Below are 72,089 nucleotides of genomic sequence, written 5' to 3' on the forward strand. Positions count from 1 at the left end.
AGCACATCTTTGTAATGATATGATATACGTCCCATATGATGGACATAGTGTGGAAAGTGGTAGCTTCTGTTTTATCTTCCATTGTAAACTAAGGCACAAACTTGCTTAATTTCAACTACGTGTATAACTTGGGGGAAGGAAGAAAGGAGGGAAGCCCAAAACATGTAAAATCATATATTTCAACTTAGACTTCCTAATAAATAAGCATAAATTATCATAACACAACTCTTACTATTGTAATACCATTATTTCTACTGTGAGAGCCAAAGTAATTAATCTACGTATTTATGATCCTTGTCTATGATTAGTTTTCTGTCACAGGATGTGATAAACGTGTGCTGTTATGACTATGTTTTATTTACTAATATTGTCCTAAGAAGTGCTGAACACTTCCTGCTGAAGAAGCTGAACAGAGAAATCCATGAAGATATCTTTCATTTTCCATGACAGTGAATGATGTTTCCATATATAAACATAATAATAGAGTCATTACACATGCACTCACATTATCATCACTGCTGTGCGTTCAGTGTTATTCAAAACAAGGCAGGAAGCCAAATTTTCCTAGTTTCCATTTTGATTTAAATTGTAATAAAGAGATTTTCACTCAATCTAAATGCAGTATCATCCTGGTTCAACAAATCTCCTCATTTCTTTTTTTTTTATTATTATTATTTTTCTTTTATTCTAGGTCACTCGGTCCTGATACAAGTGAAATTTTCCTCTGGTGGTGATAACAGCAGTACTACTCAATGAACTATAACAAGGGCTCTAAATGCATCTCCTGTAGCATGCCACAGTGATTTGCAAAAGTGAGAATAAATCAAAGCAGTGAAGAGATGCCATGTTGAGCCAGAAGCTAAATGTTGCATCTTGTTGCATGAGGCTAGGGGTAGAACAGATCCTGTTTTTCTGGCAGCACAATATCTTTGTGCTTGTTACCTCCAATCCAACCCCATTAAAACAATCATTCAGAATCTGCAGGAAATTGTCACCTCTTTCTTTCATGCAATGGCAGCTGGTATTGGTGCCTACACACATTTCTCATTTCCTTCAAGATTTTCAACACACACAAAAAAAGAAACTTAATTTATATTAAAAAATGTGTCAGCTTACCCTGAGGCTCAGCACGGGCACCAGGGAAAAAAATGAAAGATAAATGCCTGTAGGTGAACTGGCAGAGGCTCTAATTCTCCACTCACTTTACTGCTACACAGTATGCATCGCATTAATCATTTCACATAGGCAGGCATTTAAGAAAACTTCAGCAATTTAAAATAAAGATGCCTTACCCTAAACTTAATAATAATAAGACTGTATCAAGCTCAGTTCACACATACTGTATATCCTAATAGAAGAGATGTAGAATAATATTGTAATTCTCTGTGACACAATTTTTATTGTTGTTTCTTTTGCCTATACAGCCATGTCCCCTCTTGTGGGCATTTCCTGTGTGTGTATGTGTACATATATAATGTTGTCATTTGTCTTATTCAACTGCTGACATACATAGGATGTTTTCTAGCTTCCACTTTTCTTGTGTGGCTGGAGAAATGCATTACATGATCCTAGTGAACTCCATTATGCCTTATTCCAACTTGAGTATAGATTTCTCTAACTTCTGTGCTGGGGGAGTGAGGTAAGGAAATACATTTCTTGTTTTTCTAGCTTACGTAAGTCATGAATTTTTTAATATTGTCTCCTCCCTAGTTCTAAAATAATTTGGTGTTCTACATGCTTAACTGTGCTGAATTGTAGAGCCATAGAATTACCAAGGTTGAAAAAGACTTCCAAGATCATCCAGAACAACTGTTTACCTGTCACAAATACTTCCCCACTAAACCACGTCCCTTAGTACCACATCTACACATTTCTTGGACACCTCCAGGGATCGTGTCTCCACCATCTCCCTAGGCAGCCTGTGAGGAGAGTTTTGAAATGGGAACAGCAGGTGAGAGCAGCTGACCAATAGCCAAGTGAGGAATTGCAGACAACAAGCAAAGTGTGTGAGACAGTGTTAACAGGTACAAAACACGGCAGAAGCAAACCTATCCCAAATGTATGCACGTGAACAAGTAACTTCTGACAGGATAGCATGACAAAAAAAGTTCTCATCCCTTTCTGTAAAACCCATGTGGCAAGATACCCCTCTGAAGTGCTGCCTACTAGCTCTCATGGTATAGGAAGGACACATGAAGAATTAGAGGCTTCCGTGTTGTTGAATGGCTATGATCTCCCTGGGAGCATAGTATGATAGTACATATGACTATATAGCTGCAATGGATGGCTGCAGGCTTTTTGGGAAAGACAGGCTGCTGTGGTGAGTTGGGCAGTTGCCCTTTATGAGTGAGAATGGCAGGAATACATGTAGCCTGCATAGGGGTAGATGGGTGAATGAGAAGCCAGCTGTGAGCTGATCAAGATTAGTAGGTAAAAGTGTTTGAAGGTCAATTAAGACAGGCACTCTGCAGGACTTCACACTTATGAACCAGGAATGACACACACACAAAAAAGAAAACACCACAAAAACAAAGTGCACAAGAAGTGAAAGAAAGGATACATGACCCAGGACCGCATGACCTCCAGAGATCGCTTTCCATGCCAGCCAATCTGTGATACCCGTGATTCTATAGCTTTCTGCAGTCCATTCTTCAGTGCTCATGAAGCAGTGTAGCATTTAAAGGACACACGAAACTTTTTCCCACAGTTCCAGTTACCTCTCTCAGGACATGCGTTTGCTGAGTGCCAAAATTTCTACAGTCTCCTTAACCTTCAGAAAATATTAGCTTATGGTATGCTCTGCCAGTACCTCTGCAGAAACAGCATGCTTAAATGTTGCCTGCTTTGGTAGGTCAAAAGGAATTCATTGAAAAGTGTATATTTAAACAGTATCGCTATGACACAAAAGGTGATGTGGATGTGCGCGCAGTTGGAGGCTAGAAGTGCAAGATCAGAACACCAGGAAGGAAAATGCTTTGAATGGCTGGGCATGATTTAAACAGCAGGAATGATAGTATTGCCTGCAGTAGTAGTTTGATCACACATAACAGTGAGGTGCAGTTCTTCATTTCCTTTTCTCTCTTGCCTTTTTCTTCAAAGTTTAGTGATTTGTATGTGTTTTCAAACAGATGTGGCTGGATTCACTGCATCACTGACTGAGCAATTAGAAATTGGTCCTTCAGTTCTTTGAAGGAAATGCTAAGGATTGCATTCAATTCTTTAGTTGGCATAGGATGGTATTTTTCCACTAAAGTCAGTGTTGCTGCTTCAGTTTACAGCTTGAATGCCACAGAATGGATAGAGTACAGGAGAATGTGAAGAAAAAAGTATAACTTGGTAATATCTATTAGAGAGTTGAGAAGTACAGTCTAGAAACTTTCTTCGTTGTAGTGAAATTGAACTCCTCTTGGATCAACTGTTGAATATGAGTTGCACATCTTTTGAAGGGTCTTAGAGAGATTCTTGGGTCCGCAGAAGAATACTCCAATGCTATTGCTGTAATCACAGTAACAACAACAAAAAAAAACATAAAAGCAGTAAAATGGATAAACTGCAACTTTTGACAGCCTCGAGCTTTGTATCAGTTGAAATGATGCTTTTGAATTGATTTTTTTTAGAAATACACTTGAAAAAAATTGTATTAATATCACAAAGTACTACAGTATAATTACTGTAACACTGCAGCGTTTATTATGTCATATTGATTTATTTATTTGGATAGTTGCATTGGAGGTCACAAATTATTTTAAATCATGGTTCTTTGGTTTTGATTGTCATACTCTTTTGATTGAGAAAAGCAAACATCTGTTTGGGCTGGAAATTTGGAATGCTTTTTCTCCATACGAATTAATACTTCTGTTTCCCTAAAAATGCATAAATCTCTCAGCTATTTCTGAGTCATTGTTTTGCTGTTGTTGCATGTTTCTTTGGTTGGGTGTTTTTCTTTTGTTTCTTTGTAGTTTTTATTTATTCACTTATTTATTTTAATGCTTTACTGTCTGTGGACAATTTTTTAAGTGGCAGATTTAAACAAAAATTGTAAACAGTTCTCATAAAACAACAAGAACGTGACAACAAACATTTTGTTGATAAGTGCACAAGCGTGTTACAAAGAACTGGAAACATGATTCCTTGCTGGAGAGTGCTTTAAAGAACTGGCTTATAAGTATACAGCACATATTATTTTGAAACATATATATGTGGACACAGATATGCACACATGCTGTGCTACTGGGGGAAGCTGAATCCACTTAGACACAATGTAAGTGATAAGGGAATGTGATTTTCAAAAGGTTTTTGCTCCATTAAAGGAGTGGCTGTAGATCTGATTTTGGAGCCGTAGCCATAGTCCTCAAAAGTAGTGTCCATATAGCTCTGGTTCTCGACTACATTAGGTTCAACTTGCAGTGGTGTACTCCCATTAATATGCAAAAGACTCTGTTGTACAATGGGAAACTTGGTGGACTTAGATGTAGGAACTCAAAATATAGTTTGTTCATACAGGCTAATTGTTCTATTACACAGTATAAACTCTTGAGCCTCCTGTAACTCAGAGCAAGGAAAGGTAGGATATTTTTTGTGATTCAGTGTACACAAGGAGTGCAGTGTTTTCTTTAAGAGGTCAAAATTGACAAGTAATGCATACATCTATGTTCAGAAGCAAATACAGATTTTTCTGCCACTTAGCACTGGCTTTCTAAGGAAATATCACAAGATCTAGTGTGGAAAGTTAATACCTTTCCCCTTCCCCGAGCATCAGAAAAACAGACTTTTCTCAGCTGTACTTAAAAAGTAACAAAATGATTATGTTTCAACTATAACTTTAAAAGCTCTGTTTTTACAGCAGAACCTGTATAAAAGGTCTTTCAAAAATCATGTTTTCTACCCTTGGCCTCTTTCTATTTTTAATCTTTCCTTATTTCCTGATTGTATTTATTTTGACCTCTATCAAATAGTTTTTCTATTACTGTTATTTTTGCAATTTTATGGTATTCTTGTAGCTTACTGTATTCTCTTTGATCTCCTCCCTTTCAGCTTTTTCTTGAGTCTTTTTCATCTTTAAAAGAAAGTTTTCTTTCTTCTTTTTCTTTTTGTATCTCTGTCTCTCAAGTGCAAGCCTTTATTTTGCTTTAGCAGGTAAATGTTTGGAAATCATAAAGAGTCCCAAGTATTCTGGAATCTTCAACCACCGAACACAAAATATTTCAAATTCTTGCTTCAAAGGCTTTCAGGAACAAAGAAGCTTTTCTCAGGCCACTAGTGAATCCACCAAGTTCAAATGAACTGTCTTTGCCAGCAGAGATGAACTAATAACAGAACAGCATAGTCTTGCAAGAGTAGCCAAATATGTTCAGTGAACAAACATATCCTTGACATCATAAGAAAAAAATCACAGTTTATCTCTTTAATAACCATCTTCAAGGGAAATTAATGCTACTTTGTCCTTTGTGCAGAACAGTAATTGGATTGTGTGTTTCAATTATATCTGGACAAAGGCCAGGATATTGAAATACTTCTAAATATTAGATTTTCTTGTCCAAAAATTAGATTTTATTGGCATTCTCTTTCCGAGATTTCTTCATTAAAAGCTTCATTAAGCATAAATCTTCTTTCCACACAGCAAAAAAACTAAATTATTTTAAAAGGGTCATTTAGAAAGGTTTGCCCTCCCCTCCTCCCACTGTTTATGCTGAGAGACGAGTTACCTAACAAGGTTAGAAGCCAACCTGCCTTACCTAGGATGGTTTTCAGCTAGCTGCTTGAACTCATTGTCCCAGTTTGGCCTTCCATAGAAGGTCTTCTGCCTCAAACCGGTAATTACATCCACCTTCTCATCATAATGCAGGCCTATGTGAGTAGCCTAAAGACAAATTTGCAATGTAATAATTTTAAAATCAATAACGTGTACTCAAAGTAATAGGAGAAAGCAATAACACTGCTTCTCAGTGAAAGACAGGAGTATTAATAAAGAAAAGTACAATTATCAAAAGACAGTGAGGAAAGGAGATAGTAGTGCAGAAATACAAAAAAGTCAAAAACTGTCTGTGACCTCAAAGGAATTCATCTTCTTGTGACTAAATGTTTGATATGAGTAGGGATCAAATACCTGGTTTTAATACCTGGGCCTAATTTGATCTGAGAAGAAGCCACTGAAAAACAGTGCTCTCCCTCCACAGTCCTGGGGTGCTCCAGGAGCAGGAACAGCACCAGTATAGGTGGGCAAGCAGCACAGCTCTAAGATTTCTCCTGAATCACATAAGGAACAGCGCAGGGTAATAAGGCAGTGCTGACAGGACAAAAGGGTGTGAAGGGAAGGAGGTAGCTTGACAGAGCATGTGAGTGAAGAGACTCAGCCGTCTCAGCAAGAATAGTTGTCTGCCTAATTGACTTTTGGTCTGATATTTGCTCAAGGGGGAGGCAAAATGTTGACAGCTGGAAGGTGAGGGCAGGTTTGTGCTTTGTTAAGATCATGAATAGCTTCTTTCAAAACTTGTTTTAGGTAATACCCTGTGATATTGCTAATCTAATAAACAGACTATTATGACTGCTATATACTTTACAATAAGAGATTTTTCTGAATTTTGTGTACATACCTCATTCCTTGACGGGAACCCTAATTTTTAATATCTACTGCGCAATCCTTACATTCAGTGGAGACAGCAAGAAATAAAATAGTAGAGTAAAGAGATACCTGTGAGAGTTTTTGACAGATGCCTAACTTTGATCACAGTGTGATCTGAGTTTGGTTTGAAAAAAAAGAATCAGAGAGAAATAATCAATTCATTTAGGTCTAGGTAAGGACTAAATAAGCTGAATTAGAGCTACCTACTCTAAAGATTAAGTGCCACTAGGTAAGATGATCCAGTGAAATTATAGGATGGTAAATTTAAGGGCAATCAGAGAAAATATCTTCTCAAACAGTATTAATTGGTCAATAGCTTTTTTTTGCAAAAAATTGCACTTTGAATGCACTTTGAATGCACTTTGAATTGCACTTTGAATGCAACAGGGTTCAAAATTATGCTGGATGCATACACAAAAAACATAAAATATAGTAAAAATAATAAAATTATCTGATGTTTTATAGTTCAGTGCAAAAAAATGCTAGAATCTGTTTAAAGAAAGTTCCAAAGACACATGGACAAAATGGCCTTTCGCAAGATTCCAGAGGCTCTCTGCACTTTTGTTTTTTTGGAACACCTGCTAGCCAGGGCTACACAAGACAACATACTGTACTAGAAGGATCACCAGCTTGTTTTCTCTGTTCCTGTTTTTCTAAATGTGAGAGGGAAACAGCCTGGTGTCTTTATATTTACAGTTCTTTGTCTCTCTGCTTCATCCGTCATTCATTCAGCTGTTCCTGTTCCTTCTGTCACCATACTGGAAGAGCAAGGTACATTAAGTCAGACTCATAAGAGTTTCATTATTACCTGACTTTCGTCCCAGCCAGTAAGAAATATGTGATAACTTAGGAAATCATTTTTCCCTTTTTCAATCATTTTTGTTTCCAAAAGGAACAGAAGATCAGCAAACCACTCAAATGTGGATGGGTCTCGGCAAATCCAGTAAAAATAAACCTGTGAGATAAAAATAAAGAGATTTAGTAAGAAGAAAACTTTCAATGAAACTTCCTAATGATTAGCACGAGCTATTAAACACTGTGTACAACTCTCCACTATGAATTTAAACATAGTAACACATTTTTTCAGAGATGTAGACGTTCTATCATGTACAAAATTTTATTTTCATCTTCAAGATTGAGCATTCATGTGTTAGCAAAGATAGGAAGTGTACAAGTTTCCTATTTTCCCCTGCCAGTATTTCTTAATTTAACATAGAATACCTAGTCCTGCATTTCTTGTAAATAACTTTATTATCCTTTGGAAATTTATATTGATTTTCAGTTATAGTATAAAGGGAATTTCAATTTCATTCAGCACTGAAGCAAGGAATTCTTGTTTCTCAAGATGCCACAGGTTAACAGTAGATGTAGTCAAAAGGTATTAGTTACGTAATTCAAGTAAAAAACTGTACAAAAAAGCCGAGAGAACATACCTAGTTGCTTTTTTAAAGAATGTCTGGTTTAAATTGGAGCTCATAACTTCTAGAAAAAACATTAAACTGTCATTTTAAAGTTGCCAAGGAGGTCTAATGAACTACTGTCCCAGGATGTAGTTTTGTATTGGTTAAAGACCTATGAAAAATTCAAATAGTTTTTCTCATCCACACTTTTCTAGCTTCGTCTTCCACATGGTGGATATTTTTTTAATGTTGTATGTTGGAGTGGAGAATCTGTTATTAAAGCTTTGCTCCCCAGGCAGAAATTAGAAGCTACAATCAAGTTGTCCTATAATCTTCTCTTTGGCAAACCAAACATTCCTGGAATCTGTTACTAAGAGGCTAATTTTTCCATTTCTTAGTAATTTCTGTGGCTTTTTTTTCTATATATTCCTTCATTGCACTAACAGTCACAAACAAACTAGAGTGTTTCTTATTTATTGGGAACCTGGTAAAGGGAAATGCTTGCATGGGAAATCATATCTTTCAAACCAGATGGTCAGTTGCCATTCATATGAGTATGAGTCTTTCTATTTCAAGAATCCTTGCCATGTCATCTTCAGGTGGATCAGATAAGACTCCCCTAAACCCATATTCTGCTCAGTACTTACATTCAGGTGGTCCAGGGACATTTATGACCTCTCCAGAAAATGTGTAATCTATTGTGGTCAATTATCTTAACTGCATATAAAGTATCTTTTAATTAATTAACAATGTATGGTGTCTGGAGTCTGCTAGGCACTATTGTGATGCTCAGATGCACCACAATTATAAGAAAAATTTGATTATCATTCTTATTACTCAGGTTCTATAGCTTTTGCTATGCAATCCATCATTCTTTTTATTTGATCAGAGGGTACCAGACATCCAAACATCCAGTATCCTAAGCACAGATGCACACAGGGAAAAACATCTGGAAGCAATGTGAGTTCTCCAATTCAAGAGTCTTCTGCATATATCTCCAAGGTTATTATGTCCTTGTAACAAATCTGAGGTCCAATCTTGTGAAAAAACATGGTTTGCATATACTGAGTGGAGAATTTGTGAAGCCTAACTTGAAGACCTAAAAGTTCTTCCCTGTCACGTACACTTCCATTATGTGCTTAAGGACAACAAAGCTAATGTAAATTTTCTCTTTGGGGAAATGAATGCTTCTCCATCTGGAGGCTAAGCAGTATGACTGAATGTAAGATGTTGTTTGCATCTTTATGTTATCATGGAAAAAGGAAAAGGCAAAAACAACGTGGAAAATTGCTAAACAAGGATATGTAGCATAGAGAAATTTGGGAAGAAGGATCAGTGTTGGAAAAAGCTCTTGTTTCCCTGTCTGTTTCTTTGCTAAGGACACAATGACTGACTACTGTCAGTCATCTTGTCAGCTCATAGAAAATGAGCCTCTGTGGGCAATGTAATTTTGAGTGTAATTATTTAAGTAGTGCCTCTAAAGGGATACTTCACAAGCATGAGGAAAGCTTAAAGATATGCAGTTCCAGGTGATAAAGGAATGACATGGAGGTCAGCTATAAAACTATAATGAAGAGATGGTTGACACTATTTTTATTATAACCATGATTTTTATATTGTTGCAAATTCCCTTAACTTCCTTCAACTCTTCTCTATTTGTGCTCACCAGGCTTCTCTGCCTTTTATTATACCTCAGTATAAAAGGCAATCTTTAAGGTCTGTCCTCAATCATTCTGGGGAACTGTGAAAATTTGGAAATTGTAGCCCATTTCCATAGGATCAATGAAACAATATTTCATATTAAATGCTTCAGAAGTGCAAAAATTGGAAAAGAAACCAGAAAGTTATAAGGATATTTCCCAAAGTTTCTATAAACCAAATTGCCAGACTTCAGGTAAGATGCTGGAAGAAAAATGTGGTAAAACTATGCTTCACTGGAGATTTGGTGAGAGAGCATAACAGTGATTTGAGATGTTTCTTAGATCTGAATATGCTATATGAGTCTATCTGTCGTTTCTGTAGGAAATATAAACAAAGTACAAACCTAGGAGGAAAAGATACAGCATTCACGGTTAAGCAGGATACCTACAGTCCAGAAATAGGATTGTCTGCAGAACTTTAGTATGAATCATCTTGGTTGTTTGCTTTTTCCTGTTCTATTTCAATGTTTTACTTAAAAAATTGCTTTGCAGGGGGATTGCTCCTGATTTGCAATGGCATAGGTTAAGATGAAAAAGCAAGCCTGCTGACTTCATAGCATTTCATTTTTGTAATCAACAACAGCGTTATTTAAATTAGCAGAAATACATAATTTGTAACATTAACATTTATTTAGTTTTTTATATTCAAATCCTAAAGTCCCTGCTTGTTGGACATCCTTAGCATCTTGAAAATGATGCCACTGAGTGCTGTCAGTCTGTATCACACTGTGGCTGTAGATTTGTAGTGAGAAACGTTTTCCCCCAACCTCTACTCGATCGTCTTATTTCTGAAGTATTTTTAGCAGTTCTTTCTAAACAAATAAGTATTTAGTACTTGTGTATGGAAAGGAGGCGTGTGCTACTAAAGAAATAATTAATTGTGTTCAGGGTAGCAACTGGGAGCACATAGGCAGAGCTGAGCACCAAGCACATTCAGGGAAGGGGAAAGAAAAGCTAGCTGATGAGCTGAGGTAGCATGGTCCTGAAAATGGAGAACTATTTTCTAGCATAGATTATGGAGCTTGAAGGAGTGATTTTAGCTGATTACAAACCTAACTGTCACCGTAGCAGCCAGTTCGACTGAACTAGGTCAAGCTGCCTCTAGCAAAGTCCCCTTGAGAAAGAATATCACTTTCTGAAGCAGCAGAAATTCCTTAAATTCATCACTGGTGCAGTTCTGCTGAAGCTGTATCCATTGCACTGCCTCTAAGGTTTTCATGTTAGCAGTAGAGAGCATTAGCTAATGAAGAAAGATTGTCATTCTAAGAAGTATTTTTGACCATGATTATAATCTTAGAAAGAAAAGAGAGTGAATTAGGCTGGTCTATGGATAAAAGGTCTTCTCTTATCTTAGATCAATAAGGACTTCTAGTATAATAAGCTAAAATAAATGCTGCTTATGAAGGAGTCTTCCTTTCTTTACACTGAGTACCTATGGCAAAGCACGGCATATAACATGTATAATTAAAATACAATAAACATGCAATAAAATTCATCCTCATTAAAACTGTAGAATAAAGCTAGCATCAGTGCATTTCTACAATTAAACAATTATTCTGAATCTAGTATTTTTTTATTGTAAGCCCAATAATATTAACTGACTGTGCATTTATTTAGAACACTTAAAAATCTGCTTCAAATTTATGTTTCATTAGTCTCTACCCATCCTACCTGCATCAGCTACATTCATCAGCTTGATGGCTTACCCAAGTAAACTGTCTTAAATTTTCCAAGTGCTCTTTTCACAAATTGAGTTAGATGCAGTATTGCTATTAATCAGATCTGTAATGCAGGCGCTTGAATTGTTGCTTATTTCTACAGTACTTTACTCCCTTGCAATATGTACATATTTATAATTTATTTTCCCCTATTCTGAATTTTGTACAGCAGACAAGAGCTCTCATCCTTCTCTCCTGTAAGGTGGAAGAATATATTTTGTAAATCATTTTCTACATTGCGGAAAGTCATTAGTAATTACTTGCTGATGATCATCTGTCTGTTTCCCTGTGCTCTGAAGACGGAAGGAAGCTGTGACTCTGAACAAAGCCATCTTTTCACAAGTGAGGTGTAAAAGGTGATGAGGTCAGGGCCACCCAGAGAGGCACCCTCATCCCTAGCTCTTGTTGCTGTCTCTTAGACGTAAGACACTCAACAGCAAAACCCTCCTGCACTTGCAGCTGGACACCTTCCTGCAAAGCCTCTCCTGCCCCTAAATATGCCATGCTGCTCATGGGCTGTAGCAAACCAAAAAAGTTCAGAGATCTCGCTCAGCCACGTGAATTCATCCAGAGGGCCATTACAGCTAAAGCACAGCAGTGACAGCAGAGGCACATACAACATGGCATAGGATTTGGAGTTACAGTGGCAGCTTGTGGCCTTTCACATAAATATAGGAAAAGGCTCAAATTCGTACTCCTAAATTTGAAGCAAGAAACCTAAACTGCTCAAAGATATCTCAGGTTGCATTTAACAGCTAAGATAGACCAGCTTTTCAGGCCTTTAATCCAAAATGTTTTGCTGAGAAACTGATGGTCCAGGGTGGACCTCAAAGTGGAAGGTTACCTCAGACAGGGATGGTTGGTCTAAAGAAAATGGAAGAGATTAAGTAGTTGGACAGTTGTTGAACTCCCTGCCAAAATATGCCATGGTTGCCAAAGAGCTACATGGGTTTAAAAAGCAACTAGGCAAGGTTATGGAAGAAAAATCTATTAAGGATTATTAAGCAGAACAAGGCAGCTCTTGTATCAAGACATTACTGAACTTGCTCAAAGGCAGTGTGCATTAAAGAAGTATCGCTATATGATTTTTCTGTCTGATGTCTCTCATGATTTTTCTCTTGGTGCTCATAAACAGACAATATTGAATATTGAAATATCAATATTGAATATTGAAAAGGATATGGGGCTAGGTAGGCCTTTGGTGAGACTCTTTGTAATGTCTATATTTTCAGTAAAATAGGAAGTGCACATTTGCTAATAACCGCATCTGATGAATCAGTACAATTTTATTGATTTCAACAGCAATTGGTTCAAAAAACCATATCAGTAATATGAAGAAAAGATCATTTTGTGCATAACTAAAGGCAGAAGAAACTTTCTAGCAGCAGTTCCCTTCTTAATCACTAAAAAAAAGATAGAGAAATGAAGGCTCTAAGGCTATTTAATTGTGAAGAATCAATTAGATAAATGTGCACTCCTTTCAGTTTGCTGTTTTTGTTGATGGTTTTTGTTTTTTTTTTTTAAATTATACAGCTACAGACATTATGGAAGCTATGAGCATTTATAACACAACTGTATGTAGGCAACACTAAGAAATATTAGTTCAATAAGTGTAATGATAACTGTACTCAAATCAAAACTAAGTTGTTAAAAAAAAAAACAACAAAACACAAACTTTTATTTATTTCCTTAATAGACATTTCTATGGTACTCAGCAGAAAGAGAGCACTGAATGCTTTGTGGAAGATTAAATTATTTGTAATTATACCACAAGTGGAAGATTTTAGCCAATGGGGAAAAAAATGTTGAGCAACCATGAGATTAATTGCTCTCACTAAAATGACCACTAAATTTTTTAAGGAATGCTGTGAACTTCCCCAGTACCTTTCATCTAGGCTTTCAAAATACTTTACAAACACTGATGTAGCTAAGCCTCATAACACCTCTGAAAAATAAGCATCACTATTCCCACCACACCAATAAGGAAACCGAGATATAGATAAAGGATATACAGAAATCATTATACTTCTGCATTTCACATGAATTCAAGAAAACCAAACTCTATAGCAGAAAGCTCTGGAAGAATGCACCATGCTTTTGCCTTGTAGGCACACTTGCCCAAGGTTCTCTCACAGCTATATATCCTGAGGTATACTATACACTCAGTGTGTAGTTAAATTCACATCTTTTCCCCTTAAGATAACAACAGCAATGATAATAATAATGTTTTTACATGCATGCATATACAATATATATAATACACATATGTAACACACATATGTTCATAGATAGAACTCCTTCCAGTAGAAGTGATCATTCTGATACAATGCAAACATTCGCAAGTAGACTTCTTTTTACATCTAGCTCGTATTTTCGTTTTTATTTCCCTCATTTCCCTTCTTTCTCAGTGTTTTTTTTCTGCCTCAAAGATCCCCCCGGCAATCTGAACCTGTCCTCATCTCCTCAGTTACTGAAATCCCAGATGCTTTCATAGTGGCAGCTTGTCATTAAGAAGCCAATTTTAACACTTTTTTATTTAAAAAGATCAGCCCCTTGGTCCTGCAATCAGCTCCGTATGTACTGACCCTCTCGGATATCTGTCCTTAAATGTGTGATGCTGAGCAATTTCTGATTCAGCTTTAATGTTGGAAAACCAACTAAAGGAAGCTGAAAGAAAAGTCAGCAAGATATCAGTAGCCATGATGGATAGAGAAGAACATGCTTAAAGCTTATTTTTTTTTCCCTCTGTTATCTTCTTATCCCTCACCCTGCCTCACTGAGTATCTCTCCTTCACCTGTCCTCTCTCAGTAGTGCCTCATCCATCCTTAGCAGAAGGCGTATAACAGGTGAGTACATCAAGAGTATGTTAGCTTCATTGGTGCCATCCATTCCTTACAGCCTCCAGTATATTCTTTTCAAGAAAATAATTAAAGTTGTTTGCAAGCAGAAACATACATCTTGACATATGCATCTCATTCAGATCTCAAATACCTTTTTTCATTCCTTCTGCAGGGTGAGAAAAGCAGCTGATAGGTGCTGAAAGCAGCATTTGTGTCAAAACTGGCATCCCAAGGGCCTGCATGAGACCTGCACCTGGGCATAGAGCAGGCATTGCCTTCAGTGCTCTCTGAGATGACCTCACAGTATTCATTTTGTAGGAGAGGGGACAGTTTATCTTTGAGCTCTGTCTATGTGTCTACCTGTGAGAGTTACTATGTATTTGTCTCCAAGTACAATTATGATTCTTCAGCTTTTACTAAAACCAGTGCTTGGGCTGCCTTATTCCTCAGGAAATAACAGGGAAATTGGGAAAACCTACCACAGAACAGTTCCTGAGGCAGCTGGAGAGTGAATGAGTGCATCTGATGGCAAGATAAAGCACTCAAGTGAGTCTCCAACTCTGAATTGCCTCTGCAACCTGGAAAATAGATTTATTTGTGGAACTCTTTAATAGAGTGATAAACTTTCCCACTTACCTTCTGCAGCACCAATACTGTGTGAGGATTGCAGCACTTGTACCAGATGGATTTTAAAATAGAGGCAAATGGCGTGACTCCTATCCCGGCTGCAATGCACACACTCACTCTGTAGCGAAAAACATCTGTGGTCGCAGATCCATATGGTCCATCCACAACCAATCTACAGCAACAAAACAGTCAAGAATCAGCAACATATAAAGCAGTAGAAAGGTTAAAAATTTGTTGGGCTACATGTTTTGAAAACAGAACTTCTGTTAAAATAAAAGAACTCTGTGACTAAGCTGGTGCATGAATAATCCGTGCAAACACATTTAATTTTCATTGGGTGTCACTTAATAGCAAAGCAACTGTTTTTCTCTGAAACAAGAGAACAAGAGCACCCATGTGGGTCTGGGGCCTGGCCATCTATTTAAGCATGCAATTGCAATTTTCTGGCTTTCTGAAATGTGATTAGTCATATAATTGCATGTCCAAATTTAGCTGTGGAATTTGCATATTTAATTACAAATCACTGAAAAGCATCCTGTTTTAGAGCTTTATTTTCTGCATTGTATATATCAAAGTAAAGACAAACTGATTATATTAATTATTTTGAAAACTTCTCCATGTGTATTAAAGTAATAAAAGAGAAAGTAAGAAAAACGGTAGGCATATGCAAGGAAACTAGTACTTTCTCAGCTCTTTCAGAACAATCAGTATTTCAGAAATACATTTTTGGCAGTAATACTGTACTTAGTATCTGACACAGAGGAGAAATTGTAAAGGAAAACATTTGTTTATATTGCTAGCCTTTATAATCAATATTACTGATGCTAAAGCATTCATTTTGAACAACATTGGAGATGAAAAAGATCATTAAATAATCAGATTAATTCCATTACCAACGTGGAATATAAATACATGCTGTGTTTTGGAGTGCTCTGTCCAGTCTATCTTTAGATAGTATAAGTGCTTCAGAAGATTGTTTTGGAATCCAACAGCAAGTGCAGGAAAAAAAGTATTTTTCTCCTTTCAGATTTCTGTTGTTTTATGCTTTTCCTTTTTTGCACCAATCATCTTAAAAGTCCAATTTTGATAGTATGAAAAAATATCCAGACATAGAAACAATTAAGTGTTTTAACAGGAAAGGAAAGCAAAATCACTAAACAATGGTATAAACAAATGTATGGACACAATGGATCTGAAAACCAATTGTTGCTTTCCCAAAGTGTACCTGAAATCCTAGCAAACATTTTCTCTTTCATTTGTATTTGCCAAATGACTCATTTTAATTTCTGCAAGTGTGATGTAGCAAATGAAACAACAACTCAGAAATAACTTTTGAACATCTGGTCTAAGACAAAAACAAAATAAACTATTTTTAGAATATATCCTTAGCAAAATTATTGTCCAGCCCTGTGCTTTTTGTGCACTCAGAATTAAGAGCATACATGTAAAGAGTCTAAGAACTACTTTAAAATAAATCTTCTACATAGATCAGTGTAGTCTTTGTAGCAATTCACATTGTTAGTTGACTGAGAAGAAATAGATCTTGGAGGAATTTCAAGAGATTATTTAATCTCTTTGCATGCTATAAAACAAGATCAACTACATTTAATTAATTCCTTACAAATATTTGTCTAGTCCATCTGTTCATAAATCATCAGATGACAGAGATCCCATCATTGGTTTGGATGCATTTGTGTGCCCCAGCTATAGAAATTAGCCTAATGCGAAGACTCAGAGAAAGCAAGGAAAGAGAAACAAAGCTATGCAACCCAGTCATTTGATCTAGAAAGGGTGCAGGAATGTAGGAAGGTAATTAAATAGTGACAAAAAAAAAAACCACTGCATTTTCATATGCCAAAAGAGGATTCAAAAATAGAGATATAGACTATTCCTAGATATGCTTTGGATTACCTGTCTATTTAAAATAGATGTATATTTTATTTTGATCTTCCTTTATTAATTACAATTTGCATATTTTATTTTTAGAACCTTACCTTATCATTTAGTTGCTATATAACTTCCATCTTTTGCTTGGTTTCTGCTAAATTAAATTTAATTTAATTCTGCTAAGTTATTTTTGAATTATAGCCACCAGTTTGTTGTTTATCTTTAGATACTCAAAGCTGTGAAAAAGACTTGTTTTTTCATTATTGCTAGCTTAACTATTGAAAGATTCTTTTATTATGTTGCAATCAATGATGGCATTAAGCATGCTAACAAAATTACAAAAAGGAATCTTTATGTATAACATTGCTGTTTATTTCAATTTTGCATTATGGCCAGCAACATTTGATGATGTTTTCCTCTTTCTCTCTCTTTACACTGGATGTCAGTCACTGTGGGTCATTTCTGCTCCTGTTCTACTGAAACAGCAAAATTCTCTTCCCAGCTGCCTTTTACAAAGGCACAACTTTCATTTCTAATTCATATTAACTGACATAAAGCAAGAACTACGCATTTTCTTCTCTGTCTCCACAGTCTGGTATGCCACTGTAGCTTGATGGTGTTCATAAGCTTATAAGAGGAATGTTCTTTAGCATCCAAGTACCACTAAATTACATAAAATAGTTTTACCTTTTGCTATTTGGTTTCATTAGAACCACCTCATCAAAAGCAATTTTCTGAGGTAGAAATAGCTCCTTCAGTGTTAAGTCCTAAGCATTCCACTGTAATAGAAATGATCCTGTACTGGACTGTTTCCTGTGCTGAAAATCCCCTCTATGACCACAAATTTCTAAATGGTTTGAATCCATCTGGTTTAGAGCCAGATACTTGGCAGATGTAAGTCTGAATGGCTGTATTAACTTCAGCTGAGCCCTGCTGACTTTCAACAATGAAAGATCAACATTTTGCTTGGATTAAGATGCCACAAGATAGAACTTGAGTGCTGATAACCTTTATATATTAGGACAGAGTCTGAGTTGAGGGAGACTGATGAAAAGAAGCAAGGCTCAGGTTTCTGTAGCCACAAATTATTTGAGTAACCTGAAGGGACAAATTGAACATTTGGGTGGTACGTGATTGGTGCTGCCAGAAAGGAAACATTCAGAAAAATAGCTAGCAAGTAGCTTTTAGTGTTGTTTTAATTCAGTTTGCAATTCAGTTTAATTCAGTTTGCAATGTCTATAGATACAGATGGCAGAGATGTAAATAATAGCAATATATATGTGCATACATATATATAGACTTGGACTTGGATTATTCATTGGGTTTTCATGATTGCCACTGACCTAAGTTCATGACTGATTTTATTTGTAGGGGTTTTGTTTTCATATTAGCATAATAGCATATTTCTGAACCTCGGACTATGATCTATGATCTATGCCACAAAGAACAAACACAGAATTAATTAAAATGTTAACATTTATTTTTAAATGTAAAATTAACTCTTTAAAATGTATTGTTTGATATTCAAACCTTGGTAACATCCACAACTCCTTGAAAGTTTTCTCCTCTGCTCCAAAAGCCTTGAAGAGGGCTGCAGTCCAGTCCCCAGCTACCCTGATGTGAACACTGAAGAAGTCTTCCTCAGGAGCTGAGGTGAGGGTGAAGGGGTGCCACTCCAATGGTGAGATCGATGAGCACTGCAGAAAGATATATTGACCCGCTTCCATTTTAAAGCCATGCTTCTTCATGTGAAGCTCTAGGACTCCAGAGGAATGTGTCACCACCTGAAGAATAGTAAAAAGTTTTACTTAATTTTCTGTGAGAAGAATAACCATTTTCATTGAACTACAGATGACTTATTAATCATCTGTACTTGAGCTCAAGTTAATTAGAATTGGAATGCACAGTCATGTTTAAGTATCTATAGAAAACTGTCTAAACTTTATACTGTAGTGCTGTTGCTGTCCAATAATTTGAGAGTGTATACATTGTATAATACCTGGCAGCTCTCATTATGAGTCATAAGATGCAGAGTAAAGTCTTTAGCAGATCAATGTTTTGTTAACTTTTTCCTAACATGGAAGCTTTTGCAAAAGCCTTTGCAGGGATCTCCTGGAAAGAGTCTAGCAGAAGGCCATGAAAATAATAAATGGCCTGGAGCACCCCTCTTATGAGGAAAGGCTGAGCATCCTCGGTCTGTTCAGCCTTGAGAAAAGAAGACTAAGAGGTGATCTTATTAATGTTTATAAATATCTAAAGTGTGGGAGTCAAGGGGACATGGCTGACCTCTTTTCAGCAGTCTGTGGGGACAGGACAAGGGGATGGCCATAAAATTGAGCATAGGAAGTTCTGTACTGATATGTGAAGGAACTTCTTCACAGTGAGGGTGACAGAGAACTGGAACTATTGATTTGGCAAGAAGAAACAGGGTTGGTGGAGTTCAATCCTAGCATACTTTTATTAAGATGTAATCTCAGCTTAGCAGTTAGTTTTGTGTCGCGCATGGCATACTGAGATGCAAAGATCACACTCACCCTGTGAAATCAGCAGCATGATTTATCCTGCATGCTTTTCCCTCACACAAGATAAGCCTCTTTCTGATCACTGGCTTGATACACATAGACTTTGCTGCTCCAATTTACTCTGCTGTGAATTAAACAGATCCTTAGCACACAAAGATGTTTGCAACTGGGACAAATTGGCACAGTTGTGCTGGTATCAATGACATTTTGACTATTTGTGCTGCCTGGTAATAAAGCCCTTAATCTCCTTGGAAGCTTTCTGATTTGACAGTAAAAACCATATCCTGATGAAGTTGAGGGCCTCTATGCCATTTACTCCAGTGTAAGTTGCATTTAAGTTCTGTGGAAAGAAATGGTGTCTGTGCAGAGGTGCGTGATGGGGGAGCTTTGTGAGTCTGGTAGTTCATTAATCAAACTTGCTCCCATATGGAATAGTCTTATGGACTTGCTATTGGAATAAATGCAAAACTAAAATCAATACCTGGCTGAAACCATAGTAATGATGGAAGAACAGTTGAGTCTGGAGGTGAAAAGTAAGATCATAATGTGGAGTAGATGTCTATAAAAGGGAAAAAGTAACGCAGTGGAATCACTTTCTTTTTACACAAACGTGCAACTGTGCTACATACCTTAGTAATGACTACCTCCTGTTGAAATCTCCAGAATCTAACAATTCTTTCACAGATATACAGCACCACAGGACTCACAACCCATTTCCAAGCCTGTAGAAAGTTTAATATTAAAAAACAATATTTTTTTCAACTTCAATAAAATTATGTTGTGTTCACGGTTTAAATCTGAAGTTAGCCTAAAATGTAAGTATTTGCTTTCTCTTCTGTGATTTTTCTTTTTTTTCATTTGCCTTTCTCACAGGAGTATTTCAGTTGGTACCGTAGCAATTCTAATGTTCTCATGGAATAGACATATGGGACTCTGTCACAGACACAGTCCAAAAGCATTGCTAATATCCATCTGTATTCCAGCCAAGAAGAGTCTTTTAATATCCATTCCTACTACGAAGCAAAAGGATTAATCTGTTTAGGAGTTAAATATAAACATAATTGGACCTAAAGACATATAGATGCATATAATATCACCGATCATAGGCTTACTCTTTTTTTCTCTTCAAAATCTAAAATAATCCAGATGGATCAGATCATATGTGGGTACATCATATTGTCAGCTGTGTGTTTTTTGCAACTACATGCGAAGACATTAAATATCAAATATTCAATTAGAGAAATGGGATGTAATCCCATTTAATCCATTAGCTAGCTCTTACTTAAGGTGTTGCAGAGGATTGTTCTGCTTTTTGTTGTGGACCACCAGTACAAAGTTCTTGGCTATTCAGGCTATTCAAGAATATTCGCATAGTACAGATATGTGCTATGACAATAGCTTAGATAATTAGATGTAATGGAATCTTTGGAATAATAAATAAACGAAGTACGTGTTTTTTATGTGTTTTGTTTTTCCCTCATGTTTTTTTTTCCCCTAGGAGATACAGTTTTATTGCAGTTCAGTTACTCATACAATGCATTTTAGCTGTCTGACGACTCTTCAATGATATGACTATCAAGAGTAACTTTACTTATTGAAACATTGACTTTTCCCCACAAGCTGAGTAACAGGGAATATAAAGTATCTTTTATGAGAAGCAAGCTGTAAAATTATGTGGCTTTCTTAGAAAGTGATAAGAAGATGGAGCAGCAATTTCCCAAGTTTAAGTTTTGAAAATTAAATTTTAAAAAATGATTTAATAGTAGGAAGAAACTAGTATAAGCCAGGAGATTCTGAGCTAAAGCAGAAACTCAACGCATCGGTTGCCCCTAAATACTACAGGTGTCTGTGCACAGTGGTTAATCTCAAATATCTTGAATATATTAGCATACATCAAGGCACAATAATGATGAAACCTGTTTTTCCTTCCTTCCATTTGTGTTACCTGTAAATAAAAGCATGTGACAGGAATGTTAATGCTTCAGTCTCTCTAATGTGACAGCTAAGCTAAGATTTCAAATGCGACACTTCTTCTCTGCAACAGAGCTTTCAATCCAAAATATCTCATGGCTGGTTTGGGACAATGAGGCATCTACCAGGAGGGCTGTGCCGCTAGACAACGCAGACTCCTGGCCATTTAATCAGAGCATCTGTATTCCTGCCCAGGTGGTGTTTCTTCCTCTGATGAGAATGAACTAAGCACAGTGATGGTATGGTAGACACCGTGAGGACAGAAGTTCAGATACACTGGGTGTAAAAGAAATGTTTAAAACACCCTCAGTAGGAGGAGATGGGCAGAGACATGAAGCCAGGAAGCAGGTGTAGATGGCTGAGGGGGGGCCCATCTGCCTCAGCATACCTGAGACCAGGGGAGTGTGTGCTCCAGTGGCATACTGCACAATCCCAGCTGCACGTGCACAAGGCTATCCCTTTGTCCCAGTTCTAAATCCCTGCCTTGCTGGTGCTGCCACATCTTCTGAGCCTCTGAATGGATTTTGGCCCATTGAGGCTTGCAGGCTGACACCATTGCACAGCACTCATCCAGCAAAGCCCAGTTCTTACAGACAATTGATGTACCATATGGTATCATCACAATTCATTTGAAGTAATGTGACTTTGCAAGCACAGCCTTGGGTATGCAGGAAAGTGTGGCAAAGTAGGTTTAAGATAGAGAAATGGAAGTTCTCTCCAGTTAGCTTTATGATAATGAATGTCAAGACATGCAGTTGGAAGCAAGTTTGTGTCTGTATTCACAGTGTGAAGCCACCTATTGATTTTTATGGTGACACTGTAGCTGAAATTTTTAGAGAGGCATTCATTTTCTCATTAATATTCAGTTTGAGTAGTGGCTAACAATAGTTTAGTTTAAGAAAAATCTATGTCAGCCATTAACAGAGCTGCAAGATACTGAATGCTAATTTTTTCTCCTTTACATTAAGATTTCCTTTCATACGCTTTCTCTTTCTGGAAGAAACAACAAAAACTTGCATATGAGCAAGCTAAATCTTGAACTGTAAATGTTAAATGATCTTGTTTAGATGCTAGACATCTGACACACTGTACAAATCTGCTACTTAATTACCCCCTGTGGATTTGCAATCTTGTTGCAGTGAAACCACCCTTCTGTGGGACATTTTTCCTGCCTTTCATAATTTATTGTTTCAAATTCTCTCCGTTTTACCTAACTTAAGACATCAAGGCTGGATGATAGGAGGTATGTGCCCCAAAGCAAGGACATAATCTTATCTTCGGTTTAGCCTCCCTTGGTAATTAAGCTAGTAATATTAAAGCACTATTAGTTAAAATAATAATAATAATTTGCATCTCTATCTCTCCTGTTTCACTGCATTTTCTGTATCTCTACTCCTAAAAGATTTTTACCTAGAGACCATATTTGTGCAATGAGATGAGCACATCAAGGCTATTGCTGATGCTAAATAAAAACAAAATGTAATAAAAAAATACAAACCTACCACTGCCAACAAAACACAAAACCCACAAAAAAAAAAAAAGGGAAAAAAAGCAACAAAACTCAACTAACGAACCAAAACACAAATAGAGGCCAATTTGAAATAAAAAGGAGTGCTGACTTACTAAAGAATCTTCCAGAAGTATTAATTATTATTACTAACACCAAACTTTTACAAATATCTCTCCATCTGTACTTGTCTGTACAGATTATATAGGAGGTAGGGATCACTGTCTTTTCAGTGCACGGGGGGAGGTCACAGAACACAAATGGGCAATTACTCTCAAAACATGACACTGAGTGCCAGTCACTAGTATCATACACTGCAGCCCCCTCATTCCTTATGACAGACACATGGCCTCTCAAAGAAGGATATTAAGCTAAAAGCAGAAGACAAACAATACTCTTACCACAGGTTTGTTACCAGAAAACTGCGGCAAAGGGCACTGAGTGGTTTTCTCCCATTCCAAGTAGTGTTCTTTACAGTAAGTGATGTTGTGAAGCAGCAGACTGTGAGGTGTCTGACCCCGGACTAGCTGGCTTAAAACAAAAATATTTGTCAACACACCTCTTCGTAATGTCTCTGGACACGTGTATGTTTCATACTAGTACTTGGATGCAGACATGGAGACAACTGACAATCTAAAACAGGTCATTTCAAGACTATTGTTCTCTCTTCATGTTTCCTTTATGTTTGCCATGACTTTTCAACCAAGTGCAAGAAATTTTTTATAATATTGGTATACACCAGTGCAAATGAAGAGCACAAATGAAGCTGTTTCAAAGAAAATGCATGTTCTATTTTCTGTGTCAAAATCAGAATGATTTCCAAGTTCTTTGGAGCAGACACACTGACCTCCTCTATATATGACCATCTGGTACTGTTTAGAAAAACAATAAACTTTAATGGAGACAGACCTTCTCTTTCCTTTGCTGCTTTCTAAATGCATTTTTAAAAGCTGCAAATAAAGTTGGAGGACCGCAATTAGATGTGTGCTTTCTAAACATATTAAATTGTAAGTTCTTTACTTCTGAGATTGCTAAGGATGTGATTTTTCCAAACATATCAGTCTCAACTGCTCAGTTTTAATGTGTTTCAGCTGGTGTTTACTGTGGGTAGAGAAGTAAGATTTTTATGAGAAACGCTGTTTGTTTCACATGGTTTCTCTGAATTTTCCCTTCCATTCTCACTTTGACTCTACAACATAAGCCTGTCCTGCCTATTTGTCTTACAAGAGACAAGTGCTGCCTTCTTTTATGTGACAGTATCACCAGCTGCCACCAGTTTAGACAGAAGACAGAAAAGAAGGCTTGAGAGAGCTGTTGCTTTTGTGCAGTCACCTGAGAAGGATGAAGCACACAAAACCAATGACTTCCGAAGGGTTCTTCAAAGGTTGCTTGAAATTGGATCCTTACAGATTTAAAGGGGAGAATTAAGGAATGCTTTTTAATTAGACCAGGATAGAGTTTACAGCATTTATTTGAAGCTGTGCCTCTGAATCTTGGGACTAATCAATTGGTCCAATTCCAGGAACCGTTCGAGGTTAAACTAAATGTAGCAGATCTCAAATAACAAGAAAGGAGGTGAGGAAAGTAACAGCACAAAGCATGGTGCCAGCCTGTTACCTGTCTCGTGATAACTCCATGCTCCCTGAAGGAATGGGTGTGAACACATTGCAGTGGGCTAAGAAGTTCCCATGTGTCAAAGAACAAGGGTCTGTACGTACTTCAGAGGCAGTCAACACTATGTGAATGTTTTATAAAACAGATGTAAAAAAGATATTGTGACATGTGAAAAGTATTAGTATAGCTTCAGGCCATGTATACACCAGGTAGTTGGCAGGAAAAGAGCAAAGCATGTTTTGTTGAGAGCCTAACCCTCTGTGCACATCTGGGAGTTACCAAAGACTTCGGACTAGATCTACGTTGGCCTCATGAACACAGAGACAAAACTGTTGGTATTGTTTCATCTTCAATCACTCTACGTTGTACAGTCTAATGTTGTGCAATAATATGAACCAAAACATAGGGAGAAGGACTGCAAGATTTGCCTCAAAACTACACGCCTTATCTGAATTAAAATGAGCATGTATATGGACTACTAGAGGTTCACAGTAACACTACTGAAGAGGGAAGATAAAGGAAAATTAGGGGAAGTGCAGAAATGCAGAAAGCTTAGCAAGCTTGTACAAGCTCTCTTGAAAAATGCCTTACAAGAGCTATGAAGTTAAGGAGTATTCCTATTAATTGGAGCCAATAAAAAGTTGATCTGTAACACCCCCAGTTCTCAGAGATGGAAGTTCCTTCAGTCTGAATGTGTTGATTCTGCAAATCATATGACAGGGAAATAGCTGAAGAGTGTTTGAAAGAAAAACACACAAAACACAGAAAAGTCCTTGGAGAAGTAGTGTGTACAAATCTCAGAAGGTTTTCATTTTGCATCCTGTCTCCAAGCAAAGATCTCAACAGTTTGTTATTAGAAAGTCACAGAGTGAAAGATTTGGATTGTGTTCATCTCAGACTTTTACACATACCTCATGTAGTTCATGCAGGTACTTACCCTGTACCATGGATTATTAAACCAATAAAGAAAACCACAAAGAGGTGGTGGGTATACCAGAACACCTCATAGCACAACCTTCTGATGAGCTCTGTGGATGAAGTCACGATCAGAACAAAAGCCACAGTTATCATAACTCCTGTTACTCCAGCTATGGTGGTCAGTACCTCTCCTGTTATGTTCTAGAGTAAACATACATTATTACTATTACTAATACTGTTCGTAGTAGCATTTTTGCTTTGTTAATAATGTCACTGTTCTTACTATTATATATTAAATTAAATTTTATGTTACATTTTCAGAATAGGAACAAATTCAGAACAAGACTTTCAGGCAAGGCAAACCTCAATTTCATTTCAGAAAAGCATGGAAAATCATCCACCTGTTCTATTTCTGATTGGGCTTATCCCATACAGATTTATAAATGTTCACTGCCACTTATTTGTTTGAGGAATTGAAAGGAGGGAAATCAGGCAGTCCCAGTAGTACTTTTACCTGTTTATCTTATGTAAAAGCATCTCAGAAGAAAAAAAGGAAACAGATGAGAGAGAAGATTAAGCTTAGAAATGTAATAACCAAAACAGCTCTAACAATTGTGTTGTTCGTGGGAGGATGATAAAGTGAGATGCTAAGTCACTTGGAATGTGTGGGTCTGTTTTGTGCTTATTTTACTTCAAAGATTTTTGCAGTCTTTTAGTGGTATATAAAAATGGCATATTCTCACCTAAATAGCATATCTTATTCGCATGTTCTTTACATTTACCTGTACATCACAGGATAATATGTAGTATCTGAAATATATGTTTATATTCACATCTTTACATTAATATTCTGGGCCAAAGCATGTTCCTTCTTATTCGTGACTCACAGACATCAGCGAATGTCTGTTACATCTGTCTAAACCCACTAAAATAAACTGAAGTGAGAATGAAGACATATTTTGAACACAACAGTCAGATGCTGATCTCATTTGTAAAGTGAATCATGAAGAACAGCAGTAAGAATCTCACATGCAAGATGAGACTGAAGCTAAATATGGCAGCAGAGTATAAATAAAGCCTCTGCTTGGCCTGCAAAGTATATATCTCTTTTTCTAGGGCTGGTGTTCAGGAAGGAGGAAACTGAATATGCCTGCTGGATCATGAGTTGATTCTACAGCTACTAGTACAGTAGAAGTAAAATCCACATGGTATTTGTAAATTCAACTCATCTGATATCAAAATGCTAGAGGTGATAAAATTCCACAATGTCATTTTTACTGTCACTTTTTACAGTAAAATCATCCTTTCAAATATTCACACTCGACTGCACACAGCACATTTTCAAATTGGTGCCTGTGAAGAGTGTGCTCAGACCCTTCTACATATTAACAGGATTGATCTAGGTGATATTTTGAACACTTCCACTACACTGTCTATTTGAATGTTGAGATGAAACAAGGAAAAACATCAAAAACTCTTAGTACATTTCTACTCCAGGGTTACAATGGAATTGGAAAGGAAATCTGAGCTGTTGCACTCAGAATTTTCCTCTCTGAAGTTAGAAGCAATCTTCACTTTGCTTTCCTTCATAATTTATTAATTCTGAGTATAGCTACTGAAATACAAGTGGGAGATAAATACAAATATTAGAGGTTAGAGTATAATTGAGGCTGTAAATTAGCAAGTAATTGTGGGGCATATTACTGTGAGAAATCTGGATAAAATCTCTGAAAATGCTAGCTTTCTTTTTCAAGGATATTTAGGATCTTAATGTTAATTAGAAGCCTACCTCTCAATTGCATCACTATGAAAAGGCTTAGCAGAGAAAAAAAATACGTACTGGAAGGCAGTGGGTTGCCATTCAGTACTGTGAGTTCTGCTCTATTCTGGAGAAACATTTCACATGCATGTGGTGAGTGTAGGCACCAGCTATTCAGAGGTGACACAGCTTAGTCCTTCCTCACTGTTCTGCTCTGGCTACTTTGTCAATGCTAACATCAAAGCTTCTGTACTCATAATTTTGAGACCATTAATTTGCTTGTTTTTCTTGAAACTTGATAACTGTTTATTTGTTTGTTTAGAAAGATGCAAAAGTCACATTTAAGCTGGAGAAGAACAGAGAAAAAAAAAGGGACAAAATGCCTTATAATTGAAAAGTACTATGAAAGACTACTGTTGATTGTCCAGCCATCATCTCACTTAGTTTCTGATTGAAAGGGCCCACTCCATGGTCTTTAAGAAGCATTCACCACAAGCTGGGTGTGTGGGAATTTCCTCAAATGTAGAAACATTACATGTGGGAGTCTTACTAGGGGCTTGTGTAGCCTGAGAGTACACAACAGCGTACAAGACTATACACAAAAAGTAATATAGTGTCTGATGAATAGTGTAAGGGATAAAGCTGAGAAACTTTTGTGTGTTTTACATGCATGCATTGCAGAATTGATGTGTTTTTCTGTATCTTGTGAGTATTGCAAAGAAGATCTCTAGATCTACAAGGTACCCAAGTAAGTAAGAGGGATGCGCAGTATCATTATTTCCCCAAGGAAAACTGAGTCATTCATTTGCAGGACAGAGTTATGCATAGTCCTGCACACACTATGCCAGGCTTCCCCATACACTGCATCCCCTAGATAGCAAGCCTCTTGGTGCTGTTGGACGTGTCTTCCTTGGGCAGTCCCACTCTGTAACAGGGCAGAAGCAACCTTCAAACTGGGAAGATATCCCATGGGGAGAGACAAATAGCAACAGTGGAAGCAATGTCGTGTGTTACTGCTGTTCAATTGTTGTTTCTTGCTAGAAAGAAGTTGTGTTTGCTCCATATATTTACAGTTTATTTTAGTTTTTAAAATTCCTTGCAGGTTTATTTCTCTGTCTACAATTTATGAGTTCCCTTAGCCTTCCCCCTACTTGTCTCCTGGCAAACTAATTAAAATACGATAGGCGTTTCTTTGAGCTAAATAACCTGAAAATGCATCTCTGACTAAGTGTTTTCAGCTGAAATTGAGGTTAACCTCTGGCAGCACCTTATTGCTTTGGTTAAAAGGCTTTGAAATATAGTTTTCATGACAGTAGGATCCACAGAGGAAAACTTTTTACATGAAGAAAACCGAAAAGTGACAACTTACTGTTTCGTAGGTCCTGATTGGGTTCAAGAAGCTTTCATTTGGCCTCTTGCCAAGGCCAGAAAGCTTATTCCGCAGCCCCCCTGCTTCCTTTGACTGGCTGTTGTGATACCGCTCTATATTGATCAAGTGGGCAACAATGTGGATGGCTGCATGAGAGAAGAGAGGCACAAGACTATAGACATGCTCGTATGTATCCTCAGTGCCAGAAGCAGTTCTGTTAAGCACGCACTGCTTGACTATTTGAAAAGCTTGGGCATAAATCGAGAGCTTTGAATAGAGTAAACTGACAGCAAAAGGAAAATTTTATCTGAACAACTGGTTCAAACTGGAGACAACAGCTGCAGGGTTGCATGTTTACAATTGAGTGTCCTGCAGGCTTCAGTGTTATCCCAGGCAACCACTTGAGAAATGAGATAAAGCTGTTTACCTTGGGATTTAAAGTGTTAAAAGAAAATTTATAAAAATCCACTTTTGTTTGTGGTTGTTGTTTTCTTTTTTTTTTTTTTTTTTTTTTTTTCATGAATATTCTAATATATACCAAGGTCTAATATTGCTACATAGGACACTATCTTGTCCATTTTAGGCATAGATTTGCAATGGAGAGATTTAAGAGACGCTTTCAAAATCCTCCCCTGCCCACAGCTGGATATAGCATCACAATATGCTGGTGGAGCTTGGGCATCACACAGGAACTCTGATTTTAAGGAAAAAGTCTGAATCACAGGGTTAGCTCTGATTTGTCCTCAGCAGCATTCATTACTTCTACTTCTAGCATGATTCCCAAAGGAATAGGAAGTGACTAGTCTAAAAAATGCATAAGCAAACTTCCTCATAATCCTTTTTCTAAGTAGAAAGTTGATCAAAGAGGGAACAAAACCCTTGTTTTATGACAGATTAACACAGATAAAATCATAATCAAACTAGGAGCACATTTTCACAGTTTTCGGTAGGACAGATTTTAAAATCCATTATGGGAAAGGTGCAATTAATGTGAAACATTAAATACTGAAGGATGAAAACCAACAATGAAAAACAATGAGATGTTTACAAAAGCACTATTACCATACACTATTTCAAGATTTTGTAATTGCTGTTTTTGTAATTGTAATTGTAATTGTATATTGTAATTATTAATTGTTGTCCTTTAGATCCATAATAAGCTCTCTTATTGCCTGTGTGGTTCCTAAACAACATGTGGAGAGGGCTGTGGTCATGGGAATATAAGTCAAGGAAGAATGCAGAACATGAAAGTACTTAAAAGTAGCCTGTGCAAAAAAGTGAAAGATCGCACTCTGTCCTCCAACGGCAGCTTAGCCCATCTGTCCAGGCTGGAGAGAGGTTATTTCCACTCAGTTCTGATATGATCCTTCTAGAGCAGCAGATGCACTTTTGTTGACTGTCAAGTTACACTTCACACAAAGCACAATATTAGCTTTAGGAACTCTTCCCACCATTTCTTTTTGCCTGCTCTATCTCATTGCCCCATGCTTAGGCATTCAGTGGGTGAGTCATTTTTGAATGAAAGACATTTTTTAAAATACTTATTATATGTAACTTAAAGTAGGAACTTAAACCAAAGTATCTGTCCAAGTCACTAGGCTGATTGGTTATTCTCTTGTGAACCATTTCCTGATGAAACCTTTAATTACAATAATCAGTTGTTTATTGGCATGGACATTTGAAGTGAATAAACTGAGCACCCACAGTACAGAATTTTTTTACACAATTTTTTCTGAATTTTTGGACCAATGAATAATAAATTTATGCAAATCAGAATAGCTTCATCAGGATGGAAATTGAATTCAAATGTGTTTAAAGTGCTTTATAACCCATCTCTGTCCAGAGAAGCTGTGGATATCCCATCTCCAGAGGTAGTCAAGGCCAGTTTGGATGGGGCCCTGGGTAGCCTGATCTAATGAGTGGCAAACCTGCCCATGACAGGAGATTGGAACTGGATGGGCTTTAAGGTGTCGTCCAGTCCAAACCGTTCTGTCATTCTCTAACTCTGACATGGTATAAATATTCACCACATCTTCAGGATCAAATGTATTTTATGCAGTTGGAATCCTTAGCTTTATTTTACCAACACAGTTCCCTGAAACGCATAAACTGTAAGTTTTGGACTACACTCGCTCATTTAGAGTAGCAACACTGACTAGATTTGGAGATTTCAATCTGTATTCATAGCATAACTTACTTTATTTCACCTTTGAAATATATAGATCTGTAAAAAATGGATATGGCACGCTGTGAAATTTTCATACAAAATGAAGACATTTCTGTTGTTTGGAATGCTATGAAATCTTGCACTTTCCTCAAAGTGTGGGATTGCACATGGTTTGTACAAATTCTAGTTGTGTCAGCAGTGACAGGAAACTGAGTGCTACCTGCTACATGCTGAGTGCTGAAAGTGAGATGAGATAGTAGTTTCTTCCATATTCCTTGGCAAAGTATTTGCGACCCTGAGCAAAAAAATAATTGTATTGGTTGAACAGACTTCATTTCACAAGAAAACCTCTAGCCTAAGATTTACCGAAGGCAATGATATTGCCAGATTTCCCTGGAAGAAGGAATCTGTTTTCTTCAACTTAACCCAGTGAGGTTTTTTTTTCTGTAAGCTATTAAAATACATTCTTTTGTCCAACTGTATATTGTTCTGCTTTACTGTAAATGTTATTGTCAGTGGAAACAGCATCCCACAATCTTCTTTGGAAATCTTTCCTTCTGGGTAATATTCTCTCCAGCTTTCATCTAGCAGGTGGAAGGTATTACAAGAGTGGAAGACTCCCAGAATGAACAGGATAGGTCTTGCTTTCAAGCTATTCTGTGGTAACTATTAACATATACAATATAATGATACATTGAAAAATATTAACATTCAAGCCAACATACTGAATATGTCTGTTTACCCCAATATTCCATGATCTTAAATTTTGCCTTGAGTGTCATTAGCGTAATACTTCTGATGTTGTTTTTCTGCGCTGCCAGGAAAAAATGATGCAGTCTAAAACTGAATTATAGCTGGATGGTAAGAGTAATGCAAAGATCTAATTCCATTTTCAATGTGGTTCATTTTTTCAGTAATTGTAGCGGACTGAAAAGTCTGGCACTGGATATGCTCCCATTAGCTAAAATATTTTACATTCCTAAAGTACATTTTCTGAAGGTTCTTTGCATCTACAGTGCATAGAATTTACCAAGTAATTTCAAAATTTATGTACAAATTGCTGAAATCTGCATTTACAGTTGCTGAAGTGGTCTTTTGTTTTGTTTTGTTTTTCCCCTGCACTGCTTAGGTAAGGTAAGTGTGAGAGCAAAGTTTCAGGTATTCAGTATTGAATCTTCAGTTCAATATTTTCCTCATTCTGCATGACTAAATATAAAGTACAAAATAAATCATGCAATCACTTAAAGAGTTTTCTTTTTATATCTGAGCATGAAGACTGAAGGATTTCAACTATTATTTTTAACAACATCTGGAACCTCTGAAGCACTTAATATGCATTAATTTGTATTTGACCCTGAGATGTTTAATGTGGTCCACCTCTGAGATCAAATAAAAGGTTTTATTGGAAGGAGTGAAGGAGAAAAAGAGCTGCTATCAGAGCAGGGTGTTTACTGTACATATTCTTAAAAACAAAGAGATGTAATTAAATTATCTTGAAAGTCTGGTCAATTTAGCTCATCTTATTCAGCCAATTGTGCCATCAGTGAAGCATGCACAACTCTCATTGAGCCAAACAGCAATTGGATGTGTTTATCTGAGAACAAGATTTCTCTCTCTTTTTCTGCATGCCTGTACAGGATAATAATCAAATTGAAGCTTGCAACTAGCAGTCAAGCATTTTGGTTAACCAGCATCTCATGGTAAAATTAAAGGGTCAAATCTAGACCATTCAGCTCATGGTGAGGAGGGCAGCTATATGGGAACTTAAGCTGAGAACAGATGAGTCTGCCCCTGACCAAACCTGTATTCTTTTGCAACCCACTGCCTTATGTCTGGTTACATAGATCCCTCAGTTCAGCTCTGTGCTTTCTCTGTGGATTAAAAATGCATAGGTTATGTGAAAATTACAAGAGTGACAAACAAACCTACGTGAGATTTTAAAAAAAAAATTTCCTGAAAACTCAATAATATGCAAAGAAGTTACTCAGACCACCAACAGCCTTCACCTACAAACACTGTTCAAATACTTTTGAAAGTGGAAAGTTTTCTTGATTTTTTTTTTTTCAGTTATAGATTTTTCAGTGCTTGTCACAAGGCAAACAAACCTGGCACCTCCATATTTCTGTCTGCATTTTGTGTATTTTTAAAGAAAATCACACTATTGGAATTTGTAAGGAGCAGAAAGCACCATTCCAAGCAGACTAATTACAAAGAAACCCACTGTCCTTCTCCTACTATCCCTTAACTTCTTAAGCTTTATTCACATCATAATTCAACCACTGTTGCAGGAGTGGATCTGTATAACTTTTCTGCAAGCATCAAAACAATACAACAAATAAGTTGTTCTTCAAAACATGCACTGTATGCCAAAGTAAAAAAGTACCACCAGCACTGCCCACTTTATAATAGGTACAAACGTACTTTTTTATGACAGTAAAGGCAGTGTAGTAAGAAAATGGAATTGTAGAAAATGTTATTTTCTATCTCTTGTAGATATCTTTAGGCACCAGCTCTCAACTGCAAAGCCTCTTTAGAAATTAGAAAATACAAAATGATTTGCACTGATCAGACTGGGTGTGCGTGAAACAGTGGTTTTATTCCAGCAGAATTACAGATCCATAAGGAAGATTTATTAGTGGGTGAATAACTCCCAGACAGCTCTTATCACAGACAGGCATGCAGAATGCAGGAAAACAAACTAAGCAGAAATCCCTTTACTGAATTTTCAATGATGCCCTTGATTATAGATAGCATTGTTTACCCTCTCTTCTCTCTCCAACTTCCCTCTTCCACTAGTCTCTAATTATATCCCTTTACGACCTGACCAATTAAAGCCTGCTCTTGGATTTGTATTAGAGTTGATGAAAAATTAAAGACACAGATGTACTTTTTCCAAGGCCACGCGCACCTCAGCTGAGCAGGCTGACTGCAAGAAGTCAGACAATACTAGTGTCACACTGACTATTTTTAGCATGCTATTAAATAAATATGCTGGAATAACACCACCTGGCAAGCTGAGATGAATGCATGTTACTTTAATAATAAAAGAGTCTACAATTTTATATTGTGAGGATAAGATTACTGATCTGATCTGCAAATTGGTTTAACTTCTTGCTGCCACATTTAGGCTATTGATCATACAGGGGAGAACATTCACTTAACTAACAATTACTAAATTGCAATAGTCTAATAAGAGTTGACTATGCTTCTGTGTAACAAAAGGAAATAGTACTTGGATAAATGTGTCACTTGATAGAAAAATGGCATCTATTTACACATCATTTTAAAAGTCAGGCTTTTTAAAAAGGGATTCAATATATCTGTGGGCACTTATTCTTTAATCTGAAAAGAGAGAATATTAGTTTTTTTCACTGTATGTGCTATAGATTGATCTATTCTATTCTATTCTATTCTATTCTATTCTATTCTATTCTATTCTATTCTATTCTATTCTATTCTATTCTATTCTATTATTTGCATTTGAAATTTAATTCTAGACAATCGTGTTTCTGGCTGTTCTTTACCCAAGACTGACTACACAATGATGTAGCATTTTCCCAAAATCTATATTTTCTTTTCATTTTTCTGTTAGGGAAGTGCTGTTTTTTAAGTTGTTTTTTTTGTTTGTTTGTTCGTTTTTTAAATCAAACTTGTCTGTATTTTGTTTTATTCTCCAATTGTCTCATCAACTCCATTTTTTTTCTTCTGGAAACCAAAACCAAATCAAGTCAAACCGGCCAAAGAGAAAACAAACAAACAACAACAAAAAACAACCAGCCAAACAAGCAAAAAAAAGCCCCAACCCCATATTTTCTCCCTAGAAATTTATAGAATTAAATAGCGATGCTTTCTGTCATTACATATCAGGTCTATGTGTTTGTCTTGGAAGTACTGAGGCCATAAAGTAATCACTTTTCTAATAGATTTGTACTTCCCAAATTGTCCATCTTAATGCAGCAGGAAACATTTCATATGAATGTAAAACCAAAAAACATAAAAGCTTTTTGCAGTTTTGCTTTCTTTTTGTAGCATTAGAAATTATACACCAAGTAGAAGCTGGTTAGTTTACATTCCTGGGTTGATTTGTTAATTACAGAAGCAATGTTCCGTTCTATAGGAATCTGCTATATGCTGAAACTGAACTCTGATAAATGAATAAATATGACAGATAAGTAAATCATCATAATATACTATAGGATGCACATTTTCATCTGCCCGCCTTCTGCTCTGAATTCTTTAATGCTAATACAAGGAACAAATTTTACTTGTTGGTTCCTGACAGTGATCCTAACTCCGTATGTTTGTCCTCAATATATGGGGACACTGACTGCCCATACACACAAAGGAAAGCAGCTCCTACACACAGACTGCAAAGTATTTTGGGACTGAGATCCACCCTCACAGCCAGCCTAGGGGAAATACTTTTACCCTACAATGTATTTTGCTTATAAATAACCCTGATTACCTCCTGCATCTCCATCGCTTTTTGTAAGAGAACAATGCCACCTTTCCCAGATACCTCCCCATCTTTATGCACTTATGTCTTTCGTATTACCTTTTATTCCTCCTTCTCTGTACACTGCTCTTCCCCACGCTATCCCTGTTCCCCATGTGTCTTCTAAATTCCCCAAGCTCCATTCTTCCCCCAGATCCTTTAACCATCTGGGGAACATGAGGGTGTTGTCTTTGTCCCAGCCTGGCAAATTATCAGTATTCAAAGGGATCAACAGAAAACTTGAGATCTCAAGATGCAGGTTTACCCTGTACCTATATTCCACTTTTTAAAAATATGTAGGAATTTAATGATTTTGAGATAGCTACTTGCTTCAAAGTCAGATGAAATTTATTACCTGATTGAAAATTTACTGAAGAAGATTTAACAGTGGACAGATGAACAGTGTAACTCATAAGTATCATTTCCTTAGGAAATCAGTCTATAACGCTATTTCATCTCTCCAGACATCTGCTCTAAGGGGTACAATGAAAGTTATTGAAACCAAATCAGCTAACAGGCAACCATTAGTTATTATCCAAGTTGAAAGGATTACAAATGGTTAATGAAATGAGACTTCCTGACTTATTTAAAGATGCAGTTATCAAATGCTAGTACTAAAATAGCACATGTCAGAGCTGATGACATTATGCAGAATCACTGTGAAATTCAAAATAGTTCAAAGGCAAAGAACAACAACAACAACAAAAAAGCTTACTTGCATTTACAGCTATTCCATAGGCAACCACCTTGTGAAATGTGATGTTTTTGTCAAGCTGCCTCCTTGGTGCTCCTCCACAGCACTTGGTAAAAAAGCAAAAGTTGTTTTATATCATTCGTATTACTACTTGCAACTTCCATTTTGAAAAGGAGGTTAGAGGAATTCAGTATATCTAAAAATGAAGTTCTGGTTCAAACTTAACTTTGGGGCTCAAGTCAGTGTTTTTGGTTTAGCAACTAAAAATCTAAGATTTCTTAAAACAACTCAGCTTATGAAGGGGCTCAAATTCAGGTTGGGCAAAACTGCTTTCCTCTATGACACTTGAGCAGCTTATCTGAGCTGACAACTGATTTGCTGGAATAAGAGCACCAGAGATGGCTGTGTTTACAACCAGACTGGGCCATTGCTGCTTGCAAGCTCAGCCAACAGTCTCTGCAGGAACCTCAGAAGCACCTGCAGGCCCATGTCAGCCCCTGAAATACGTGCTGGCTGGTTGGATTGCTTGCTTGTCCTGGCACAGTGCCGTGCCAAAGATCCTGGCGTGTAACCATGTGTGTAACCATGTTGCTTCCCAAGTAATAAACTGTCCAAAAACCTGGAGCTCTGCAGGGTGCCATGATGGGCCTCTGATGGGCACTGGTTCGTCTTGTTCTGGCCATGCTGGAACCAGAACCCTGCCTAGTGCAGAATATTGTTTAGAAAATCGAAATATTGATAAACTGTGAGAAGAGTAGCGCTTCTCCAAGTTCTTACTCAGCATTTAAATGGGCATGCAAATATTTTATATAAATTCACAAACTAGTTCAGAAATTCAGGACTTTTTTTTTTTTTTTTAATTCTCAGATCCGTTGGACTCAAATAGTCAAAAAACATTGATGATTCCTGGTCTGAAGACTAGATGAAATGTTACAGTACTTTAAAGGACAAAAAAAAACCCACCACCAGAACTGAAAATAAGAATCATCTGACAATAAAATAAATTAATGCTGTGATTTCTAAATTCCAGTTGTTATCAGAGTTGTGAAATCATCAGTGATAATCCAAACAAATGATACTGGAATTCTAATAGTTCTTATTCTCATAACTCACTGCAAGCTGAAGCTATAGCTAGTAGAGATAAAGCCGTAAGTACTTCCTATGTGTGATGCCAAGGTTAATGTAAATGCCTCTGAGCAGACAACCCCTCAAAAACAGAGAACACATGCTTACAAGAAGGGAAGAACTAAATGGTCTCCACTCAGACAAAAGGGCTTAGGCATGTTCCTTATTATACTTGTGACATGTTTATATGTACATTTCCTCTCACTTATTTTCTCTTTACAGCCACGTAGGATACTCATGATATTTGAATATTCTCTATATTTGGCTGAGTTGCATTCTTACAACCCCTTTTTGTCGCTCCTCACTTTTCACTTCATGACACTGTGCTATGTGGCTGCCAAAATCAGCGTTGCATTGAGTGTTGCGTTAAACAAGTAATTTGTTTCTCCTCAGTCATAAGTACTGACAATTTAAATGGTAATAGCTAGGCAATAGTGTACAGAGTTCTCTATCAAAACTTAAGGTTCCTTGGAAAATGTTTGATATGGACAATGTTGTGGAACTACAGAAATGAAAAGGAGAGGATAATATGGCTATTTGAGAGATGATACTTACAGTGCTTGCTCCTCTTAAGAATGAAATAAGATTTCTACTGACTGGTAACAGGATTAGCATGCAGTTAAAATTAAGGCACGTTGCAGAAGCTCTCGCCCAAGCCAAGGTTGACTGTGCATATAACAGTATAAAGAAATTAGATCACAAGTTTGGAACAGAAGATAAAAAAAAAAAAAGGGAAGACAACACTACAGTAACACAATACTTTTATATGAGAAAATTACTGCTAAGCATAAAAAATACATATATCATAAAAAGATGTGAATAAAATCAGATTACACATTCATTCTTTTTGTGGAGCCTTTTAACAATCAAATTCATACTTACTCCCAGCATAATCCGTGTATAAATGTAAGCATCTTCATCTTCATACCAGCAGAAGGTATCAATAAACAGATATAAATTCAAGCCCAGCCACACCAACTACAAAGCAGATAGGCTGCAGATCAGTGAAACTAAGAATATTTTTTAATGCATATAAAGCTAGGTATGGTTATAGTTTTGAAAAGTATCTGAGAAATACTTCAAAATAAGCATGCAATGCATCTCTTGATCACAGATGATAGAAATCACAAATGCCTGCTGGAATGAGGCTATCTGTTAGCAAATGCAGGATTATAGCCCTATCCCCACGTCCCCAACAGAGGATACAGATGACATTTACAGTGTGGTGGTAAACTTGATCTTAAACACAAGGCTTAGCCTGGTGTCTAAAAAGGCAATAAAACTTAAAATTAAAGAATTCCAGAAACAGAGCGAGTTAGACACTGAGGAAATTCCTTTCTCTACTCTTCATACCCATCTGACCAAAACCTCTGAAAATGATACGTAATATAATTTGAATTACAATGCCAATCCTCCCTTCCCTTTATCTGAGGTCTAATGTATACAGACTTAGAAATAATTAAAAATAAAACAATAAGACTTTAAATTGTTTTTAAGACTAGTTGTAAAAAGGTTGCTGAATATTTTATAGCAAGCTTTACATTTAGCTCGGGAGTATTACTCTAAGCAAACCATAAAATGCCTTTAACAAGCTTGAAATATTTATATATATCCAATTAGGATTTTAGCTCTAAATATACTCACTAATAATAGGACTGAGAGTTTTTCATTCAAAATCCAGCATGCCATTCTGAGTGTCTCTTCTATGCTAGCAGCAGCTAAGTCTTGCCTTCCAGTGTAACCTGAGTTCTCTGTCCATTCCTCAGGCTTTTCTAGTAACTCCTTTTGTCTTTAGATGTTAATAAGCACGTAGTGGGAGCAGGAGCCCTCCAGGAATTTTCTAATTAAAATCTTCCTGACAAGAACAGATCACCCAAGTGACATGTCTCATGACCTGTGTAAATAAAATGCTGGTCATTGTCCAGTACTTCCTCTCTACAAAATTATTGTTCAGTAAATGAGAGATGCTGTCATTACATTGCTCTCTTTTTTTACTGGCATTTATTTGTTGGTGGTGTTGGTTTTTTTTTTTTTTTTTTTTTTTTTTTTTTGTAGTAAGTGATGGGATTTTCTGTTTGTTTCTTTGCTTTTCTTTCACTTTTCTGTTTGAGCAGTATATAATGATTCTTCATTATACATCTATTAATTTTTTAGCAAAAGTGAGCATCCCTTATGTGTATATAAGAGAGGAGAATTGCTAAAAAGCCTTTTGGAATTGTCAGAGTCGCTCAGTCAGGACTCACAAATGTCAAAATAAAGTGTGACTCTATAACATTCTTCTAAATTTCTTGCAACTGATAATGTGGAAATGCATGAATGTTTTTCATTCAGGTGACTGAGGGGATAAAATAAGCAGTTAATGTTCTGCTTAGAGAGTTTGGTGCAACTGTGCGTATAGCATTCTTTCTCTCACTACTAGGAGGAGAGAGGGAACAAGTAATTTCTTTCTGGTCTTCCCTATCAAGCTTCACAAACAACAGCTGCATCCATCCATTTTCAGTGAGGTGGGAATATCTGTTTCAGAAGTCTTAGCACAGAAGGGTTACGGAGAAGCCAGGTCTGTTTCCTGCACACACAGCTAGAGCAGCCTTCCTCTTGGCTCTCATTTGCTCCTGACCCTGCTCCCAGTTTTTGTCTACAAAGTGATGGCTTTGGCTATTCTTGAGGTACTCAGGAAATAAAATGCTCTTCCAAATGCAAAACACAAACACTTTCCAGGGTTAAATCTTATGATGTTTTCCAGGATTTGTTTTTATTTACAAAACCAGATGTTCCTATTCATCCAAGTTTGTCTAGAGGATGTTCAACATCCTTCTCCTCAGAGGTTTGCTCCAGTGAGGATTTAATGAGCCACCTGCAAATGCGAGTCAGCAGGACTCAGTACCTCTCAGCAAGATCAAAACCTTTTGACAGGTTTATCAGAGAATGAGGTTGGTCTATCCAGGACTCTTTTTGTAAGTGGTTATTTGAATGTCCAGCACCATAATTATAATCAATGTGAAGAACACATTTTCTGATTTTCCTTTACTAATAGAGAAGAATAATTCATTTCCTTTCCTGCACATGTCAAGAGGGAAATCCCTTTCCTTTGGTACATCATGTAACTGACAGTAGTTGATCCTCTTGGGGAAAGGAAGCCGATGCTGCTCAGGCAGGCTGCTCTTAGATGTGATCAGCAGCTTCTGAAGAAAGGTCCTGAACAGGTCTTAGCTCCTATCTTGCCCTGCCATGATAGACGCTCTGCATTTTCCCCCAGATCCATTTGTACCGGCACAGGCTGCCCAGAGAAGATGTGGATGCCCATCCCTGGATGCACTCAAGGTCAGGTTGGAAGGGGCCCTGAGTAGCCTGAGCTAGTGGGGAGCAGCCCTGCCCATGGTAGTGGGTTGGGACAGGGTGGGCTTTGAGGTCCCTTCCAACCTAAGCCATTCTGTGATACTGTGACTCTTTGATAACTGTGCAAACTCTGCCTGTGGTGATCTTCATCCTCCCCTGTAAAACCCATTCTATCCGGCCTTCCTGACTTGGCACCAAAGACTTTCAGTTACAGAACAGCTTAACATTTCATTTTTTAAAGGTCTGTTGTTATTAATCTCAGCTTCTTTTTATTCCAGTACTAATGGCCATTAACAAAGAGTTACTGTAGAAATATGATTATGAATATTCTGAATGCAAATATTTACAAGAGATTTGTTTTGAGCACTATTTTTCTTAGATGGCACAATCCAGAATTATTTATTAACAAACTTTATGACAAGCCATGTGCAATGTTCGGTTACTTTCTATTACATGACTTGATAGAGGTTATTCCCAAAACCACCTTATTTATAGTAGCTCTGATAATGCAGGAGATATAAAGATAGCAATTATTGCTGTATTTTTCAGAGGGCAAAGGAAAAAAAAATAAGGAAGAGGGGAAGAGTACACAGAAGATGGGGAGAAATACTGGTAAGGTCAGATGCCAATTTTAACTACTTTAAACGAAAGGGAGGGAGAAAGCCCACTATCAGGATTAGCTGCACTTCAAAGGGAAATGCTACACTGCGATGCTCTGCTTTGAAGTACAGCCGATCCAGACAGCAATTTTCTAAAATGAGTCAAAACTGGCATCTGAAATAGATTTTTTTTTTTCTGAGTACAGCAGATTCATATGCTGGTTTAGGCTCCAAAATTTGTCTAGATCAGCAGCTGTACTTCAAAGCAGCACATCTCAGTACAGCATTAGACTTTGAAGTGCTTGTGGTCCAGATGCCAGTGCTCTTAAAGGAGCCGATGAATCAACTGCACTTTGTTTTTTGTCTGCTGAAACAGCTATGCTTTTTCTCATATACTATGATAATGTGTGTGGTCTTCTGTATGGTATCTATCAATAAAAGCATAATGCTAACACAAAAGCTCTTTATTGCTACATTTTCTAAAAAGGAACAGATCATCACCATTTTATTATACTGATCTGCAGTAATCTCAGTCAATTTCTACTGCAGACTATTCAGACAAGACTCAAGGAAGGATATTTTGCTGAACCGTGTTTCTTTTTTTTTTCCCCGTTGTATTATTGTTATCGTGAGATGAAACTGTCCTAAAAAGACAAGGATGAAATGTTTTTGTTCTGGCAGATGAGGAAAAGGCAGTGTTGGGCATGCTGAGTTTCCATGCAAGAGGCAAGCAGGTCTGTCATTAATCTGAAAGGTCAGTTTTTGCATGGAAAGAGGTTTATGAGGTGCTGAATTCCTTCATGTAAGTAACTCAGCTTTAATGCTCATGTTTCTATCAATTACTGCTACAGATCTCTACTGCAGCTAGTTCTGTTTGACAGCTATCTCTGTCTGAGGTTGTTAGCAATTTTGTGAAGTACTTTGAACATTGCTTGCCCTTTACAAAACAAATTAATTATTAACGTGAGACTGTGTGTACCTATATGTATTTTATTTTGCTTAGCTATCCTAATTTTACTATTAGCTATGCATGCCTTGTTTCTCAAATCAAAACCATTTCAATTGGCTCTGAACTCTGCCCTATGCCATTCATAGTTTTTCTGTGTGCCTGAATTTACTTCTGTAACCTCAGTTAATTCAGTAAACTTCACTATTCTACACCAAGAAGTGGATGCAGGTGAACAAGTAACCCAGAAGTTCAGGATACTTCAGTTTTGCAGGCTGTCTGAAAGCCATTCTTATGCTGGCTGTATCAGAATGTACACTTTGTATTAGACTATATCAAATGGAGGAGTTATCTAATTTTTACATTATTTTTATAAAAATATTCCTAATGATGTCTAAGAAATTAGAGGGTTATTTGTCTGGAATGGATGAAAGATTCACACAATCTAATTGATTAACTGTTCAGTTTTTGTGGAGAGAGAAAAGCTGCTGATGCTAAATACAGTGAAGCTTTTTTCCTTTTTTCTTTTTCCTTTTGAAGACAGTTTTGATGAACACAGGCCAAGGTTCAGCTTTGGTTCTTCTTCAACACCCTAATTCCAGTTTTATAAAGAAACTTATTGAATATCTATAAACAGTGGCTGAGTAGCTGGTAGCAGAAAAAAAGCTAAGTCATTTTTAGAGATTTTCTTATAGTTTTTTTAAGTGCCTCATTAATGTTAATGGATTTTTATTTAATGAACTGTACTCACATTACAGATGAGGGAACTGTTTTGCAGTCTGAGAACATTCAAGAAATCTCTAAAGCTCTAAAAGACTGAAGTAATATTATTTTCATCAGTGTCAAAGATTCAAAAATCATCAGGTTGTTCTAAGACTCATGAAATTAAAAAAAAAGTATGAGGACTTTGGGGACAGTATTGACTGAATATGAAAACTTCAAGGGCATCTGGCCGCTTATTTACAGCATTTTTCAGTAACCACATGCTCATTTTTAACCAAATATATGAATCCTATTAAAAATATTGGCTGTGTAAGTAGAGTTGAACAAAAACAATTGTGCAATTATCAAAATGCTTGTGATACAGGTGCCAGAATTAGCAATAATATAGCAAGTATTGACTACTGGTTGCCTCTGTACTCTGCTTGTGATCAATTGCTGGGGTGAGGGCCCCAGTTCTTTCTCAATTTCCTGAATTTGCTTTTGTGGACAAAAACTATATGCAAGCACTGTATCTATAATTGTAGTGAAGAATGAAGAAGATGGAGAGAAGGACTTCTGTGTCTGTGTAGAAAACAGGAATTAAGCTTCAGAAGTCCTTCAAAAGAATAAACCTCTTTTCACAGAATCACAGAATCACAGGATTGTAGGGGTTGGAAGGGACCTCCAGAGATCATCGAGTCCAACCCCCCTGCCAAAGCAGGTTCCCTACACCAGGTCACACAAGTAGGCATCCAGGCAGGATTTTTGTTGCTATGTCTAACTCCTCTTGAACTCCACAGACCAGTGGAATCAAACACACACACGGGTTAGATTCCCCTCCCTGTGTCTGCAGTAGTGTTAAGGCTACTTCAGTTTGAGGGCTGGGAACTGCAGCTGATGATATCTATACCTAGCACAGTCAAGCAAAGGAAACGAAGCATCAGCCAAACATATGCGGTCTGCGAAAAAATCAAAGATCTTGTTGGCGACTGAAAGGGAGATAGATTGCCACTGATCACTGTGGGATCTGCTATTTTTTGCCTGAAACAGGACTCCTTACCCCATTGCACACACTCCTTCTCAGAATCTATCCGCAAGCTGGTAGGAAGGGTTTATCAATGAGAAAGTGTTTAAGAGGTTCAGCTTGGGAGATAATCAGCTCACAGCATAGCAGTATTAATACTTGAGACCAAATCTTTTCTCTCACAAAAGACTCCTTTATTACCATGCTCACATGGTAATCAAAATATATTCAAGGAGCAATTTCAGATGTTCAAAAGCTATTTGTTTCAATAAGTGCCAAAATCTCCCTGCTTTTGATGATGCATCTCCAGAAGCAGAGCAGCATACCTTCCTAATTACGTGTGCAAAGTGCTGGTTTTCCCACATTCAGCTAAATAAAGCAAAACAAACCCCCCAAAGCAGCAGAAATCTTGTAAAAACAAACAAAACAACAACAGTAAAATCAACCACAAGATGTGTGCACAAGTTATCCAGATGGATTTGTCTTTTACTGGTTTAGTAGATAGCAGGCTGTGCAACACAAATTAAGGTGAAGCAAGACTTGGGAAGAACAAGAAGCAGGAGAAACAAGGGGATGCCAGTACAGTCCATGTTTTGTCAGACTTGAAAAATCCCACCACAGAAGATATATTTTTCATACGGCTCTGTTCTCAATAGAACACATGTTGGCTGTGCATCCTCCAGCATCCTCCTGTTCTTCATCTCCTGTACCAGGCACAGCTACTAAGTTGGTTGATTTGCAGTTTGTGATAATTTTGCAGGAACATGCAGCATTTTCTCTTACAAAAGCAGTCTCTGCCAGGCTGGGGATAATCCAAGGTAAGAGCAAGGTCTCTGCTGTGGCATGTGGATAGACAGAGGGGGAAGATGGTTGTCCTCCCAAACACACACACATTTCCCCCTTGAGTGACCACATGTGCAGCATATTCTACTCCATGTGATGGTGACTGGAGGGAGAGTGGGACAGAAAATAATGTGATATCATCAGAGCATGACACGAGGGTGTTTCTCCCATGATTAAAAAGCAGAATAGAGACATTTATGCTCACTGCAGCTCAGGTTAGCTGTAAGGAGATTATGGAATGATAGAATCGTTTGCATTGGATGGGACCTTTAAGATCATCTAGTTCCAATACCCCTGCTGTAGGCTAGGACACCTCCCTCTAGACCAGGTTACTCAAAGCCCCATCCAGCCCAGCTTCTTGCCATTCTTCATTCATGAAGAATGCTTCTTCATGCTCTGCACTGCTGACCAGAATGCTTAGGCTGCAGCACACAGTCACTTCTTATGCATGTATTTTCCTCTCACATGCCTCATATCACCACAGCAATAATGCTAACCCTAATTTATACCTTTCTTCTACATCCAAATTTGCATTCCAGCTAAAATGGCAAAATGTACATATATTCTTGCTTCTAACAGGCAAAAGTGAAGAGATTTGTCTGTCAAAGGTGAGCCTCATACTTAGTTCAAGCACCCTAGTTATTTGTTTGTACATCCTGCTATTAGCAGTATTTCTCCAGTGCAGCTTGGTTTGGGCTTCATTTTTACATAGGCAGCAATTCAGGTTTTGCTTAGAGAATTGAAAAGTAGCAGCATAAAATATTCTGAGAACAAGTGCTAAAAGCTAAAGTTGCTTTCTTTGGAGTTGTAGTAACATTTATCTATTATATATTAAATTATATTATATATATATATAAAATATAATATAATATATATTATATAATAATAATAATATATAATATAATATAATATAATATATGTATATATATTATATAATATATAATATTATATAATAATAATAATAATATAATAATATATTATTATATTAAATATTATCTATTTAACTGTTGCGGTTCACCTGATTGGACCCTTATGAGTTTCGAGGAAGCAAGCTGGGATCACTACAAGGCAACTCTCAATTATCTTTGAAAGTTCATCATGACGGGGAGATTCCTGGGGACTGGAAGAGAGCAGACATCACTCCTATCGTCAAGAATGGTAAGAATATGGAGCTGGGGAAGTATAACTGGATCAGCTTCTACTCAATTACTGCGAAGGTGATAGAGCAAATTTGTCTGGAAACCATTTCTAGTCACCTACAGGACTATAAGGTGATTATGAGGAGTCGGCATGGGGAAACTGTGGTTAACTATCCTGATAGCTTTCTGTGATAGCAAGTTTGGTGCCTAGCAGGCGGAGAAAAACGAACTGACAAGAATCTGAGAAGTTCAGAAAGGGGAAATGTCAAGTTATGTATCTAGGAAGTAACAACTTCATGCATCAGGATGATCTGGGGGCCAGCAGACTTACACAGATGGTCCTTCCTCTGCTCAGCCTCAATGAGGTCATTTCTGGAGTGATGGGTCCAGTGCTGCACTGCCCAGTAAAAGAAAAATACGAATTTATTGGACAAAGTCCAGCCATGAGCCACAAAGATGTTCTAGAAACTGAAGAATCATCAATGAGGGAATAGTCTGGGAGAGGTAGGACTGTTCAGCCTGGAGAAGAATGTGTTCAGGAGGGTGTTATCTATGTGTAAAATATATGAGAAGGGAGGATGCAAATAAGATGAAGCCAGGCTATTCTCAGTGGTACCCAAACAAGACAAGAGGCAATGGGGACAAATGAAACAGAGAAGGTCCCCTCTGAACATCAGGAGACACTTCTTTACCTTGTGGGTGACTAAGCACCGTCACAGGCTGGCCAGAAAGTTTCCATCCTTGAAGATACACGAGACACAGCCCTGAGCAGCCTGCTGTAGGTAACCTAGCTCTGCATTGTGGGGGTGAACTGGACAGTCTCAGAGGGGCCATCCCACCTCATCCATTTTGTGGTCACTGTGATCTCTTAGTTTACCAGAACCAAGTGACTGGAGTATTCTGAAGTTTCTTATCCTAAACTATAAGCCCACTTAATTTAACTAAATTAATTTTTCTTTAGTTAAAATTTTCATGAAGTAGCTGTTAGATTAGTCTGATTTTATTTTTGACTCTTACTCAGAACTTTGTGATCCCATTAGCAGTCAGTTTTTATTAGGATGAAATGTTTTCAAGTGCAGGATTGAATATTTTCAGTGAAATTTTCAGCTTTTGATTTGGCAGCAGAGTCTTTCAATGGATACACAGAAAGCACTGATAAGGAGGAAACCTAGATCCTTGAGTGACTTCATATACCCTTAAAATGAGTACCAATTACATTAATAAAGACTTTCATTAAATTAATATAAAGACTTCCTTATACGTATGTTTTAAGGCTGTTTGCCATAAATCATAATTTTTCAAGAAAAAAAACAAAACAAAAAACAAACAAAAAAACCCACAACACATCAGCATGCAAATTTCTCATTTGCATAGCGTTAAAATTTACAGAGTTGATAATCTGTATGCTATCTGAATGATTTTAAGACTGTGAATGACTTCTCATTTGGACTTTATATTCCTTTCCAAATTAATTCTGAGTCTAGTATTAAATCCTATTCCATATTAAATTAAAAATAAAATACAGTTTGCCCAACACAGGAACATTAAAAGGCCATTCGTATGTACTCCTTTGTGTCAGCTGTCATGCGCTCTTGCAGAAGGAATAGGAATACAGTTCCAGATGGCTATTCACTACTTCTCAGGAGAACAGAGGTCAAGGGCTAAGAGTTCACATAGCATACAGTATTTTCTAGCCTGTTCAAAGTGGAAGCTGTATTTTAAAGTAATTTCAGGACATCATTTTTAACACTGCAGTATAGCGATATATAAAATAGGCTGTAAGTATTCTGGACTCATTTCTCAGCCACTAAAATGTTATTTGCTTCCATTACCTTAAATTCAAATAAGCCAGTGGCACTGTCTATAAAGTATCTCTCTGTTGTGAGAACAAGACATGAAATGGCATAGGTACTGAAGAAAATAAAGAATGAATACACCGAGGAGAAGAAACAACATATAAGGTTGAAGAAACAAAGTGTGAAGGTTATGCAGACCTTTAAACAATATTTTCATGGTCTAAGCAATAATATACTTGTGTGCAAGATTCCAAGTGATGCCTGATTCTAGCTATTTCTCCTTTCAACATTTTCTCCTCACATCTATATCACCACCATCAAACTCCATTCTTTTTCTAAAAGCTCTGAAATTTTTAGCAACTTCAGACTTCTCCAACATCTCATGGCAACAGTGTGCACAAAGGCAAAAAGTCATTCACTTTTACAGTCAGCGATCATCGTGTGCATGCTGTTCTCCTACCATGGCTCTTTCTCAGAAATGCAGTGCAAGCAGCATGAGCAGTTCCCCTTTGCTCCAGCCAGGCAATGACCACCAATGTACTTTCTGACCTACCACCATTCTGCCACCCCATCCCTACAAACACAGCCCAGCTTTGCCTTTTTTCTACGCTATTACCCCACTACACTGGGAAGTCAGCTCCTATATCACTTCCCTCCAATCTTGTATGAGCACTGTGTGTGTTTTCAACATTTGAGTTGCCTGCAGTTTCTGTGGAGCTGTAAATTCTCCTCATTTTCAGTGTGAACACAAAGGTAACTGCAAGGACGGGGTGATTAAAGTCTGTAATGTATGCCTGTTTATATTGTAGTTACAGCTTAATCTAATGAATTCAATTTTATTAAAGGTTTTCCCAATATAATGTTTTAAAACAGAAGAGATTAAAGTAAGTTTATATTCAAATATTGCTCGTTTCAGTTCTCGTAAAAATTCTGAGAACAGACTATGAATTGAGAATAGAGAAATTAAAAGACACTTAAAGGACTATCAGTTAAATGCTATTAATTTAAAAGTGGAATAACTTTTTTTTTTTTTTTTTAAGATATAGAACCTTGAGGGAAACCTGCTTACAAGTTGTGCCAATTTTTAAATTGTTTTGACAGAAATTCAGTTACAATTCTGTTTCCTTTGCGTCATAACTCAATTGATATGTGGGAAATAATGTATTTTTCATACAAAAAAAGATGGTCAATTTTTTTGGTAGCTCTTGTCATATGTAAAGTATTGTATAAACATTTCCTTTTAGTCTTTACATCAGATTGTGAATAACAAAGATACAGTATCACTAAAAGAAAAATCAGAATGGGAAGATGGCATCACTTGCCAAAGGAGACATGGCGATTACTCGTAAGACATGATTAAAACTGAGAATTTTCAGACACCTGTCTCATAAGCAGTTCACAATAAATTTGCCATTGTTTCTACAATGTAAAATAAGCATTGTTAATTGTTATTCTTGTGGAGAAAACTATGTTTGTTTACTGTGATTTGATAGACCACTTGTAAGTGGCAGTGAGAAACTGAAAGAAACATGATAACAAACTTATTGCATAATTCAGTATGTGTCTTCTAATACCTCTGTCCCCACCACCCATCAGCTCTCATTGATAATTGCTAAATGGGAAACTGCTGCCATACTTTGTGGTGAGACCTGCTCCAGCATCACTGACATCGTGGCTGGTGCTGTTCTGGCACTGGGCTGGTTTGCCCTGCAGCCTTGGTCTTGGAAAACAAAATAGACTGTATGCCAAGCTATGTAGTTAACAATAAAGTTCTATGTTCAGAATGGAGGTTGGTTTTCTGAAAAGCAGTGACTTCAGAAAGGTTCACGGTTTTGAGCAGAAATTTGATTCATTCTGAATTCCTATTACCATGAGTTGGCAGAGTGGGACATTGGCTGTATTGCTATGGCTGGGAGTAGGAATATAGCATGCTTTATAGCCTTGTTATAACCAATATAAGAAAATGTATCCGGAGACTGTAGTCAAAAATGATGTGCAAAAATTGGGAATGATAAAGAAAATGGCCACAGAGATCAAGAATGAAAATAACGCCGTCCTTTGACAAACCTTTGTGTGCAGTCAGTCTCTAAATATTTTTTATCCCTTGCACCAGAGCAGTGCTCAAGAGTCTCAGTTTACAAATAAATAAACAGTATGTTGTGGTGATAGCCCTGAAAACATAAATCAATTTTAAACTGATCTAGTGATGCTTCCCAGACCTTAAAGGCATCATGGGATGATTGCCGAGGAACATGAAGTGTTCTACACATATTAATGAACTGCTAATTCAAACCTAAAAATGACAGCTTGTGGCATATTTGATACTGAAGCAGCCCAGGCAGTATGAAATAAGTGCAATATCAGATACACTATATAAATTATGCTGCACACAACAGCATACATTTTTGTATTTCATCAAATGAAATAATCCTTAAATATTTACTGCCATAAAATTTCCTCTGCAGCATCACAAAATGTAAGGAGCTTGACTCAGATCATGCTTCTAAGGCAGATAAATCCGGGCTGCAGTGAGTGAATGAATTTTCCATCAAAGCTGCCCTAACTTTAGCAACATCATAAAGAGTGACAAGCTGCAGAATGAGCCTGTCAGAGGACGGCTGTATTTATTAAAACATGTAATTTATCCCTGAATTTAGATGCGCACAAAACTGGTGTAGTTTGAATGCAGTGGGGCAGAAGTGCCTGTAAGAGAAAAATCGTGATGAGGGTGGCTAATTAAAGTTCTAAGAGAACAGATTTTGACTTACACTATCCTGTAATTTGTTTTTCCTTTAATGACTCCCCTCTGTCTCCTATACATGTAAATTACACTTTCTGAACATCCACTGAATGTCAATTTTTCTGGGTTTTTTTTGTTACTTCCATTCTCTTTCATCCATTTTCTTATCCTCAAAGCCATTGGAAAATTTGTTGATCTTCATTTTTCTGTTACATAATATTGTTTGACCCAATTCATATTGATAAAGAATCTGATATTAAATCAGGTAGTAGCAGTTTCTATTTGTATTTTATACTTAAAACATGTTAAAATATGTATTATATATTTAAAATTCTTGATTTTAATTTTGAAAAGAAAATTAATCAGGGCCTAAATAAAACAAATGAGACAGCTTAACTCTCCTGAGCGATTTTTCTTTTTTATATTTTTATCACTGTTTCCTCATCCAAATTTGAAAAGAAAACAATTCATAATCTTATTTTTTAACTGTATAGTGAAGTTTGACAAATGGGACATCTCTCTACAACTGTGCATGCACCTGCGGTAAGCTGCCTAGTAAATATCCCATAGTTGTTACTGTGTGTTTGCTTATGAGTTTACAAAAACTTTATTTTTCCTTATTATGTGAAGAGAAGGAGTGAGAAGTCAAGATAAAATGTTATCTGCAAATAGGGTTAATCACTTTCTTCTTGAAAATGAAGTACCCTTTGAATTTCTTCTTAGAATATTCTTGTTTTGAAAGATTCTGTAACTTTCCAATTATCTCATACATTTGATGTGAACAATTTCAGATAAACACTTCTAGCTAAATACATGCTGAAAAAATATAAAATGAAGGGATTTTATTATTGCTAGAGAAGGACTGAGGGTGACATATTTTGTACCTCATCTATCCTTCACCTAATGGCCTGTGAGTCTGCCCACATCCTGACCTGTCAGTGGTTGGCTGGGATAATGATTCAAGGAACTTATTAAGATGGTTTAAAAGCTAAGGCTTTTTCACTTTTTAATGTATTTTTTTCTTTATCACTTCTGCTCTTTGGAAAAAAATTATTGCCTTAGATTCAAATGGCCTTTCAAATTGTCTTTGAACAAAAGAGTATGCATCTGATAGTCTTAAAGTTACTGTGCAAATGAATACCCAAATCTTTGTATCTACTACAAACTGAGAGTGCTCCATCATGTCTTAGGTAAAGCTGGGTACATTTTATTGGCTTCCTGCAATGGAAAAAAACCAAACAGCAGTGCTTTTGCATCTGATGTGCAGAAAGGTCCATCAAAAGGACTGAAAAACAGGACTAAGTGCAGTAGAAATAGAAATTGAAAAATTGTCTCTGGCTGGAAGGAGAAGGAGGTTGTAGAAAAACAGTAGAAGAACAAGTCATTCAAGAGGAGTTTGATCTTTTTTTTTATGTGGATTAAGCTACAAGTATTTTCAAAGGCAAAGCAGATAAACCAGGATCTTTTTGTATCCTTAGCCATAAATGCTAAACCGAGAAGGCTAGAACAGCCTGAACAACACTGTTTTCTGGAAGTCTGTTTTTGGGTGACTTGGCACCTTCATTTTTCTGAGTAAGTATGCAAGCAAATCTAATGCATTATGGCAGTCTACGGTGCATTTGTATCTACCTCTAACTTCATTTCCCTATTCACTACACATTTACCGTATGCCTTCCAGAGAGTCGAAGTAGAAACCAAACAACTCCGAGGTTTGACAGTAATGATAGGAAAGGACAAATCTGTATTGCAGTGAAAGAGCGATAAAGAACAGTGAGGTGATAAGAACAAGATTGGAAGGCAAAGTGTCTCTGGAGAGGAAACTCGATGGAAGAACCTAGCCAGTACAAAGGCATCCTGTGGGCGAGCCTGAAGCAGTGCTTGGGATCTCTTGAAGCTCTTGAGGTTTTCAGTTTTGGGGTGATGTTGCAGCTGCCCTTACTAACAGTAACCTGCTAACCAGATGACAAGGAGTGCTCAGCAAAGGCTCTCATGGAGGCATTTTCAGTGTCAATGCTGAAAGAGTTCACGTGTTTAATTAATGTGAACTACTTCCAGAGCTGACAGCGTATGTATCCTTAAATCCTTATTTTCTATGCCTTTCATAAGTGCACTGTGAAAAGTTTGCCATACTTTTTTTTTCCTGATTAGGGATGGCATTTGTAACTTAAAGCTACCATCTTCTCACGGGAAATTCCAAGAACATTTTGCGTAGATATAATTCTGTTTCTAGTGCATATATGTTTTTTTATCGCTTTTCCCTATTGATTACTAGATATATTTGCATTGAAATACACACATAGGAACCTAGCTGTGACTGCTGCTTTTTCCTGACTTGAAATCAAAATCCCTGTGGAAAAAAATGTACTCCTAAGCAATAGAAATTTTCATATGAGTATTTTTTTAAATAAAAACATCAAGAGAAAGAAAAACCTGAAAATATTGCTTTTGGAATAGACTTTTCACTAATGGCTTCCATAAGTTCTTAATACAATAAACATGCTTTTAAAGCTCTCTCCTAATTTGGTTGCAACCGATGCAGTTTCATCAGTACTGTTGTGGTCTGTTCTGGAAGTCTTGCTCTACTTGCCAAGATGCTCATGAAATTAAATTTTTCTACTACATTTAAAGCTGATCAAAAGAATTATTTCAAAAAACTGCCCATGCTGTGTGCATAAATGGAGCTATGTTTCATGAGTATTTCCCATGATATATCTTTAGTACTCTCCTGTAACCCATAAAAGAATGCCATTAAATTGATGTACAATCATTTTCTTGTTTGAGTGTCCTAGATTTTTAGTTGTTTTGCACTTGTTTCTTTAATAATGACTAGGAAACTCCTAACTATCCAAGGATTATCAGATCTTTTTGCCTTGTCCTTCTCACCAGGTTTTTTTGCTTGTTGTTTTTCTTACCCTAAACTGCAACATTCTTTTTCATGGTCCTGTATACAAAAGGAGGGGAAAAAATCTCCATCCTGAAGGCAACTAAGGCTCTAAAAAGAGGGTTAGACAATTTATTATTTCATTTGCCTTTCACTTGCCTCTCATTTTACACATGCAGAGATGAATTTAAGAAGCTGTTCCTCCTCCTCTACTCAAGCTTTTGTATGATTTCTCTGTCAGTCCATCCTCAGGCACAATTAGAGGACAAAGTGCAAACGTTGCCTTCTGACAGTGTGCATGATGGGGGAATTAGCACTGGGTTGGTGCAAGATCTCCAGTGAACTTCTATTGATTAGAAATGAAAGCTGAATCACTGTAACACTCAGTAAATATCACTGACACTGAGACTACTGAGTTCTAATCTCAGCAGATACCTCAGGTGTATTGGAAAAAAGCAAGAGGAGTGATAATTACAGTTAGAATCATAGAATCATAGAATCACTAAGGTTGGAAAAGACCTAAAAGATCACCCAGTCCAACCGTTCACCTATTCCCAATAGCTCCTACTAAACCATGTCCCTCAACGCAATATCCAGTCTTTCCTTGAACACCCCCAGGGTCGGTGATTCCACCACCTCCCTGGGCAGTCCATTCCAGTGCCTGACCACCCTTTCTGAAAAGTAATACTTCCTCATGTCCAGCCTGAATTTCCCCTGGCGTAGCTTGAAACCATTCCCCCTGGTCCTATCACTAATGACACGAGAGAAGAGGCCGACCCCCAGCTCACTACAACCTCCCTTCAGGAAGTTATAGAGAGCAATAAGGTCTCCCCTGAGCCTCCTCTTCTCCAGGCTGAACATTCCCAGCTCCTTCAGCCTCTCCTCATATGGCCTGTGCTCCAGACCCCTCACCAGCTTCGTTGCCCTTCTTTGAACACGCACCAGGGCCTCAATATCTTTCTTGCAGTGAGGGGCCCAAAACTGGACACAGTACTCGAGGTGCGGCCTGACGAGTGCTGAATATAGGGGAACAATCACCTCTCTGCTCCTGCTTGCAACACTGTTTCTGATGCAAGCCAGGATGCCATTGGCCTTCTTGGCCACCTGGGCACACTGTCGGCTCATGTTCAGCCGAGCATCAATCAATACCCCCAGGTCCATTTCCTCTACGCAGTCCTCCAGCCACACCGCCCCAAGCCTGTAGCGTCGCCTGGGGTTGTTGTGGCTGAAGTGCAGGACCCGGCATTTGGCCTTGTTGAAACTCATCCCATTGGCTCCAGCCCAGCTCTCCAGCCTGTCCAGATCCCTCTGTAGGGCGTCGCTACCCCCAGGCAGATCCACGCTTCCAGCCAATTTGGTGTCATCTGCGAATTTACTGAGGGTGCACTCGATGCCCTCATCGAGGTCATCTATAAAGATATTGAAGAGGACAGGCCCCAGCACCGACCCCTGCGGAACACCACTCACGACCGGTCGCCAGCTGGATTTGACTCCATTCACCACCACTCTCTGCGCCCGGCCCTCCAGCCAGCTCCTTACCCAGCCAAGAGTGTACCCATCCAAGCCTCTGACTGCCAGCTTCTGCAGGAGAATGCTGTGGGAGACAGTGTCAAAGGCTTTGCTGAAGTCTAGGTAGACCACATCAACAGCCTTTCCTTCATCCACCAGATGGGTCACTAGATCATAGAAGGAGATCAGGTTGGTCAAACAGGACCTGCCCTTCATGAACCCATGCTGGCTAGGCCTGATCCCCCGGTCACCCTGCACATGCCGCATGATCTCCCTCAAGACGATCTGCTCCATAACCTTCCCTGGCACCGAGGTCAGGCTGACAGGCCTGTAGTTCCCCGGATCCTCCTTACGACCTTTCTTATTAATGGGAGTCACATTGGCAAGCCTCCAGTCATCTGGGACCTCACCAGTCAACAAGGAGCGCTGACAGATGATGGAAAGCGGCTCGGCTATCACCTCCGCCAGTTCCCTCAGCACTCTTGGGTGGATCTCATCTGGCCCCATCGACTTGTGACAGTCCAGCTGGAGCAGTAGGTCTCTGACTGTTTCTTTCAGAATCGCAGGGGGGTTAGTGTGCTCCCCGGCCGAGATTACCAGGTCAGAGAGAGGGGTATCCTGAGGATAACTGGTCTGACTTTTAAAGACAGACGTAAAGAAGGCATTCAGAACCTCCGCCTTTTCCTTATCCTCAGTGGTCACATTCCCAGCCTCATCCAGCAAAGAGTGGATATTCTCCTTTGTCCTCCTCTTACTGTTAATGTATTTATAAAAGAGTTTCTTATTCCTTTTCACACCAGCAGCTAGGTTAAATTCAAGCTGGGCTTTTGCCTTTCTGATTTCACCTCTACACATCCTAACAACTTCCCTGTATTCATTTTGAGTGGCCTGTCCCTCTTTCCACAGGCGGTAGATTCTCTTTCTCTCCCGGAGCCTTAGGAATAGCTCCCTATTCATCCACGCCGGTCTTCTTCCCCGCCGGCTCATTTTGCAGCTCAGGGGGACTGCCTGCTCCTGCGCCCTTAAGACTTCCTTTTTGAAGAGCAACCAGCTCTCTTGGACCCCTTTGCTTGCTAGGACTGAATGCCAGGGGACTCCCCCTATTAGTCCCCTGAACAATTCAAAGTCCGCCCTCCTGAAGTCCAAGGTAGCAGTATTACTATTCCCCCTCCAGGCTCCACCGTGAATCACGAAGTCTATCATTTCATGATCACTCTGTCCAAGACAGCCTCCAACCTCCACATCTCCCACCAAACCTTCCCTGTTTGTGAACAGCAGGTCTAGTGGGGCAGTTCCTCTCGTGGGCTCTCCGACCAGCTGTATCAGGAAGTTGTCCTCTACGCATTCCAGAAACCTCCTAGACTGCTTCCTTTGTGCTGTGCTGTACTCCCAGCATACGTCAGGGAAGTTAAAGTCCCCCATGAGGACAAGGGCAGGCGACTGTGCAGCTTGTGCCAGCTGCTTATAGCTCGTCTGTTTCTTCATCTTGATTTGGGGGTCTATAACAGACGCCCACCAGGGTGCCTGTCTTGTCAGCCCTTCCTCTGATCTTTACCCATAGGGATTCAACATTATCGTCCCCAGTCATAATCTCAGTAGCGTAAAAGCATTCCCTAACATAGAGAGCTACACCTCCACCCCGCCTTCCTTGCCTATCTTTCCTGAAGAGTTTATAGCCATCCATTGCAGCACTCCAATCGTGGGAGCAATCCCACCACGTTTCCGTTATGGCTACTAGGTCATAGTTTGCCTGCTGCACAATGGCTTCCAACTCTTCTTGTTTGTTGCCCATGCTGCGTGCATTAGTGTAGACGCACCTCAGCTGAGCCCCTCGCCTCTCACCTAATCCCACTACCACTTCCCCAGGCTGCTCTCTAGCAGGCCTGGCTTTATCCCCCTCCCCCTTCCTATCTAGTTTAAAGCCCTCTCTACAAGTCCCGCCAGCTCCTGGGCAAGTATCCGTCTCCCTTTTGGAGACAAGCAATTCCCATCAGTAGACCTCAGGCCAGATGCCGAGTAGACCACCCCATGATCAAAGAATCCAAAATTTTTACGCTTGCACCAGCCTCTCAGCCATGCATTTATAAGATGGCTTTTCCTGGTCATCTCAGCGTTCATCCCTGTCACCAAGGGAATGCTGGCAAACACTGCTTGTATGCCCGCTCCATCAACTAACTTCCCCAGTCTCCTAAAATCATTTTTTATAATCCTCAGGCTTCTAACAGGGATCTCATCACTGCCGGCCTGAACTATCAATAGAGGATAATAATCAGAGGGGCGGATAAGGCTGGGGAGTTTTCTAGAAATATTAAGTTAAGCCCACTTTGAGTTTATTTCTAGAAATATGAAGTAAGAGCTATTGGAAATCATCTAGCTGCTAATGTCAGGTGACATCTTAAACTGATAATCAGAGTGATATTGATAGGGAATATCAGTATTTTTTTCTAAGCTATTTATGCAAAGATTCAGCCCACCCACCAATATGTAGCTAATGAAATTAATCTATGTCAGCCTCTTGAACTGCTAAAAATGGCCGTTGCACATCCACTTTTCCCCCTAAATTCTATGATGGCCCATGGACTCTTCTGTGTGTGCCTCAGCTGTTAACAGCAACTGAGGCTGAAACTGTCACCTTGCAAAGAGCCTCCTGTCAACCAGAAAATGGAAAAGTATCTAAGTTTTCTTCCAATCAGTATTCTGATGCAACTGCTCTAAAGCCATCTTAAGACAATTAAATGAAATTTTCTACTCCAGGACAATATTCTGGCATACCTAACACTTGAGAAAGCTTCTGGAGCTCTTCTTTCCAACGAATTCTAACAGGAACATTGATTATTTTAGTTCTGCTTACTATCAAGTTATCCAGACCGCTTTAACATGATTATTCATTCTACCTGAATCAAAGTGTACTTACGTTTTTCAATTGGATATAGTGATAAGGAGATCTTAATTTGATGATTCTCTCTAAGAATACAATATGTTATCTTTGTCCATTCAGGTGAGTAATAATAGGCATTTCTGTATCTCATTCTTTAGATTATGGCCAATTGTCACTATCTGTAGATAATATGAACTCATTTTATTCAGAACAGAATTTCCACATTTTATGTTTGGTAGCTTAGTAAACTCATTAGCAATTTCACCAATTCATCCAAGATTTTTATGAGCTGCAAGTAGAATATGTAGTTCTCAATGTTAGGCAAATATGAGATAACCTTGATGTGCATCTTGTGCTCTACTGCCTCTAAAAACATAAAACCTACAGTACTGAAATTTTTCAAAGGTTCTTACAAAATTTATTTTCTATCGAACAGACATCCACAACAGTTGCACAGGGAAGATGTCCAGAAGAGATCTTTTCAGTAAAAGTTTTGTTCATAGCTTGCAAGTCTATTCTACACAAGCCACAGGGCTCATTTTGCCAGAATTTAATCTCCTAAAGTGATTTTTAATCACTGTAAGCACTAATCTAAATTCAGAAGTTGAGATATACAAAGATACTTTTCTCTATTCATGAAAGAAATACATAATCCTTTGATGGTTAGTATCAGATGGGAAAGAACAAGCATATGATTTCTGCCACTAAATGTAATTTGGAGAATTTTTTGTCCAATGATATCATCTAGTTTTGTAGTCGTAGAAGGATCTCTCATTCTCATACGTTACGATTATGAGCCCATAATAAAATATTCATTCTCTGATTGTATAACAATATGCAAGATTCAAAATGAAATTGGAAGTACACACTACTGACGTTGATTTCTGGTACCATCTGAGTGCTAATATAGAGAAGTATAAGTCCACTAAACATAATAAACAGCAAAATTATGAAAGCAATTTAGATTGTGTTTGTTAATCAATACAGCATAGATTTGATAGAATCATAATTATCCACTTTTCATCTTGTAGGCAAAAAATGATATAATTTCTGAATTATGAGGGAAAAGCAAAAACAAAAACAAAGTAGCGATAAAAACTGCCAGATCAAACTTAAAATTCTTATACAGTTTAGCATCCTGTCACATCACTTTATCTAGTTTGGGTGCTGAATTATTAAGAAGTGATTTCATTAAGATAGCTTTAAACTTGGGACTTTTCAAATTACTTTTTCATTTGCATTTTAACTACATTGTGAAGTGGTTAGGGAGAGATCTGTTGTTAAAGGTGGGCCAACTGCTGGAATTAAATTATTAGGTTAAAACTACAAATCTGTGTACAAGACCAGTTCCCCAAGAGATCAGAAATAGCTGCCAGTCAATAAAATTTTCCTTAGGATTAAAGAGCAGCTGAGGCTGGAATGGATCTCTGAAGGTTTTCTGGTGCAACCTTCTTGCTCATGCAGGGCCACCTACAGCAAGCCACCCAGGTATTTCTTTCTATTTAGTTTTAATACCAAGAGTTTTTATGAGGTATCTCATATTTGAAAGAGAAAGGGTTTTACTCTAATCTGGAATTAAGAAGTTATTTCTGTCAGCATAAATGATCATAAACAAGTCTCATAAACTTTCAGCTGTTTAATTGTGTAGGTGGGCCTTCAAGACTCACTCTGCATTGACACGTTGTATTGTATCGTTGTCACTATGACTTATATCCCATCAGTAAGCCAGTTTATTGGTTCTGCTAATTACTAAGTATAAACATAGAATTCAGAAATGCGCTCCTACAGTGTTATGATTGAAATTCTGGAAACTTTATCCTTGACTTAAGAAGAGCATAGTTATTATCTGGTGACTTTCAACTTGCTGTGAAGACTTTTCTACTTTAAGAAGAAATAGAATTATATGAAGCGATGAAGAACTGGCATATAGAACATCAAATATGTCACTATCCATTATAAAAAAATAACAGTAAAGTAAAGGCAAAATATAAGACACGACGTTCTATGCCTCTTAATTGCCGAATCGTTAATACTTTCAAGGACATGGGTAGTCTTAGTAAGATTAAAAGCTACTTGACAACATTTCTTGAAATGAGGTAGTTAAGTGCACTCTGTTTCACAGTTCAAGAGCACTCTGTTTCACAGAATAAATCTGGTGAATAAGGCTATGCCTATCATTGTCTTTTCATACTATGTGCAAGATGCTATGTTTTGTCTCTGGCATTTCTGATATTCCAAAAGGTAATATATCTTTAGATTAGATGATGTTCTGAGATAAAAAGAAAATATTAGTTTAGAAAGCCCTCTCAAACAAAACATCTATCTAGCTATAATATTTCCTTTCAACTTCGTTTAATGCAACATGGAGACTTATTTGAACCACTACTGAATTTACTGCTCAGTATTTGTGTATTTTGTATGCTTTCTGTTTGTTTGTTTGTTTTTACTTCGTCTTAGTATTATAGTGAAGTTAATCTGTACAAACATCTAACTGATGTTAATCAGGATAGCATTCAGATACTTAGTTTGAAATTAGTTCTTCATATGTTATTTGACTAAATGTACAGGCCTCCTATCTTGTCAGTTTACATGAACTGAGCAGTAGTCAGTCAAATTTATCCAAGCACACATTTTCCTCCTAGAATGCAATTTTTTTTCTAGTAATAACAGAAGTGCTTTGAGTGTTCAACATGTACACTGTTTTGTCTAGAAAAATAGTTAAGTTGTGCACTGCTTGAGAAAGGCTCCAAAAGCAGATTGTTTTGCCTGAAAATTTGAGGGTGCTAAAAAGATTCAGGGATTCAGGATTCCATTTTTGTGAAAGAAAAAGAGAAGAGAGGAAAAGAGAGGAAGTTTCAGTCTGACATTAACAGAACAGTATTCACCAATTTGAGATGGAAAAGTTTTCAGGCTGGAGCTTTGCTGTAAAACCAGTATTCCACTGACCTCAGTCCTCGGGTATGATGCCACGATATCGCCGAGATCTGTAAATAAATGTTTTATGTGGAACCCTCCAAGATCTTTTCCCTCATGAAAGTAAATCCATTGAAAACAAAAGCCACATACCTGCAGAATATACAAAACTTTTGCTTTTCATGAGCCTCGCCTCTTTTATCTGTTCACTTATGGGAATACACCTCCTGCATCCGTTCACTTATGTGAGTAATATCAGTGCATTTCAAAAATAGTTAACAGCAGACTCTAGGTTGTCCTCAAGACATTGTTAGTAAAGAGTACAAACTTTCAGTACTCTCATTGACTTGTAAATCTCAGGATGTATTAAGCACCTCTTTGCCTTGCTTGGGCTTCCTCTGAATTGCATCTCATAGTTGATGAAGGAAACATATGCCTGTTACAGCTTGTCCAGGGAAGGAGAAATCACTTGTTGGGGAATGCACACTGCTACTAACTCAGAATTTGATATTCACTATGATAAGCTGCCCCTAAGAGTAAATCTAAGTGAGGTGGAATTAAGTGGTTGATTTTACTCATAATGTGTCTGCCATAAGCTTTAAGTCTATTTGTTTAAAGGGCAACTTATTGCAAAAGTACGCCTATGGCTTGTATCACATGCTTCAAATTAAATATAAGATCAACGTCAAATAAAATGAGAAAGGATTTTGAATTTCCATATCATTAATATCTAGGAAAAGAGACAACTGTGGTATATGCAGTTTAACTTCTGTGGTAAAGAGCTCTACTGTGAATAATCTTGAGACATCTTGCTGCCTGAAAAAAATATCTGACTTTAGGGCTCTATATTTATACATGCAGTAGTTTAGAAATAAGCATTTTAACTCTCAAGTGTCTTCAGAACAAAAGATCAAGAGGATAGTCTCTATGTAGAGGGTTTCAGGAGACAGAAGATATTTCATCTGCTTTTCCCACTTCAGAAGTGGGTCTTCTGAAACATCAGGTTATGACTGAGAAATGTGCAGTTTTGCAGAAAGCTCTATTACAGCTTTTACTTTTTTTCAAGTAGTTCCAGGCAGTGATTTCAATAGGTGAGCGGGCGTTAAAAAATCCTTAGTACCTGCAAGTTGAGTCACAGCCTTTACCTCCTTTGCCTCTAACTTTATCCCCTTTAGGGAACATATATATGAACCACCCCATATCAGAACAGATTCACTATTTCTACTAATAGCTAAGCAAGAGTTGACACTGTCGTCTCCTTCTAAACCACTCTCCACTCAAAAAAAAAAAAAAAAAAAAAAAAAAAAGTATATGGACTGGAAGCATATCTCACACTGATGATATACAGCTATTGCACTATTTAAATCACTCATCTTGGCTTCTACGAGGTGGCTTCTGCCTCAGTAACTGTCAGTCTACATCCCATGGATTTGTGAACAACTACAATCACAGACTCTTGTAAATAACAACTTATGTACTTAAACTGGAGGTAAAATGCACCTCTAAAACTTTTGCTGATTTTTCAAAATCCCATAAATTTCTTTAGAGGCTGAAAGGTGTGTTTTTTCTTTGCTAGTATTTAATGTCAGTAAGAACAAATTACATATAATGCCTTACCAAGTAATCCAATCTGTAAAAACATTATAAATTCCACTGGCAAAATTTCATATTCACAGAACAGATTTCAGACCATATGTCTGTTGGTGATGCAACTGAGAATTCATCCCTAGCTCTCAGATAAGATAAGTTTAAAATTACTGTGTTAAATGGCTTCATACGTTAGGCATTTCCATAACAACATTGTCATGCTATCATTTCAGATTTGTCATAAGTCAAATCCATCTACTGACCATGCATTCACAGCAAGGCTGTGTTCAAAGCAAACTGTAAAATTTGTAAGCTGGAATCCTCCGTGTCTGTAAATTTTCTACATGGAAAGATGTGAGAGAAAAGAGAGAGAGGAAAAAAAAACCAAAACCAATTCTATCAAAGCTCTTGGTGCTTCTAAATAAGGATTGCACAGAGAAGTGGACAGAGGGATGTTTTCGTCCTTAAGAAACACTTGAACTCAGTGAAGACCCATAGTATATTTATCTCTGTTTCATTGTTTCACTGGGGAAAATAGTTTCAGTACTTAAGTAACATAATAATAGGTTATATTAGCAAATAGTGAATTACTAAGCCAGTCTACAGTGAGATTAATAAGCAGAACAAAGTCTTTTTATTGGAAGAAAGTCTACACTGGGTCACTACTTTAGTGACTTTAAGGAAAGAAATGCTCTTGAGAAACCTTTGAAATAATGAAATGTGTATTTTGCAGTGGGGAGTTGTTCAGATTTCACTGAAAGCTAGTGCTAAATGCCTTAATGTTGCTTTATTGGTGAAGAGGATGTGCATCTTTCCCATAGTTTCTATATTCTTTGTGTTTCATGGAAGATGAAGTATGGTAGTAAAGTCTTCCGCTCCTAAGTAGTCTCATCTGTTTAGATTTTCAGAGCTCCCACATTTGTCCAGTTATTACTTCCTATCTCTGCTTTTAAAAGAAGAAATTTTCCTTGAGACTTGGGAGATGATCCTATGCTTTGAACCAAGTTTTCTGCACCTGTCTGCAGAGACTGTGCATGATTAGGGCTTGCTCTATGCAAATGTTGGCCAGTCTGGATGAGGCTTTAAACCTTAATTTTCCTGGCAGCTGGAAGAAATCTTATTCTGCTGGCTAGCAGCCTGATTTTGATCCTTTTAAAGCTGCTAGTGATGTTGCTGTCAGTTTCATTTAATGCAGATCATATACTAGAATTTAAATCATTACCCATCATTTTGTGGCACTTAATTCTTTATATTCTTTTATGCAGTACATTGTAAAATGTTTAATGTGAAAACAAATTCCTCTGTTGGTCCAATGAAAAAGTGAAGGGATTCATCTTTCTGGTTCTCAGTGTCTGTCTATAATCTTATTTGTCTAACATTTGCTTGAGTTTTTTAATAATAAACATATGTATTCAGAATATAAGAAAAACTAGCTATCTTCAGCTTGTTATCAAAGGTGAAAGATTACTTATATGTTTTTCCTGTTAATTATTAGCAATTCAGAGTCACTTTACTAGCATGCATTTTAACTTAAATAGTACAGTTATTACTGGGTAAGTGTGCTCAAAATAACCACATTTTAAAACTAGTAATTTCTTTGCACTTAATAAGTGCTTTGCTTGATTGCTGAAAAGGAGCTAAAAGTAAAATGTTCTAAGCTCTATTTATAGATATATATTCATATTTTTTTTATTTATTCTCTAAATATTTTTCCCAGTAGTTTTTGAAATATGGCATTTCGTCTTGGTGTTCAGCTTGGCATGCTGTTCTGGTGCTGATCAAGAGGAAAAGACATCTGGTACCTCAGAGTAAGGCAGTTCCACTTAAGTAGCTGCAGTACACAGTAAAGTGTAAAAACATTTGTTACATCTATTGGTGAGCTGATTATGACTAGATTTTTGGCCTGTCTAGAATGTATGCACAGGTCTATTGGTTATTTCATTTTAGAGTTATCATGACATCTCCACACAGAACACGCTGGAGGTGGTAGAATATAATTTCTGTGCTTTGTATAAAAATAGATTGATTACTCCGATTTTTTTTTTTTTTTCTTTTAGCTAAGAATTTCTTTCAGAACAAAACACTGGTAAAATGTGGTTCTACTGACTTGTAAAATGACTTTACTGACTCTTGATGGGCTGCCCATCAAGAAGCCACGTTAATTCCCTATTCTGGGAATATTTATTTTAAGAAAGAAGGGCTGAGACATCAACAACTTCATGGCTTCTGCATAAACTAAAAACCTCCTTGTGACACCTTGTGACAAGGAGATGTACAATGTATCTAGATTTAGTTCTGCAGAAAAGATCCAGTGTTAACTTCCTGCAGTGACACTCCTCCACTGTCCAATTTGGACAATGGATGCCCTTCTTTCAGGGTTCCTTCTCCATTGCTTTTCCAAGAGATTTTACACTCAATACTCACATTTTTAGTTGCATTACACAGTAATAGTCTCTTTCTCATAAGGAATGGAGACTTTTGTCACATGAGGACAAAAGAAAAACATGAACCCTCTCTAACCACGTCTTCAAAGCTATCTATGTCACTGAAGATACTTGGATTCAACAGTGGTTCAGGAGCTTGAAGATCTGTGGATCACATAATACCTGGATGTGCTTGAACTACAAATTTCTATATGTATTCCAGCATTTGTAGAGACATAACTGAATATAAATAAAAACTTTTGTGGCTTTAAAGGCAAATGATACGAGAGTTTCCTGGCTCCACCTTATTTAAAGAAAGACATTGCTGTGTGTTTCAACACATCTCCGGGACATATAGTGGGTTAATTTCTGATGTCAGGACTCTGGTAGCTCTTCATTTGATTGAGTTTAATAGATACAAGAATTTAAGAAGGATATTTCAATCTTTTCTTTTCTCAAATTTAAATTAAACACATTTAGTAAAAATATACATTTATATATCATGATTCATTTCCAAATCATTGAGGTCAAACAGTAAGAGAATTTTTGCAGGTAAACTGGGTGGCAAGTCAATATGTAGACTAATTTAGCAATCAAGAACAACTGGAAAGTCTACTAAAAACAAACACTGTCTAAGAATAGTTTCAGTGCTTGAATAAACATGTTCTGTCCTGCAGGTGCTCATCCAAAGGTTGGCAGACATACAGTTCAGTACGAGAGGAAGTCTGGGAAGGAAAAAAAATATCAAGATCTCCACCCACCCACCAAACACCGAATGGTTTTTACTACGTAACTAGTTCAGACTAAAAGCTGTTTGATGCAGAGAACATTCTCAGGGCTTGGGACAAGAACAATGGGTCCCCCCTGCCATTTTGGAGCAGTTTGTTTTCTCTAAGTAAAAGATATTTGCTTTTAGCAATCTTTCATTGAAAGCATTACATAGCTAGCAGAGATCCTGAAGTCTTACTTTCCTACATTTATATCTGCAATATTTACCTATGCTATTTTTGCATGTTGTATCACATTACTCATGTTCAAGATAGATGCAGACATTGTAGATTTGCATTCTCTGACATGGTTAAGAAGCGATCTGTTCCAGAGTGGAGCAGGTGGGATGCAAATATCCATTTCCTGCTGTGCCTACAGTCCTGAAACAAACATTGCTTCATTCAGCAGCATAGCTTACTCCTGGAAACATCCATTGCAATGGCCTTCAAAAGCATTCCTTGCAGTCATTGTCTACAGCTGGCTGCCTTTTGTAAAAGCAGAGCAAGCAGCTGGGAAAGTACCAGAAACTGTTTCACAAAGCCCAATTTCTGATCCGTAAATTAAATGCACTTAATATGAGCTAGTCCCCTCAGGTATAAATTGCAAATTATTTTCAGAATCTCTGGTCCATTTTCAGCCATCCCCAGAAAATGAAAAGCTTTTTGTCTACACAGAGGCAACCTTCAGCTGTGAAAGTGTCCTGAATACAAATTTCATCAGAAATATAACATCAAGGATCTTCATTCATCTTAGAAGATATGACTTATGAAGCTTAATTTGAACTCCCTGTAAACCAAGAAAAAAAAAAAAAAAAAAAAAAAGGAAAAAAGGTTAAATTGTTGTATGATTAGTGCAACAATAGAAAACCTGAGCTGCTCTTGTTAACGTTTTTATAGCAGGGAAACAACTTATTCTGTGGAAATAATAACATATAACAAATAGATGAACCGTTTCTTCACTTGAAATCTTTCATGAACTGCTTCCAAATAAACTTGCTGTGCTTTTACATTAAAATCCATATTCTAACATGTGCTAAATCTTTTTTTATTCTGCAGCAATACTGAAAGCTCAACATTCAAGATGAAACTGGTAATCCTGGTAAATCCACATTAACCAAGATCACATTAACTAAGATTAGCAATAGACAACGTGCAGTTATTGTGTCTGCAGAGTACTACCTTTGTATTCTTTTCCACATTTCAAAGACCTTTCACTCATTTCTATTTACTTAAATAGTGAATTTAGATAGGATTACAATCATAAGATAATGAGAAGTAGTTAGAGATATAAAATAAGTCTTAAATAAGTGAAATAGACAACACTATTCTAAAATGAGTTTTAAATTCTGGTATTGAACTCTGTAAGAGCCAGGATAATTTGGGTGGAACAAAAAATACTGGCAGATCATTTTCTTTGGGTATTAAGAATTGCAAATTACAATTTGTACATTATATTCTTCCAGAATAATTGAAAAATCAGAATTGTTGTCATACGTGTTTTTATAATTTTCTTCCATGATGAATTTTGTGCTTTTTGCGGTACTAAGAAAGAAAATTTATTCAGCATTCAAAAAAAAACCCCAATGTTACTCTTGTTCAAAAACATCTGTTTTTCATATTTGTGAACAATATCCGTGTGCATTTCTATACATTCTGGCTTGCAGAATAAAATAGTGTTGACACTGTGAAATAACATTAAGCTTCGGGAAGTACAAGAGTTTCTTGGAGAAAAATTAATTCTTATCAAAACAGATATTTCTGTTTTATAATTTCTCAACATGTAGTATTTTATTATAATGTCTATGACTTTAGAACTCATTTAAGCCTCAGTAACAGTTGATGAAAATTTTTACTGTCACTAATCTTTTTATTCAAGTGAAAATTACAAATTAGCTAACATTTTGAAGATTCTGTAACACACTCCTGACTAAAATGAGATGGTAGTGAGTCAGAGAATTCAAATCTGTGTTTCTATGCATTTTAAAATCATTCAGTTTACCAATTACTCAAACATCTTTCTCTCACATCTCATGTATAAGAAGTTTTACAACTGAAACAGTGCTTTCTGCTTGGCTTTCAGACACAGGCTTTGCAAATACTTTGTAAAGAAACATAAAAGAAATCACTTTAAAAAAAGTTGGTTGAAGAATATCCACGATGGCTTAACTACACAAGGGACTACTTAGTTTGCAGTGGGGTGTTTTTAAATCTGGAATTAGAATTTGTTTATGTAGAGGGGGGCTGTCTGACAACAAAAAGTCTTGTACAGAAAAATATTGTCAAGACAGATGAAACACTCAAGCATGGTTGTGTTTTGAATGCTGTAAGTTTCCATTGTTTCATAACTGAGACATTAAACCAGCATTGGACGAGCTTAAATAACAACAATCTTTCCATTTCCTCATTGTTTTGCACTCCTTTGTAAGAGCTGAGTTTGTTTTGTGCTAAAAGCAACTCTTGCTAGCTTACTATTCCTCAGAACTCTTATATATTTCAGTATTAGTGAAATAAGAAAGCATTTATCACCAGTAGAAAAATACTTGAGCATCTCCTAACTTTGATGTAGTTTTCTTGCATATAACTCATACTTCATGCAGAAAATGGTGCTAAGGGAAAGATATTTCCGAAAACACTGTGTATTCAAAAATTAGCAAATACAGCTTTGGTCATGTGGTTGTATTCAAATCCTTTTTTATCTGCATTGTAATAACCATCACATATGCAGCCTGTGACAGAACTACAGGTACATCCATCTTTCCTCGGCTTTCATCCTGTGTTGAAACAGAAGGTGCTTTTTTGCCTACTGTAAAACATTCTTCCTTTAATCACAGTACATTCTGCACATTTAATGAGTTAGGGGTATGTTATCATGCCATTAAAGGCTATATCATGATATGTAATAAATGGGAGGTGATTTAAGACTGTGTCACCTTTGATGTGCTTGAATTTGCAACTGTAATTTTCTTCCTTTTGTATGTTATTTGCAGTCATTATGAAAACAAATTCTATTATATGCAACTGTACTGAAGCCCATAGACCACTATCCAATTTACTCAGGCCATCTATATTCATGGATCTTCAGGGTCTTAGGAATTTCATAGGTATTTCAGTTTACTAAATTACTATTAGCTATTACTAATAGCTTCTTGCACTTATCACCCAAAAAATCCAGTCCATTACTTGAATAGTATCTCCATCCTGAATTTCAACTCTGTACTCAGAAGCACATACATTTTATTGGTCATAAAGTAAATAATAGTTATGAAGTCTTTAGTGTTAACTGACTATTGAAAGGCCACAGACAGAGGGTAGTCATCAACGGTTCTACATCCAGGTGGAGGCTGGTAATGAGCGGCATCCCCCAGGGTCTGTCTTGGGACCAGTACTCTTCAATGACATCGATGTCGGAATCGAGTGCACCCTCAGCAAGTTTGCTGACAACATCAAACTGAGTGGTGCAGTTGACACGGTGAAGGAAGGGATGCCATTCAGAGGGACCTCGACAGGCTGGAAAGGTGGCCCCAGGTGAACCTGATGAGGTTCAACACAGCAAAGTGCAAGGTTTTGCACTTGGACAGGAGGAATCCCAGGCATCCATACAGACTGGAAGGAGAGGTCCTTGAGAGCAGCCCTGCTGAGAAGGACCTGGGGGTCTTGACGGTTGAAAAGCTTAACATGAGCCAGCAGTGTGTTCTTGCAGCTCAGAAAGCAAATGGTATTCTGTGCTCCTTCAGCAGAGGGGTAGCCAGCAGGGACAGAGAGGTGATTGTCCCCCTCTACTCTGCTCTTGTGAGGCCCCATCTGGAGTACTGTGTCCAGGTGTGGAGCCCCCAGTACAAGAAAGACAGAGAGCTGTTGGAGAGGGTCCAGAGGAGAGCCACAAAGATGATCAGGGGACTGGAGCACCTCCCCTACGAAGACAGGCTGAGGGAGCTGGGCTTGTTCAGCCTAGAGAAAAGAAGGCTGCGGGGTGACCTCATTGCAGCCTTTCAATACCTAAAGGGAGCCTACAAACAGGAGGGGATTCAGCTCTTTGAAATGGTTGATAACTGCAGGACAAGGGGAAATGGTTTTAAACTTAGGGAGGGAAGATTTAGGTTGGATGTCAGGGGGAAATTCTTTACAGAGAGAGTGGTGAGGTGCTGTAACAGGCTGCCCAGAGAGGTTGTGGATGCCCCGTCCCTGAAGGTGTTCAAGGCCAGATTGGATGGGGCCCTGGGCAGCCTGGTCTAGTATTAAATGGGGAGGTTGGTGGCCCTGCATGTGTCAGGGGCTTGGAGATTCATGATCCTTGAGGTCCCTTCCAACCTAGCCATTCTGTGATTCTCTGGTTCTGTGATATTTTTATTATTAATCTTTATTCACCTTACTGCCTTCCCTCCTATTGCCTAGGAGGCAGTAGCTCATAAATGAAAACAACGAAAAGGAAGGGAAATGACATTTGTGTAGTAGGTCAAAGTGATTCCATGCTGTTTGCATGTGAAACATTATTTCTCTCTTCCACTGTCAAAATAAATACTTGCACAACTTACAGAACTTCCCAGACAACTGAAAAGCAGCTCAGAGTATAAGAAGGGAGAATACTCTCTTAGAGCATGGCAAAAAGTTATAATTAAGAATAATGGATTATTCAGATGCCAAACAGCTGAACAGAATATTTGACATAGAGGTACGAAGAAAACTATAGGTAAAATATAAAAGGTAGAAACTGACCTCTCAAAACCTTGCTTTCCTTACATCTAACTAGTACATTTTATATTTCTCAGGAATGGAAGCCACTTACTAAAGCAATATTATCATTGTACTTTCACCACTTCCATTATCTTTTAAACCACTCTTTTGTTCTACAGTATTGTTTTTGTCTCTGTACTGATAAAGGATGCACTAAATATATTAACCATTTTGTATTTTATCCTATCTTCCACTATCAGACTTGCACTTATATTGTTTCTAGTAATATCCATCTTCCACCTTGTCCGTAGTGTAGATTTGAGCCCCATACTTAATTGTTTTATATCTTAATTTCTGAATCCATGCAGTCAAAAATGAATGCTTGTGCACAGTTAACCTTTTGATCAGGCTATCAAAGACACATTGACAGTCATTACTTTTTAGCATTGAACTGCTTATCAAAAATGGGCAGTCATTTTAGGTACAAGCTTAAGGTGAATTCTCCAGTCATAGAACTTTCATTCCTGTATTTGTGGTAAATGACTTTATCTCACAAATACATGTCTCCTCCTTAGAGCTGGCTTCATGATATTTCCCTCCCATACACTGACAGGCACAGCTGTAGCCCATCTGTCTCCAGAAATAGCTCTGCGAACACAACCAAGGCTTACACCTATAGCTGTATCCGCTGTCTCTATTGCCTGAAGCACATCAGTGATCACTGGTACCTATCCTCCAGGTTTGCAGGAGGGGTGCATCCTGGGGGAAACACCTGTGTCCCCTGGTCCTCCTGCTCATGGGCACAGAGATCAAGTGGGTGCTCAGAAAGAGCTGCTTCATCTTTAAAATCTCCAGGATTAATTGTCTGGTGAGTTTTAGGACACAATAAACTGAGATGATCCTTTGAAGTTTTTTTCTTTTTTTTTTTTGGTATTGTACTGGAAAGCAGTTTCTCTGGAATAGGCAGAAAGAGTCTGGAAAAAATCTTTTTTAAACAGAGAAGCATTATTCTGAAGTTAAATTTATCACTGAGAATGTTGTCATCACTTTATGGATGACTTTGAAAATCTCTCTCAGTGTTTTGCACCACGGCACTTTAAGAAATAGTTTTAAGCAAGGCTAATTAACTTCAAAGAAGGAAGGAGTAAAAAGGGTTCTCTTTCTTATTTATTTTTAAGCTAAGTGCTGTCTTAAATTAAATGAATCATGAAAAATTAATATTGTTACAGTGCCACCCCTGTAATTTGATCACTGTTTAATTTGATTTTTTGTTTTATTTAATCAGAGCCACAGGAACCTGCTCATTTGTATTGTAAATCACACAACTTCTGCCCTTTATTTCATATACAGTTGATCACTTTTGTCAGGTAAGATTGGATTATCTAATCATTGGCCTTACGAAATTGCCGTTTAATCAATAGGGAAGGTCAAAATTTCTAAATGTGATCCAGAAACAAAGTATCTAAGGAAATGGGAGGCTGGTGAAATCCAACTAAACTTTTATATGTTTGAAACATTATTATTGACTATTGGGTCATTATTACTGTAACATATGGCTGCTTTTATCTTCTCTTGCCACTTACAATTTGAGAGCCGGCCCTATAGCTCTGGTTATTGATCATAGCTACTGATGACTTGATGGAGTTAGCTTTTTTGCTCATCAGTGTCTTTGAATGTTGTTTGAGTCAAGAGATAATGATTTTCACACTGTCCTGCAAATACGCAGTTAGCTGATAGACAACTGAATATGTCACTTTGAATACAAAGTTGATTTCTTACTGTTTAAAAAACATATCCACACGTTATTTGATAGTCTGCAGATAGAGATGGACTGGCAGAACATGTTTCACCCTTACTGTCCCATCAGCCATCATATAAGTCATGCAATAAATCAGCGCTCTGTGCTCTATCTTTTGAGTTGTGGATTTCTTAGGATGGTGCTTTTGCTCCTTTCTACTCTGCAGATATGTTCAACTTCTATTCTGTCACACTGTTACTGCTGTCAGGTTGCACTGTCGTTCATGACCACATTAATGACTTCCTCTAGCAGCTATCACCCATCAGCCACTTGGCCACATGTTTAAAATTTATGATGTGATGGCTAGTTTGAATAGCTTCTGCTCTGTGCTTCTCTCAGTATGATGACATTTATTTTATACCCCTTTCATCAACACAAATGCAAATATATTCCCAGCTAAGTAAGTCTTGGTAGGCTGCTCTTTGTGCTATTCTTAAGTCTTAAGCTATTCACTTAAATAGCTTCCTTATTTTGCACTTTTTTTAAAGAAAAAATAATGTTTATTAATATCACATTGACACAGAGAGTTGAATGGATGGTTGCAATCTTAATTATTGTAACAAACACATCTGGAAACAGGAAAGGCTACTGCTGATTTTCT

At 37.5% G+C, this 72,089-nt stretch overlaps 1 protein-coding gene across 1 annotated transcript; it reads right to left on the reverse strand.

The window, feature by feature from the left end:
• Positions 1-3,368: 3,368 nt before the first annotated feature.
• Positions 3,369-38,625, reverse strand: NOX3 (NADPH oxidase 3; the record flags this gene model as incomplete). The annotated part of the gene is made up of 13 exons (XM_079532745.1): positions 3,369-3,495; positions 5,736-5,860; positions 7,431-7,577; positions 14,918-15,080; positions 18,326-18,579; positions 19,947-20,039; positions 23,197-23,326; positions 25,347-25,528; positions 28,456-28,601; positions 35,833-35,917; positions 37,492-37,602; positions 37,819-37,914; positions 38,581-38,625. 13 exons carry the CDS (start codon positions 38,623-38,625, stop codon positions 3,369-3,371), a joined length of 1,704 nt encoding a protein of 567 aa, XP_079388871.1.
• Between the last annotated feature and the right edge of the window lie 33,464 nt (positions 38,626-72,089).

This window comes from Tetrao urogallus (assembly GCF_951394365.1).
Source record: "Tetrao urogallus genome assembly, chromosome: 2".
In the NCBI taxonomy this organism is placed as follows: Eukaryota; Metazoa; Chordata; class Aves; order Galliformes; family Phasianidae; genus Tetrao; species Tetrao urogallus.